The following is a 72089-nucleotide window of genomic DNA, read 5'->3' as shown; positions in this document are numbered from 1 at the left end:
CGGAAAATCAGAGAACTTCCTGTTACCGACCGGTATTTAGCCCTTTCCAATGTAGGTGGCTGCAAATAAGGAATCAGTAATTTACCATTTCGTTATTTTAAGGACTCGGTAAAATACTGATTCCTTAAAACCTATGTAGGTAGCACTCAAGTGCGTGCATTTTAGCTTTAAGGATTCGTTATTTTATGGCAATTTGCAGGGTTGGATATTAAAATCCCCCCATACCAGGATTTTATCTCTATTCCCCTTAGTAATTAGAGATTCCAGATCGATATCAAGTTGGCCTAGAGGAGCCAGTATAAGTCACAAGCATTATTATAAAAGTTGACTAAAAACAATTGGGAGGATGCTGAGAGCTCGACAGAACACTTTGATAGAAAAGGTGTTAGGAAACTTTACATTTGCAGGAAAGGAGGCTAATTTGTTTGACACATACATACAAAGACCACCCTTGGGTCTACCATGTCTCGATGGAATAGCTGAAGAGTTGAATGCTTTAACCCCTTCCATGCTCATGACGAGCTCAGCTCGTCATGCAGTACACTGCTTGTGTGCTCATGACGAGCTCAGCTCGTCATGAACAATGGGAAACAAGGATCTGCAGCACAGCAGGATAATCTCCCTAGCAGTGATGAGGTTAAAACCATTCAGATGAATTGGTTTTACGACCCATGTTTCCTGCAGGCAAAAAATATTAAAGCCTGTCGTAAAATCTAACCACTCGGGTAAATTGTGCTTACTACGAAGCCCCTTTACATTCCAGCAAAGAACTGTGGTAGTACCTGCTTCTGGGGTTGTAAGATCCATGTTTATCCCATTTCTCAACGCTGACTGCTCCACTGTTAGCTGGACATTCAATAAGTCCTCCTCAGTCTGAGTATTATTGACAGGGGTTAAGGTTATGGGGACAGGTTTATATGAAATAATTCCTTCCAATGATTCAACCTTCAATAAATCCATCCCAGTAAGACTAGAAAGACAGTCAAACCTATTGAATATTGAAATAAGATACGTAGGAGGACGTATGTAGCTTGGATTTGGAATTGGTGGTTGATATATTGTTTGTGATTGAGGGAATTGTTGTATTGCAACATTAGGCTGACTAGGCGGTTGAGGGGGAGCTTGTCAAAGAACCCAAGAGGTAAAACTGAAATTTGATTTTAATTTAGAAGCACTGTGCTTGCCCTTCCCAGTATCATATTAACTAGTGCTGGAGTTTTCCAAGAGAGCACCACACAGTTACCCTGAAGTACTTTGGTGCCCCTGTCAACCCACCCAACCCGTCTAGCCATCATAAAATCTGCAAAGAGCACTCCCCCAGCCCAACTCTAGAGTTTAACCAGTTAAGAGATTTATTTCTCAATGAGTCCCATGTTTTCTGGAGGAGAGCACCTAGGGTCGGGACGTTGGCCAGAATGACTATGTATGGGGTAGCAACAGGGGGAAGATCTAATTAATCCCTGTTGGGTGAAAAGTGTGTAGGTGCAGTTCCCCCAGAGCAAATATTAGACAGGGGAGCTGGTGTGTTTACTAAAGGACATTGTTTGGGCAAACGTTTTGGATGTCAACATCCTAAAAATAGGAAGGGTACATTATTATGTTGGTTTGCGTAGATTGTCTGATGTCAAATTTAAAAAAAAATTGAAAGGATACATTACTAAGATACAAAGCACTCCTGGTTAAGTTGCGTATAATAATCAGTTTGCATGGTGATTAATTAGCAGTGGCACCATAAACAGTTGAGCGTTTAGATCTAGGAACAAATGTGTAGATTCATGCTGGTTCGATCACTGAAAAGCCCCTACTGCCTTTTTCAGATTGCTAGGATCACCTTTAGAAGCTCTATATACCTTTCCAATTTGTCAGTTAAGTCAGTTTTTTCTTGCTCTATTTCTTCACTGTTCATTGAAAACTGTGCCTTTGCCTTCTACAAGACAGCCAATAGCTCTTCTTATTATGTTATATCTCTCTTTATTTAGCTTGCGAGTCCTAAATGTTCTCAGAAATACAACCTCCTGATTACCACCTTCATAGCTTCCCATTCCATTTCTTGGCTACTACCTTTGCTTGAGTTTACATAGATATAAAGTTTTTTTCCTTCTTGCAGTGCTTCACTAAAGAGCCCAGATCTCAATCCCATTCTCACCAGCCTCCATATTGGTATGCATATTGGTATGCATTGTCAGGTAGCACTATAGTCATAGGTCAGTTCTACTGCAGAATAGTCTACATCAGGGCTAACAGATGGTACACATGTAGACACTTGGCAGCAAGATAGAGATATAAGCCCCTATATGGAACATTATAATCTTTTTGAGTTGCAATCATCACTTAGTACCAGTATAAATTTGAGGATGCCAGATTAATTGAAGACAGATACAATAATGGTGGAATATTCTATGCTACATTTTGTTATCACACACAAAACATTAATATATAGCATTGTGGGTGCAGTAGGTCACAAAGAATGTTATATGTTGCTGAAATGTCACGTTTACCTTGAGGCAAGATGATGACAGTGAAAACGTGCAAATCAAGCAATGCGTATTCACATTTTCACTACTGTGAAACTGGATGCCCACTTCAGCTACTAATTTCTAGTTTGGCTAAGTGGAGTGTCACTTGGACAAAGCCTGGTCCTGTACATTTTTTCAGGTGGCATTTATGGTGCTGCTGAATTTTGGATGGTGTATCCCAGGATAATGTGCGGTAGCAGTGGCCAGATTAACTTGATGATGCCGGCTTGCTGTATCCCTGTCACTGCTTGTTCTCCTGGCTCCTGCAGACCTTATTGTTCTTCTAATTGCTGCATACACACATGCTTCTGTGATTGTTATATACCTTCCTACTCCCCTCACCCTCACAGAGAGGTTTACTCAACTTCCTTTTTAAAACATTGGTGTTCCCCCTCACATGTTTACTTGGAGAACCCAGAGAGAGCTGGGATAGAAGCAGGTAGTCTATCTAGCCCTTACAATGTTTTGTGGCGACTACCACGGCCTCCATGGGGCATACATGGTGACTTTGGGTGCCATGAACCAACACCACAGCAAAGACAAACAACAGGTACAAGCGTTCCAAGTTTTACACAAGTAGGCATCTGTCTGCGAAACTATGCCTTACCTCTTACGACGTGCTCAGAGGAAAGGAGGAATGAAGCATCAATTACTACCGCTTCAATACTCTGGCCAGCATTGTTGTAAGGCCTCGTCCAGAGATGTTGTGGGCCTTGCCCATTGAGTATCCAGTCAATTTTGGACTGCGCTTTTAGCAGGGCCCCCTTCTTCTCATTTTTAACAACCCTTTGTATCTTTGAATTGAGCTAGAGCTCTCTCATCCTCTTACAGAGGGGATTCTGAATGTTTATGGTTGACGAACTAGGCCCACATATTTATTGAATCCCTCCTTGTCTGCTCAATACTGCTTCTCTCACTCACAACACCAGGGGATGTATTACGGAAGTGCCCAGGGGGTGTAACGGGCATTAGTGCCCACTTTGCGTGCCTCGGGGCACTTCCTATTACAGGAGGGGCTACAGACACTTGTGCAGTCCCTTCTGTAATACTGAAAGTGCTGGTACACAAACAGCGCCAGCCCTTTCTCAAGAGGGGTTTCCTCATTTGCATGGACAAATCCCATTGCCTCCGCACCCGCACTGTATTATAGATGCAGGCGCTGAAGTAAAGAAGCTGTCAGGGGTCACATTGGCAGTGTTCCAACTAAAAGGTGGACAGTAAGTGCACCCACTGATAGCAGCCATCTGGAGGAGGAGACATTCCCTTGAAGGTGGTGCAGGTATTCACTGCACCTGCCTGTAAAGGGATCTCTAATCCCCCTTAAAAGTATGGGCGGGTTGCCGCCTGCACAGTGAAACATGGAGCAGCTGCTTGAAAGCTGCTACATTTTCCACCTGAATGCACTGCCCCCTAGAGTTAGGGCATTCAATGTAATAGGGTGTACTTTCCCTGTTTGCTTCCGCAAACACCTGTTTTAAGGTGTGCCGGACGTAAACATTTAAAGTGCACCCATATACATTATAGGGACCCTGGTAGTCAAGAAGTGCAATTGAGACCCATGAAAGAAGCTTAATCCAATGTTATAAACGTCTCTCTTGAGCCAGCACAACCCACTCCTTACATCACCTTCCTCAAACAATTTGGTTTCCATTCCATGAATGCCCTGCGTTGTCTGGCCTGCAATGCTAAACTGATAATTATTGAAGCAATGTATGACACGCACACCCTACATTAATGGTATCATTGGCATGAACAGAGGGAGGCAGGAGCACTTGTTATGGGGGACACTTGCTACTGTTATCTTTCAACCTCTTGCCTTTGCTGAAAGCTAAGCACAGAGGTACTTCAAAAAAAAAATTCAGGGCCAATTTTCTATTTTTTGGTGAAACATATTGCAGCAACCAATGTGTTCTGAGCTGCATTGCTTGAAAAGGAGAGAGAAAACTACAGCCATATCTACTATATGGTGCCTTTTTTTCTTTCGCTCTGTGCTGGCATGCATACTGGAAGGGTATCCTTCTAGTACAAAAACTATGCATTGGCAAAGTTTAATCCTTTTCCTACTTTGAATGTGCACTGTAGAGCACAGCGCACACGCAAAGTTTAAGACGTTTGAGAAAATATATTTTTGGGCACAAAGTCCTGTCTACCTATTTAAATGGATAGGGTTTGAGTCAAAACCCATGCCTCGTTGCATGGAAAGTCTTGTGCACCACCTACTGAATGCCCCCTTGATGCAATGTATCATCCATGTAACCACAGAAACAAGACACAGGGCGTATTTACAATGATTTGACGCAGGGCAGAACTGCATGTCAATTTGCCGCACTGTCCTACGTCAAAAGGGTAGGAATGTGCAGTATCAATGGCATATGGCGCATTCCTGTCCATTTACACTGCCCTGGTGCACAAATGGCTGCCTAGTGTCAATGCAGACACCCTTGCACCATGGTGTAAGGGTGACTGTGTTGAAGTCAGGTTGTTTTTGTTCAGGAAAGGACACCTTTCTGCACAAAACAACCGTTACTCCACCCTTGGGAGGCGCAGGGTTTTGACATATTCCCAGCTTTACACTTTGGCGTTGGAGCACGCGCAATTTAATTTGTTTTATTCATTTATTTCTTTACCTAACTCTGATCAGCTGTATGCCGGAGTTTACTACCGCCCCACCTTACCTCCCCCGCTCCGCCTGACCACCCGCAGCACTCCCTCCAGGAGCCGCTACTGGCATCAAGTGAAAAAATTTGACTAATAACGAGAATACAGATCAAAATTCAATACAACAATCTTCTATAAACAGCCTGTCTTAAATAGTATGATTTTTGAGTCACATGTATCCTGGGTGAGAAGTAACTCTTCTTGGCTGGCCTTCAGGGATATAGATTCAGTACAGGCAGTTTTTAAGAAAAGCGTCAACATTTTGACCCAAAAGTACATGGTTAATCTGAGCCATCTATGCGGTTCTTCATCAGGACATATTAAAGAGCAGTCTGGAGTTGCAAGAACCTTACAGGAGCTTGGGGGGTGACCAGGTAATATTCCTCCAAGACATAGGGAGACACCTGCAGCGCTCGTCTAAAGACTGGAGTCCTTTGTGTAGAGTGACCCCTGTACTTTCAAGCAGTATATACAGTGGTGGCCCATGCAGGTAAGCGTGGTGAGGCGGGCAGGGGTCAGGGGGGTAGAAGTCGACATACGGCAGGATAGTACACATCAATTAAATAAATAAATAAAACCACTCACCTTGCGCACACCGCATCACCCAGCCAGCGATGCAACGAGCTCAAGGTAAGTGGTTTTATTTATTTATTTATTTTTTGTTCACTAACCTGTTATATGTCGACTTCCACAACCCCCACCACGCTTACCTGCATGGGCCGTGACTGGATGTATAGCAATGATAATCAAGCCCTTTTAATTTCTTCTTTACACAAACAATAATGGTTCTGTCGGAAGGAAATACCTAATGATACGGTATTCAAATTCTATTACTGTATTAATATGTCCCTGTCGGGGTACATATGTGGTAGCACTTAAACAAAGAACAAAAACACTGACCACACTGGTAGAGAAAGTAACTTTTTAGTCATATACTTTCTTACTATTTTAAATTCTTTTCAAACATTAGTTGTGCTGTCCAAACGACAAATGAACATATACAACACAAAACAAAACACAGAGGTTTGTGAAGAACTGGTGCAGATTAAAACATACATACATTAATACGTGATGGACAGCACAACTAATGTTTGAAAAGAATTTAAAATAGTAAGAAAGTATATAACTAAAATATTACTTTCTCTACCAGTGTGGTCAGTGTTTTGTTCTTTGTTTAAGTGCTACCACATATGTACCCTGACAGGGACATATTAATACAGTAATAGAATTTGAATACCGTATCATCAGGTATTCCCTTCCGACAGAACCATTATTGTTTGTGTAACTACCCGCCCAGGTTCTGAGGGTTACAGGGTCAACCCATTATACTTAATGGCTTTCAATTTCTTCAGCAATAGGCTCGGTCTGGCCAGTTATCTACCATTTCACTAGAATGCCACAGGTGTTCTCAGGTGTCCTTATGTCAGACTGGTGCTAGACAGTGCTTTAAACAAATCAGTACTGTCTGGAACTGAGAACCTACACTTCTTTAATTTGAAACGGAGAGTGCCAGCACTTCTTGATGCCATTGCAATATATTTATTGGGAGAGTACCAGCACTTCTCAGCACTGCTGCAATACAAGTTTCAAGTTTAATGTTTATTGCTCGATTAATTAAAATCATCACAATACCCCCCTACATAAGAGGAGTAAGTTTCATCTTCTCAAACAGCTAGAGGTGTCATATATACAAAAGTGCAACTGTGCTCTGACTCCCATACATTTCAAATGTGTAAAAAATCTGTTATTTTAAAATCATTCTAAAACTATATTTAGATCAAATTGCAGCAAAAAGTTAAAATTATGTACCAACCACTTTAAAAGTATGGGAATTTGTTACATACAATTATGATTAAATATCGTCCACTTGCAATAGGCAGCTGTTGACTAATCTCATAAACTTGACTCCTCGGCAAGACAAGATGCACGACGAACCCTCCAGGCACCTTATCACTGCTTGTCTGCTAGTGCGCATGTTCAGGTTGATAAAAATCGCCTTTAGGTATTGTCTCCTTTGGGTTAACATGACTGGGCATGCGCACAGCAAATGGGCCATGGTTTCCTTTTGGAATCCGCATAAGCGACAACGTTCTGAGTTAAAAACTGTCAACAAAGAGGGGGATAAATCCTTGGAGACATGCACCCCCATCCTGAACTTTAGAAAGCACATCTTCAAAAAGGAACTAAAATTGGCAGATTAGTAGGTTTGTGGCTTCGAAGACTTGTATGAGTTCATGACTGTCCATCCATGCCATCTCTTTGTGAGTGCAAATTTATCTTCCAATAAACATTTCTTTTTACTTGCGACATTGACAGTTTTGTTAAAGGACGCTCGGTCCATCTTGTTGTCCCATGCTGATTGGAGTTCTAAAGTGGCCAAAGATGTACTCAGGTAGCTCCCCCAAGAGTTTGGGGTTTCTTGCTCGTTCTGTGACCTTACTTCATCCCAGCAAAGTCTATTTAGAGTGTCTACTTCGGATGACCGGAGGGTGTGACAGAATTTGATAAAGTTGCACATTTCCCTGTATTTTGAGGTCCTGAAGCCCGAATTCCAGTCTTACCTGGGCGGGTGAGGCACATTTTGGCAAATCAAAAACTGCTTTATAGACTGCTGCAATACATTTACTGGGAGAGTACAGGCACTTCTCAGGAGCAAACAGGTGCTCTTTAGAGCGAGTACCTGCACTTCTATGTTTCCACTTAAAGCACTGGTCCTAGGTAAATATGTAAATATGTCTGTGTCTTTCATCTACATACTTTTGCTGTTATGGAACTGATAGTTCAAAAAAGCCTAGCTTGCCGAAATGAAAGCAAGCTGGAGGAAACATAACACAGCCTTTCACATCCAGGTTAAAAAGGTTAAGAAAGGGAGGTCCCTTCTCAGGGAGTGGATAGTAGCCAGACAGACTGGTGAGCAGCTGCTGGACCCTCACACCCACAGAAAAGCGGGGTTTGAAATCAGAGTGGGACTGAAAACTATTGCAATACGAGGATGGAGCTGGCTCCACCCTTCCCCCAAAGGTGAAGGTGATATATACCTGCCAAATCTCATTATCAGTATGGTAATGCACTTTAAAGGTCAAAAGTGTGACATACTGCCCACTACCTTTCTAGTCGTCTACAGGGAATCTCTTCTCAACATGGTTAGACAGGAAGCGACCTACATAAAACACTGGAATATCAAAAGTATTAATCTGCTCTGACAAACACTAGTGCAGCATCATAGACATGCTGACCCACAATCGTCACATGACTGCATCTGGTACCCCTCATAATATGTCCCCCTCGCATGTACGCATAAATGATAAATTGTGCCTCTAGAATTCCAAGGCGATAATAGGAACAGGAAGTGACCGCTCGTAGAGCGTCCAGATGAGATGTTGAAATACAGACATACCCACCATTTGTAAGCAGTCCACCTCAGGGGTTTACATGGTTCCAGTTAATTGACAAGATAATAAAGTCTGCAGCTCCTCTTTCTTATTTCTCCCCAGCTCCGAACGTCCAGCATTCTGGCATTTGGACCCCTAGTTTTATGTTGCAATACATTAAAATGCAATTTCTCAACATGAGTGCCACCTATCATTAGGTAACAATGTTGGTCACAGGCTCTGACAGTACGAGAACACTGATGAATTTAGTCTTTGCCCTAAATGCAGCCCATTGTTATCTAAATATAAACATTTTATCCACAGCATCAAAATACCAAAAGAAACAGCTGTTCTGACACCACCCCTATGTGCTCTAAAATATACATATGCAGAAGGTAAGGCTGGTACAATCCCACCACATAGATGTTCATACCAGCTGCATGTGATGTGTGACATCTAACATGGCATCACAGATAGGAACCAACCACTCCATGGCATCACAGATGGGAACCAACCACTCACTAACATACCTCTCCAAAGATTACTAAAACTCAACATGCACATTGTGATCACGTATCATATACATCCAATGTGTGTTTTGCCTTGACTAGTTCACATACATGGATAATTGGCGCTCCTTAACGCCTTTTTTACCTTCCACAATGTCATATTATATTTCTGCAACTGTGAAATCCTGTTTCTATGTTTTTTAACCATTACCACAGTGTGTTAAAGAGCTATATGTTTCAAATACTAACAGGTAATTTTCAGTTTGGCATGCAGTCCTTAAGCATAGTGGAGACCTTGACCACTGCCTCCCTGCAGGAGATAGCTCACAAAGTGTTTGGTTTGTTCTACAGGATGAACCCCTTAAGCAGGGAGTTTAATCTGTAGAATAAACTAAATGTATTTCAAACATCAAAGAGTTTTTACCTGTAAATCAGCAACATTTTAGTATCGGACCATTGCATGGCAGAATGAGGTACGAAAAGTCAGTGACAGTCACACTTCCTTACGGTGATTCAGCACCACAGTGTGGACATGCCACCAGGTCAAGGGTTTTCAGCTAAAGATCCATCTTTGGAAACTAGACGTTCCACCATCAATAAGTGTGTCATAGAACAAGTACTTTCGAGGAATGGGAGCTTTGCCTATGTATGTAGAAGCTCTCACTCTGTCAAATTCCACCTTTCTCTTGAAGAGGATTCAAACATTATTAGTGAAGCTTCAAAGCAGGTTTCCCTTCCTGCTGTGTTTTGTGCAGTAAAGGCTCTGGTTGTGGTCGGACTTTGTCCCGCAGCCAACCCCTGTGTGTAGGAGTAGCGGCTCCTGGAGGAAGTGCTGCAGGATGGTGGGCGGGGCGCGGGAGGGGCAGGGTGGGGTGGTAATAAACTTCGGCATATGGCCGATCGGAGTTAGGAAAAGAAATAAAGAAATAAAAAGAATTGCTGTATTCCAAAGTTTTTTACCCCCCCACCCTGCCCCACCGCCCCAGCAGCACTCCCTCCAAGAGCCGCTATGTAGGAGGAGCCTCGGCAGAATGACGCTTCAAACGCGGGACGCTTCAAATCAGGTTTCCCTACACGCAGTGTATTGTGCAATAATGGCCCTGGTTGGAATGGGACAGCCCCCCCCCCCCCTGCGTGTAGGATGGGCATCAACAGAACACGCTTCATAAGTGCCAGCAACCTCCTGCAGCGAGGGATGCTTCAAAGCAGGTTTCTCTGCACATAGTTTTTGGTACAGTAACAGCCCTGGTTGTGGTGAGACTTTGTCCCTCAGCCTGTGTGTAGGAGAGGCCGTGACGGAACGTGGTTCATAAGCGTCAGCAAGCTCCCGCGCAGCACAGGACTCACCCGGGCATGCGACCGGGCCCGTATTTGCCCGCCATTGCCTCTTGGGTTTGTCAATTATCCTGCTTTCTCATCTAGTAGCCTTTGTTGTGACTTAAGGTACTGTGCCATTTAACCCCCGCACATATTGCTCTCCCTCCCCTGCCCTCTTTTCTTTCAAATTCTGTTTTTGACATCTTTTTGGGCGCAATGAGAAAACTGAAAGCTGCCTCTGTGGTTCCTGTGCCTGCACATGTGCCTCCGCACACTAGTAGAAATAGTTTATTGGTCCTGGCAGAGATGTTATAGCAACGGCGATCCAGTTGGGTGAACTGAGGCTCTCGCTCACAACTGATGAGCTAGTGGGCCCTCTACTCCTATGCCTCTTGCCTCGGCGAAATAATGTAGCAATGTCCAGGTTGACAGTCATGTCAGTGTTCACATTTCAACTTCTGGGGCTGTGAATGCCTCTGGTAATAACATTAGTGAAGGAAAATATGAGGGAGAAGTCTCAACTGAGGCTTTTATCAATGTGCACTCACCTGACCTACGGCCTGCGGCTAAGCACAGGAAAGGCCAGTCTAAACATAAGGCCATCTTAAAAATCTAGCTTTAAGCAAAAAATAGCCGCTTTCAGCACCTAGTTTGCCAAAATACCACACAGTTCACGGGGATCTTTGGGATAGCATTTGTGGGCAGTTAAGTGACCTTCTAGATCTTACACTTCGCTCCTTGCATGAGCGTCTCTCAGCTGTTGAGGACCATTTGAACAATCTTAATAAAAAGTAGGAGGAATGGACATCTGGTCCCTCAGCGGAGCAGCCCTGTGCACACAGAAGTCCATCAAGGCTTTCAACTGGAACTAATAATGGGTCTAATGCCAGGGGATTTACAAGATAGAGGTAATATTATACTACAGAGTGGGGTTGCTTCTCCAGGTCCTCCCCCTGGTCAAGAATCGAGGAAAGCTAGGACCTCGTTGAAGGTTAGAGGTCACCCGACTGCAGCTGGGCCTCAATCTTGTTTGGATCCTCTCTCTGTGATTAATTTGCCTCCTACGTGGTCATACTTGTCAATGCCCAAGCCTGCCATCTGATATTACAGAGTCAAACGTACATCTAAAAAACAAGGTGACACATTGGATCTACAATAACATTGGATCTACCCGCAACCTACATGATGATATTCTCTTTGTATGCAGGGTGCTGGGGATTGGGCCATTACCCCACCAGTTTCAGTGTAATTGTGTAATTATATAAATTTACACAAACTCAATTGTGGAAGACATTTTGTTTCAGGCCAGGACAGGTGTATCAAAACCTGGAGCAATAAATGTCCTCCGTGTGTTTTGATTTTTACAGGCATCTGGCCCCATCTACACACTGTCCTGTAGATATCAACTCCATTGTCAAGATCAGCGCCTGTGGCGAGCAGATTTGCGGTCCTTGCCAGTCTCGAGAATACTGACTGACAAAGGGAGATGGAGTGTGTCTCCAACAAAGCCTCAGCCACTGAGAACCCTACATATGTGCGCAATCCTCACTTGATGCTCATGCCCACATCCCCTTCTCTGCCAAGGTGGGGCTGCCCTGCACCCGTCGACATACCCCGTGAGCTCTCCCCTGTGTCTTGTTGTCCTTATGTGCCTCTGGCTCCATGCCCAAGGGAAAGCGATGTTTCTGACCTTTGTCAATCTGCATCTGGGATTAGTCTGAATGGGCAGGTATCAACTTCCGCTTACAAGCCCAACACCAATCTTAGATTTCTTAGCTGGAACATCGCTGGCCTGGCCTCTAAAATAGATGTTGATGAATGAGTTGACCTAGTCAAGCCCTATGATATTGTTTTTTTCAGAAGTCGTGGGCACAGGAGGATGTTTGCTTCCATGGATATACCTGTTTTAATTTTTCTGTATCACCCTCTATACCAGGGAGAGCGAAGGGAGGTTTGGCTGCATGGTTCAGAATAGGCACTGGATGCAAAATAGGAGGGGAATACATGCAAGCCTTCGAATTAAGGTGCGACCCAAATATTGGTGTCATAATGATTAACTTTAATAATAATGATTTATCAGGTAGGATAATGTGATTTTGTGTAAGCTGTTTTCCCTCATAGAAGAGCTAGTTGCAAAACATGCTCTATCACAAGGTTTATTTGACTTAATATTGGCTGGTGACTTCAACGCAAAGGTGGACACTTTGCCTTCTGCAACCTTTGCACCAGAGCTAGATGAACTAAGCTATATAGATCAGGATGCTATGGACCTGAGAGGACGATAACTGTATGCCTTTTTGTTGTCTGATGATGTGGGGAGTTCAGCCCGCGCTCTGGCATCAGCACGAATTCCAACATATAACTGAAGGGGGTGTGGGTCAGTAATAGGCTATGGGGTAAGATGTACAACCATCAGAGTTTGGGCTCACAAATTGTGATTTTTAATGACTCCCAGAAGGTCGCAATTTGCGACCCATTGTGAATGGCCATCACTCACAAGTATGGTGGCCTGCTGGAGTCAGCAGACCACCCTGTATGTGACTGCTTTTTTAAGAAAGCAGGTTATGCTGCCCATTTTATTTATAGGAAAACGAGACCCTTTTAATAAATAACAAGTATTTTTCCATGCAATAGGTCTCGCATTTACGATAGTTTAAGCAATTGTGGAGTGGTGTGGCTCACTGGTTAGAGGCGGCAGACCCGGGACCAGGGTTCAATTCCTGACGCGGCAGGGTCGTGGACCAGGGTCAGCGGACTCGATAATTCTCGCCTCGGTGCCTACTCTAACCAGGGATCACACTCGGCAACTCTGGGCATTAGCTTGCCTCATCTCTACAACGGCCCCCTACATTCGCCGGGGATGCCTGGTTTCACCTTGGAGATACCCAGTAGGGACCATCTCACAGGGATATCCAGGACGGGTTCCCCAGCGGTCTACAGCGCCAGGACGCCTCAGGGCAGCAGTGCGCTTTACAAGACACGTACATAATTGGCATTGTAAATACCGATGCCTTTTATTTATGTTTTAGAAACCAACACATAAATACAAGGCAATGTCATTTGCACTGCCAATAGCTCAAACTCTTGCAAATGCTAGACCTCTTGCCTCGCCACAGTGAAGCACGCATGGCGTGTTGCTACTATATAGAAGCGGCCACCATTGCCAGTGTTCCACGAGCGCTGGGGGAGACAGCCACAGTGAAACTATAAAGAAGCGGCTGCCATTGCGGTAACATTCAAAGTAGAGAGAACTTGGCGAACATATATATGAGATTAAGCTACGACCGCCATGTCTGGTGCAGAAAGCGACTGACAGACACTTTATTAAATGAAATTAAAAAAACTTTCCCGGTGGGCGCGCTCTTACTACATGCTGGCCATGAAACGGCCAGACACAGTTTCGGGAGCTCACAATGGTACAGGGCGACTCACTGGAAATAACTCCTGCATTTTTTGACTCTGTTGATCTTTTACACCCAGTCAGTAGTCGTTGTTTATAGGGAAACTGTTATAAATGGAACCCTGTCACATACTGTCTTTGGTACCATGACACATTCTATCAAGAGGCGGAAGCAGAGGGACATGGCACGCTGCTACTATATAGAAGCAGCCTCCATTGATGATGTACCGCGAGTGCTGGGGGGGGGCAGCCACAGTGAAGGCACGCATGGTGCGCTGCAAATACATAGAAGCGGCCACCAATGCTGGTATCCCATGAGTCCTGTCTATATTAATTTAGTAAATAGTTCTCCAAACTTCTAATGAAAGCTCCCTAGTTAGGACACATGTAAAAGGGCCAGTCCTAATGGGAGGTACAAATGAGGGACTAATAAGCCTATCAACAAATCAGAAGCCACATTTTATCAAGGACAATGACACAAGCCAATGAAAATACGGGCAGAGAGTGGGTGAGCTTCAAACCAATACAGCATGTCTCGCAGAGCAGCGCATGCGCTGCCCAGGCTCGACCTAAAAATTAAACGTTTTCTTTTCATTTATTCAGAGGGGGCAGTGGTGCATGGGACCACTGCCTGCTCTGAAAAAATGCCCTCCTGCTCTGAAGAAATGCTGGCTCTCCCATTCACAAAGGGGAAGGTGTCCTTTGAGGGCCCCTTCCCATTTGTGACTGGATTATGACCAATTTGAATTTGGTGGTAAACTGCGAATGTTTTGCAATCACATTCACGGTTGCAAAACATTCCTAGATACCAGTAAGAATCGCTATTAGGAAGAGACGCACTTGGCACACCCCTTCCTAATAGTGATGTGTAAACCCTATTTGGTGCATTGGTAATAGTTTACTGACTTGCAAAATAGGGTTGGTATATTTAAAAATGCATTTTACTGGTCGCAAACAGCCCGATGGGCCAATTGCGACCAGTAAAATGTGTCATACATCTGGCCCTATGTCTTTGTTTACCAGATCATGCAACCCTTCATCTTGGACAGTTTATAGTATACAGTAATCATTTAGCCCTTACTATTCCCATCGCAAAAGGCACAGCCACTGACCATTGAAGATGTGGGACACAGGCTAGTCTGGCACTCCGCAGATATGAACAAAGTAATGTGCCGCTGATTAGTGAGAGTGCTGATCTGGTGAGAGTGTGCACATTGGAGTTTTCGGTCCTTCTGAAGTACTAACTAGTTTTACTGATTTAACCCTGCATATTAGGGATATATTGTCAAAGCAAACACAAGGAGATGATGGACGGAGCGCTGAAACTTTTCAGACACTAACCCCCCGTCACAGATCTGGGTTTAATCCATCATCATTCTTTAGCTCACTTCGCCACCTCCTTGTGTTTGCATATATTCTCAAAGCCCATAGAAACTAAAGCAAGAAAGAATAAGTAGTGGTTTGACAAAGCCTGTAGGTCAGATATTTTCAAGTTACGCTGAACCGTGAAGCAACTTCCCAGCGATCAGGGGACAACTAGCACTTCCAGAAATACCTACAACCTGGCCCTAAGGAACAGGAAGGCTGAACTCAGGAATGAGAAGTGGGATATCTAATGGCCGCCTGCTATACTAAGGACACTCAGGCTTTCTGAAAGTCAGTTTGAGCACATTTTGTCCCATCTGGATAAAGCACTTCAGTGAAATGTAGCAATCCAGCATTCCTTAAACGGAGGAAAGGCTATTGAATGCTCCATTACATTTTACATTTGAATGTTAATTTCACTGTTGATGAGGAATTCAAGGCCATCCATAACAGCCCCCTAAGAAAACTCTGGGACCAAATGGAGTACCCATGGATATGTTCAAAGTGAATCCAGGGTTTTGGTGACTGCTGCTTACCAATGTCATCAACTCAGTGTGTAAGGTTGGTGTCCCCCATCTTGGTGCAAATCCATAATGGTCCCAGTTAAAAACAAGCATTTGCAATGCAATAGGTCTCGCATTAGGAAAGTTTGAGCTATTGGTCTTGTAAATGACACATTTTTTATTTATGTGTTGGTTTTGAAAATAGCGAAATTAATAGCTTTGCCATTTGCAATGCCAATACTTTTATCGTTTGCAAATGTGACACCTATAGCATTTGTAATGCAACATGTTTTGTATTTATGTGACTTAGATGTATTGATATTACAAATAACAATGGCTTTTAATTTTTCTAAATAATTAATACTTAAATAAAAGTTATTGTAATTTATAATGGCAATAGCTTAAACTTTTGTAAATAACTTTTGTGAAGATTATGTTCAGTGTATTTTATTGTGACGAAAATCCAAGAACAGAAGTGAAATATTAACATCTTTTTATGACATTTGTAATAAAGCTTGAAACATTGAGAGAAAATATTTGAACCAGTTGTTGTTGAATGGTTGCACAGATTGATGCTGTGTTGGCGCTCAGTGATGTTGTGGTGGCGACGAGTGATGCTGTGCCATTCAGTGATGCTGTGGTGGCGCATAGTGATGTTGTGGTGGCGACGAGTGATGCTGTGGCGTTCAGTGATGCTGTGGTGGCGCATAGTGATGTTGTGGTGCCCCTGAGTGATGCTGTGGTACCCCTGAGTGATGCCGTGGTGATGCAATAGATAGAGTGAGTGCGATAGATAGCTAGAGGGAGGGCGAAAGATAGCTAGAGGGAGGGCAATAGATGTAATGTAAAAATCACTTATATAGCGCAAAAACTGTCACCCTATGGGTATCCTGGCGCTTTTAGAAATGGTGATGGTCAGCACGTTACCAGCCCGTAATAGGCAGTGAAAGAACTAGTTTTCCATCCTAGGAAACAACCAGGTTTTCAGATTCTTTCTGAAACAGGTCCATGAACTGGCCTGTCTGATGGTCTGGGGCAGCTAGAGTGAGGGCGAAAGATAATTAGAGTGAGGGCGAAAGATAGATAGATAGAGTGAGGGCGAAAGATAGATAGATAGAGTGAGGGCGATAGATAGATAGCGTGAGGGCGATATGTAGATAGCGTGAGGGCGATAGGTAGATATGTGTGGTTGTGTGTGTGTGTGGTTGGGTGTGTGGTTGTGTGTGTGTGTGGTTGGGTGTGTGGTTGGGTGTGTGGTTGTGTGTGTGGTTGGGTGTGTGGTTGGGTGTGTGGTTGGGTGTGTGGTTGGGTGTGTGGCTGGGTGTGTGGCTGTGTGTGTGGTTGGGTGTGTGGTTGTGTGTGTGGTTGTGTGTGTGGTTGGGTGTGTGGTTGGGTGTGTGGTTGTGTGTGTGGTTGGGTGTGTGGTTGGGTGTGTGGTTGGGTGTGTGGTTGGGTGTGTGGCTGTGTGTGTGGCTGTGTGTGTGGCTGTGTGTGTGGTTGGGTGTGTGGTTGGCTGTGCGTGTGGCTGTGCGTGTGGCTGTGCGTGTGCCTGAGCGTGTGGTTGAGCGTGCGGTTGAGCGTGTGGTTGAGCGTGTGGTGAGCGTGTGGTGAGCGTGTGGTGAGCGTGTGGTTGAGCGTGTGGTTGAGCGTGTGGTTGTGCATGTGATTTTGCGTGTAGTTGTGCGTGTAGTTGTGCGTGTAGTTATGTTTGTGTGTGGGGTGATGTTTGTGTGTGGGGTGATGTTTGTGTGTGGAGTGATGTTTGTGTGGTTGTGTATGTGTGGTTGTGTGTGTTTGTGTGGTTGTGTGTGCAGTTGTATGTGTGTGTGTGCGTGGTTGTATGTATGTGTGTGTGCGGTTACAGAAGGATGTATGTGGAAGAGAGCAGCAGATCAGCACAGCAGAAGAGAACATGGAGTTAAAGAAGGAGGCGGGGTGGAAGAGAGCAGCAGATCAGCACAGGAGAAGAGAACAGGGAGTTTCAAGTAGGAGGAGGGTGGAAGAGAGTAGGAGATCAGCACAGGAGAAGAGAAGAGAACAGGGAGTTAGAGAAGGAGGCACGGTGGAAGAGAGCAGCAGATCAGCACAGGAGAAGAGAAGAGAACAGGGAGTTAGAGAAGGAGGCGGGTGGAAGAGAGCAGCAGATCAGCACAGGAGAAGAGAAGAGAAGAGGGAGTTAGAGAAGGAGGCGGGTGGAAGAGAGGGAGGGCGATAGATAGATAGAGGGAGGGTGGGCGATAGATAGAGGGAGGGCGATAGATAGAAGGAGGGCGATAGATAGATAGAGGGAGGGTGGGCGATAGATAGAGGGAGGGCGATAGATAGAAGGAGGGCGATAGATAGAGGGAGGGCGATAGATAGATAGAGGGAGGGTGGGCGATAGATAGAGGGAGGGCGATAGATAGAAGGAGGGCGATAGATAGAGGGAGGGCGATAGATAGAGGGAGGGAGGAGGATAGATAGAAGGAGGGCTATCGATATAGAGGGAGGGCGATAGATAGATAGAGTGAGGGAGGGCGATAGATAGAGTGAAGGCGGTAGAGTGAGTGAGGGCGGTAGAGTGAGTGAGGGCGGTAAAGTGAGTGAGGGCGGTAAAGTGAGGGCGGTAGAGTGAGGGCGGTAGAGGGAGGGCGGTAGAGTGAGGGAGGGCGGTAGAGGGAGCTCGGTAGAGGGAGGGCAGTAGAGGGAGGGCGGTAGAGTGGTGATGGTGTGTGAGAGGGTGAGGGTGTGTGAGGGTGTGTGTGAATAAGGGTGTGTGAGGGTGTGTGAGAGTGAGGGGGTGTGAGGGTGGGTGAGGGGGGTGAGAGGTGTGAGGGTGTGGGGGTGTGAGTGTGTGGGGGTGTGAGGGAGTGGGGGTGTGAGGGAGTGGGGGTGTGAGGGAGTTTGAGAGTGAGGGGATGTGAGGGTGAAGGTATGTGAGGGTGAGGGTGTGCGAGGTTGAGAGGGTGTGTGGGTGAGGGTATGTGAGGGTGAGGATGAGGGGGGTGAGGGGGTGAGAGGGTGAGTGAGGGTGAGGGGTGAGAGGGTGTGTGAGGGTGAGGGGGTGTGTGAGGGTGAGTGAGGGTGAGAGGGCGGGTGAGGGTGAGAGGGCGGGTGAGGGTGAGTGAGGGGCTGTGAGGGTGAGAGGCTGTGAGGGTGAGAGGACGGGTGAGGGTGAGAGGGGGTGAGAGTGAGTGAGAGTGTGAGAGAGTGTGAGTGAGGGTGTGTGAGGCTGAGGGTAAGGGTGATGGGGGGTGAGGGGGTGTGGGGTTGAGGGGGTGTGAGGGTATGTGAGGGTGAGGGTATGTGAGGGTGAGGAGGTGTGAGGTTGAGAGGGTGTGAGGTTGAGGGGGTGTGAGGGGGTGAGAGGGTGAGTGAGGGTGAGGGGGTGGGAGGGTGAGGGGGGTGAGAGGGTGTGTGAGGGTGAGAGGATGTGTGAGGGTGAGAGGATGTGTGAGGGTGAGGGGTGAGAGGGTGTGTGAGGGTGAGGGGGTGTGTGAGGGTGAGTGAGGGTGAGAGGGCGGGTGAGGGTGAGAGGGCGGGTGAGGGTGAGTGAGGGGCTGTGAGGGTGAGAGGACGGGAGAGGGTCAGTGAGGGGCTGTGAGGGTGAGAGGACGGGTGAGGGTGAGAGGGGGTGAGAGTGAGTGAGAGTGTGAGAGAGTGTGAGTGAGGGTGTGTGAGGGTGAGGGTAAGGGTGATGGGGTGTGAGGGTGAGGGGGTGTGGGGTTGAGGGGGTGTGTGGGTGAGGGTATGTGAGGGTGAGGGTATGTGAGGGTGAGGAGGTGTGAGGTTGAGAGGGTGTGGGGTTGAGGGGGTGTGAGGTTGAGGGGGTGTGAGGGTATGTGAGGGTGAGGGGGTGTGAGGTTGAGGGGGTGTGAGGGTGAGGGGGTGTGAGGGTGAGGGGGTGTGAGGGTGGGGTGTGTGAGGGTTGTGTGGGTGAGTGAGGGTGTGTGAAGGTGAGGGGGCTGAGGGGGTGTGAGAGGGTGTGTGAGGGTGCTGAAGGGACGTGAAATAGCGTGTCCCATCTGTAATGTACTGGTCGGTGAAATAACGTGTTTTGCGAGTGCTGAAGGGGACCTTATAAGTGTTGAGTCACAGATATTGGCAACGTTTTTAAGGTATGTTGTAGAGCAACGTATCTGCTGTGTTCAGTACTGTAAAGTTTGTGTGCAAGATGTGCTTAGTATAGTGACGTGAGGGCAGTGGCATGGTGTGGAATGTCGTGGTGAGTTGTGATATGATGTGTAATGTTTTTAAAATTAAATACATTTTTTTGTTGTGTGTTATTTTTCTATTTTACTGCTCAATCAAATATTAACCTATGGACGGGCTGGAACATTGTGTATGGTATTTCCACCGGAAACAAAGTGAATGCTCTTTGTTGTACTTACTGTACTGCAAATGCTGGTAAATGAAAGCCAACGTGAATATCTATTGTATGTGTTTGCGCATTACCTTGCAATCCGCACCATCGTTTAGCTTGCAAATCCAGTAAGTGAGGAAGGGGGCGGGAGTAAAGACAGCAGGGACAATGGGAGGGAGGCAGGAGTAAAGAGATCACGGACAACGGGTGGGGGGCGAGAGTAAAGACAGCAGGGACAATGGGAGGGAGACAGGAGTAAAGAGATCACGGACAACGGGTGGGGGGCGAGAGTAAAGACAGCAGGGACAATGGGAGGGAGGCAGGAGTAAAGAGATCACGGACAACGGGTGGGGGGCGGGAGTAAAGACAGCAGAGACAATGGGAGGGAGGCAGGAGTAAAGAGATCACGGACAACGGGTGGGGGGCGGGAGTAAAGACAGCAGAGACAATGGGAGGGAGGCAGGAGTAAAGAGATCACGGACAACGGGTGGGGGGCGAGAGTAAAGACAGCAGGGACAATGGGAGGGAGACAGGAGTAAAGAGATCACGGACAACGGGTGGGGGCGGGAGTAAAGACAGCAGGGACAATGGGAGGGAGGCAGGAGTAAAGAGATCACGGACAACGGGTGGGGGCGGGAGTAAAGACAGCAGGGACAATGGGCGGGGGCGGGAGTGAAGAGATCACGGACAGGTTTGTAAAGATTGCACGGGCAACGGGCGGGAGTAAAGAGATCACAGACAACGGGTGGGGGGCGGGAGTAAATAGGGCACGGACAACGGGTGGGGGTCAAGACTGATTTGCATAATGCTGGGTCTGAACTGAGGTGGCATGGGGAGCACAAGAACTATGGCTGTTTATGTCTCATGTGGGACTAGCAGAGATGTCCTTGTGTGATACGCAATCAGCAGTGACGTACATTGTCTATACATGATAAGTGGGGATGATTGCCGGCAGATTATAAACCGCCATGAAGGTCACGCTGGGTTGATGCACACTGGGCGTGGACGTACATGATGTAGACATTGTAAGTTTGGTTATCCATGGTTTAGGAACGCTTACATTGATGTATATGTATTGTTTATAGTTAAGGAGCATAGAGGTTTATGGTTTATTAATGGTCATACCCAGGTCCGGTAGCTCAGTGGACTAATGCGTCCCCTCCAGGAGTCTGTGTTTGGGCCAATGGCCAAAGGTCCACTCAACCTTTCATCCTTACAAGATTGATAAAATGAGTACCACTGAGTTGGATAACAAACGCACCTGTTATTTAGTGCCAAGATGTCCCAGGGGATGAATGCGTGATTGATGAATGTATGATATGCTATGGTATGTTATGGCATGTTATGTCATGTAATGTTATGCTATGTTATGTTCTCATGGAGGGAGGTGGTTTATATAGACTTTAAATTAATTTCAACACTTTATATACTTTATACAATGTCAGCCTGGACGCCTGTCACTTACCTTTGTTGGTCCCGCCCATTTCAGCTGGAGGCTCAGCTCACACTCTGTATTTACTGTCTGTGCTAACATGCCATTCACATGACCTTCACATGAGCAAGGGTCCTTCCTGTCCTCTCCCTCCATCAGCACTGGCAGTGACAGTACCAGGTGCCACTGTTGTATTCGCAGCCCCGTCCCAGGGTCATGCTGCAGACCACGTGACGTGCACGGGCAACGGGCGGGGGTAAAGAGATCACGGACAACGGGTGGGGTCGAGAGTAAAGACAGCAGGGACAATGGGAGGGAAGCGGGAGTAAAGAGATCACCGACAACGGGCGGGGGGAGGAAGTAAAGAGATCACGGACAACGGGTGGGGGGCGGGAGCAAAGAGATCACGGACAACGGGTGGGGGCGGGAGTAAAGACAGCAGGGACAATGGGAGGGAGGCGGGAGTAAAGAGATCACCGACAACAGGCGGGGGGAGGAAGTAAAGAGATCACGGACAACGGGTGGGGGGCGGGAGTAAAGAGATCACGGACAACGGGCGGGGGGAGGGAGTAAAGAGATCACCGACAACGGGCGGGGGGAGGAAGTAAAGAGATCACGGACAACGGGTGGGGGCGGGAGTAAAGAGATCACCGACAACAGGCGGGGGAGGAAGTAAAGAGATCACGGACAACGGGTGGGGGGCGGGAGTAAAGACAGCAGGGACAATGGGAGGGAAGCGGGAGTAAAGAGATCACCGACAACGGGCGGGGGGAGGAAGTAAAGAGATCACGGACAACGGGTGGGGGGCGGGAGCAAAGAGATCACGGACAACGGGTGGGGGCGGGAGTAAAGACAGCAGGGACAATGGGAGGGAGGCGGGAGTAAAGAGATCACCGACAACGGGCGGGGGGAGGAAGTAAAGAGATCACGGACAACGGGTGGGGGGCGGGAGTAAAGAGATCACGGACAACGGGCGGGGGGAGGGAGTAAAGAGATCACCGACAACGGGCGGGGGGAGGAAGTAAAGAGATCACGGACAACGGGTGGGGGCGGGAGTAAAGAGATCACCGACAACAGGCGGGGGAGGAAGTAAAGAGATCACGGACAACGGGTGGGGGGCGGGAGTAAAGACAGCAGGGACAATGGGAGGGAAGCGGGAGTAAAGAGATCACGGACAACGGGCGGGGGGAGGGAGTAAAGAGATCACGGACAACGGGCGGGGGGAGGGAGTAAAGACAGCACGGACAATGGGAGGGAAGCGGGAGTAAAGAGATCACGGACAACGGGCGGGGGGAGGAAGTAAAGAGATCACGGACAACGGGCGGGGGGCGGGAGTAAAGAGATCACGGACAACGGGCGGGGGGCGGGAGTAAAGAGATCACGGACAACGGGCGGGGGAGGGAGTAAAGAGATCACCGACAACGGGCGGGGGGAGGAAGTAAAGAGATCACGGACAACGGGTGGGGGCGGGAGTAAAGAGATCACCGACAACGGGCGGGGGGAGGAAGTAAAGAGATCACGGACAACGGGTGGGGGGCGGGAGTAAAGACAGCAGGGACAATGGGAGGGAAGCGGGAGTAAAGAGATCACGGACAACGGGCGGGGGGAGGGAGTAAAGAGATCACCGACAACGGGCGGGAGTAAAGAGATCACGGACAACGGGCGGGGGGAGGGAGTAAAGAGATCACCGACAACGGGCGGGAGTAAAGAGATCATGGACAACGGGCGGGGGGAGGGAGTAAAGAGATCACCGACAACGGGCGGGGGGAGGGAGTAAAGAGATCACCAACAACGGGCGGGGGGAGGAAGTAAAGAGATCACGGACAACGGGTGGGGGGCGGGAGTAAAGACAGCAGGGACAACCGGAGGGAGGCAGGAGTGAAGAGATCACGGACAACGGGCGGGGGGCGGGAGTAAAGACAGCAGGGACAACGGGAGGGAGGCGGGAGTGAAGAGATCACGGACAACGGGCGGGTGGCGGGAGTAAAGACAGCAGGGACAACGGGAGGGAGGCAGGAGTAAAGAGATCACGGACAACGGGCGGGGGGCGGGAGTAAAGACAGCAGGGACAATGGGAGGGAGACAGGAGTAAAGAGATCACGGACAACGGGTGGGGGGCGAGAGTAAAGACAGCAGGGACAATGGGAGGGAGGCAGGAGTGAAGAGATCACGGACAACGGGCGGGGGGCGGGAGTAAAGACAGCAGGGACAACGGGAGGGAGGCGGGAGTGAAGAGATCACGGACAACGGGCGGGGGGCGGGAGTAAAGACAGCAGGGACAACGGGAGGGAGGCGGGAGTGAAGAGATCACGGACAACGGGCGGGGGGAGGGAGTAAAGAGATCACGGACAACGGGCGGGGGGAGGGAGTAAAGAGATCACGGACAAGGGGGGAGGGAGTAAATAGGGCACGGACAACTTCGTATGGAAAACAAACGGAAGAGAAAGCACGCCTGTTCCTCTGGGAAAGGTGTTGTTGCAGCAGGCCTAGGCAAACACACCGCTCATCCACCAAGGCCTGGAAGACTTTGGGGCCGAGGTGACAAGGGAAGGGGTCAGAAAAAGCACAGAGCTGCTACTGCTCCAGCAACAGGAAGGAAACAACGGACATGCACTGGTAGCCGTGGGCTGTAACGGAGCCCCTAAAAGCACAACTCCAACCACCCTAAGACCCCGGCCCATCATCGCTCAGTGCCTGCCTTCCCAGTGCGGCCCTGCTGAAGGGAGCGAGCGAAGGATAATGTCGTGAGCGTGCGAGCATGCGCCTCAGCTGTACGGGCGCACACTCAGTCACGCTGTGCGTGGTTCCGTGTACCATGAGCGTGCACATTGGACGTCGAGGAAACTCGTCATCCGGGAAGCCAGCCAGGAAGATTTGCGGTGCGTGATCATGGAGAGCCCCGCCTGTTGCCAAGCCTGAGCCGCTGACACACACCTGAGGAGGAAAGACCGGCCTGGAGAGCAGCGGGGGAGTCCTGAGTCAGCCCGGTGAGTAGGGGGGACGTTTTTTTTGGTGCATCAGGCTAGCGAGACAGAGATGGGCACTTGGAGTGTATGGACGTGCGTGTGTGACTGTGTGTGTGTGTGTGTGCGCATGAGTGGGGGGGGGTCACCTGTGTGTGTGAGCGTGTGTGTATACTGTATGTGTGTGTGTGTGTGTGTGTGTGTGTGTGTATACTGTATGTGTGTGTGTGTGTGTGTGTGTGTGCGCGCGCCCGCGAATGAGAGGCATGCCTGACTGACTGAGATGTGCACGGCTCGGGAGGCGAGGCATGCGCGTCCACGAGGTGCAATCGGTGCTCGTGCCCCGGTCTGTGGTCCCTTCAGAGCTAGGTGGGCAGCAATAGGTCTTTCGCTAACGCGAGACCTAAAAAAGGTAAACATGCATGATCATAAGTGTTATAGACCAATTTCTCCTTGATTCTGCAACTAAAATTGTGGTGATGTCTTACTTCCTAGGGATGGAATTTAGAACTTGTTGCTAGGGTGGAATGTTGCTCTTGGAAGAAAAGAGTGGTTGTGGTTGAGAAGCTGGAAGGAAGAGCTGGAGATACTTCTGATTATATCTTGCTTCAATAAAAGATAATAAACTTCCTACTCTGCGTTAGAGTGGATCTTTACACAAATATAATTGGCCACATAATACTGGATCGCTTGCTTGTCTGGACCTCGGAAGTAAACATCTTCTCCCCAGCCCAATTCAGATTTAGAAAAGGTCTTGGCACCATTGAGTAGTGGCTAAATCTCCATCTACTTGTTTCTAAATATAAGTGTACTAAGGGCAATTCTCTGCAGCTGGCATTTATGGACTTATCAAGCAACTTTGGTTGCTTAATCAATTCAAATTGTGGGCTATACTAACTTGCAAGGGGCCTTGAGGTAGGTCTGGCCGATCTCTTGTGACATCCCCACTGGGATTTAAATGCCTCTGTAAGGGTTGGGAACAAGGGTGAGCGTTCCTCCACATTTTTGGCCAATCGAGGTATACACCAGGGGTGAGTGCTTGCCCCGATAATATTCTTGCTATGTATAAACAACTTAGAATCTGCTCTTGTAAATGTGGGAGCCGATGTTCACGTTGTTTAAAATAAAAAAACATGCCAGTTCTCCTAGACGCAGATGATGCTGTGCTGCTTGCCAGGACTGCTAATGACCTAAAGCTGCTGATTTCTAGTTTTGTGAGTTTTATAGAAAGATTCAATCTAGAGACTAGCTTGTCAAAAACTTTTCTAATGGTGTGTGGACCTAAGAACACAAAAAGATGTGAGTTTGCATTGAGGGCAAACTATTTGAGAGGGTGAGTCAGTTTCCTTATCTAGGATTGATGTTTGATAAGGAATGCAGCCGGAACCCTTGTGTTGGGAGCAGTATAATTAGTTTTTCGTGTGCTGTTGGTTTCGCCTTTTCACTAGCTGCCTTCTTAGGTAGAAGTCCAATTGCTTCTATTTTCAAAATTTATAGGAGGCAGTACCTCTCTCCCTGACTTATGGTTTGGGGTCTGTGGTTATAAGAGATACTAGTAGAGTGCAAGTGGAGGACAAAAGAGTATGCAGGCCAGTATTGGGTGTCCCCCTCAACCCCTCATTCTGATTCTGTAGTTTACCAGAAGGTCGGCCTGGAATAATTGGAGGGCCAACAACATTGTGCCATTGATGTTATAGTGCTCAATTTGGCTAAATGAAGAGGCTGGCATTAACCGTTAATGTCAGATACCTCCAAATTTTACAATAGTAGGGGATTTTAAATTTTATCTTGAAGATATCGGCAGTAAAGACTCTAAAATACTCATTGATAATATTAATGGATTTGACTTGTAACTGCTGACAAATACACCAAGGCTACACTCTTGATGTAATATTTTTAAACCATCCAGACCTACAGTGGGAGTATAGAATTCTGCAATGGATCGCACTCCGCTAGCCCCTCCTCCGGGTCGCCCCTAAGCACTCTGGTATTTGAAGTGCGTGCAGTTCGAAGAATAGAAGTCAAGTTCATAAGTGGTTCACCAAAGTTGGTGCGAGTAGGTACTCGTTGTTCCCAAAATCTCTAGACCCAAGACATGGCTCGGGTTTCGGGATAGTTTCCCTCATCAGTAGAGAACAAGTTTGGGGTGGATGAGAAGGCCGCCAAGTAACCGTCACAGGCCTCGATGCCTCTCTGGCTCGCAGGGCGTCTCCAGAAGCTCGTCAGCTTGGCGCTCAAGGGAGCGATAAGTAGAATTCTGCAATGGATCGCACTCCGCTAGCCCCTCCTCCGGGTCGCCCCTAAGCACTCTGGTATTTGAAGTGCGTGTAGTTCGAAGAATAGAAGTCAAGTTCATAAGTGGTTCACCAAAGTTGGTGCGAGTAGGTACTCGTTGTTCCCAAAATCTCTAGACCCAAGACATGGCTCGGGTTTCGGGATAGTTTCCCTCATCAGTAGAGAACAAGTTTGGGGTGGATGAGAAGGCCGCCAAGTAACCGTCACAGGCCTTGATGCCTCTCTGGCTCGCAGGGCGTCTCCAGAAGCTCGTCAGCTTGGCGCTCAAGGGAGCGATAAGTAGAATTCTGCAATGGATCGCACTCTGCTAGCCCCTCCTCCGGGTCGCCCCTAAGCACTCTGGTATTTGAAGTGCGTGTAGTTCGAAGAATAGAAGTCAAGTTCATAAGTGGTTCACCAAAGTTGGTGCGAGTAGGTACTCGTTGTTCCCAAAATCTCTAGACCCAAGACATGGCTCGGGTTTCGGGATAGTTTCCCTCATCAGTAGAGAACAAGTTTGGGGTGGATGAGAAGGCCGCCAAGTAACCGTCACAGGCCTCGATGCCTCTCTGGCTCGCAGGGCGTCTCCAGAAGCTCGTCAGCTTGGCGCTCAAGGGAGCGATAAGTAGAATTCTGCAATGGATCGCACTCCGCTAGCCCCTCCTCCGGGTCGCCCCTAAGCACTCTGGTATTTGAAGTGCGTGTAGTTCGAAGAATAGAAGTCAAGTTCATAAGTGGTTCACCAAAGTTGGTGCGAGTAGGTACTCGTTGTTCCCAAAATCTCTAGACCCAAGACATGGCTCGGGTTTCGGGATAGTTTCCCTCATCAGTAGAGAACAAGTTTGGGGTGGATGAGAAGGCCGCCAAGTAACCGTCACAGGCCTCGATGCCTCTCTGGCTCGCAGGGCGTCTCCAGAAGCTCGTCAGCTTGGCGCTCAAGGGAGCGATAAGTAGAATTCTGCAATGGATCGCACTCCGCTAGCCCCTCCTCCGGGTCGCCCCTAAGCACTCTGGTATTTGAAGTGCGTGTAGTTCGAAGAATAGAAGTCAAGTTCATAAGTGGTTCACCAAAGTTGGTGCGAGTAGGTACTCGTTGTTCCCAAAATCTCTAGACCCAAGACATGGCTCGGGTTTCGGGATAGTTTCCCTCATCAGTAGAGAACAAGTTTGGGGTGGATGAGAAGGCCGCCAAGTAACCATCACAGGCCTCGATGCCTCTCTGGCTCGCAGGGCGTCTCCAGAAGCTCGTCAGCTTGGCGCTCAGGGGAGCGATAAGTAGAATTCTGCAATGGATCGCACTCCGCTAGCCCCTCCTCCGGGTCGCCCCAAAGCACTCTGGTATTTGAAGTGCGTGTAGTTCGAAGAATAGAAGTCAAGTTCATAAGTGGTTCACCAAAGTTGGTGCGAGTAGGTACTCGTTGTTCCCAAAATCTCTAGACCCAAGACATGGCTCGGGTTTCAGGATAGTTTCCCTCATCAGTAGAGAACAAGTTTGGGGTGGATGAGAAGGCCGCCAAGTAACCGTCACAGGCCTCAATGCCTCTCTGGCTCGCAGGGCGTCTCCAGAAGCTCGTCAGCTTGGCGCTCAAGGGAGCGATAAGTAGAATTCTGCAATGGATCGCACTCCGCTAGCCCCTCCTCCGGGTCGCCCCTAAGCACTCTGGTATTTGAAGTGCGTGTAGTTCGAAGAATAGAAGTCAAGTTCATAAGTGGTTCACCAAAGTTGGTGCGAGTAGGTACTCGTTGTTCCCAAAATCTCTAGACCCAAGACATGGCTCGGGTTTCGGGATAGTTTCCCTCATCAGTAGAGAACAAGTTTGGGGTGGATGAGAAGGCCGCCAAGTAACCGTCACAGGCCTCGATGCCTCTCTGGCTCGCAGGGCGTCTCCAGAAGCTCGTCAGCTTGGCGCTCAAGGGAGCGATAAGTAGAATTCTGCAATGGATCGCACTCCGCTAGCCCCTCCTCCGGGTCGCCCCTAAGCACTCTGGTATTTGAAGTGCGTGTAGTTTGAAGAATAGAAGTCAAGTTCATAAGTGGTTCACCAAAGTTGGTGCGAGTAGGTACTCGTTGTTCCCAAAATCTCTAGACCCAAGACATGGCTCGGGTTTCGGGATAGTTTCCCTCATCAGTAGAGAACAAGTTTGGGGTGGATGAGAAGGCCGCCAAGTAACCGTCACAGGCCTCGATGCCTCTCTGGCTCGCAGGGCGTCTCCAGAAGCTCGTTAGCTTGGCGCTCAAGGGAGCGATAAGTAGAATTCTGCAATGGATCGCACTCCGCTAGCCCCTCCTCCGGGTCGCCCCTAAGCACTCTGGTATTTGAAGTGCCTGTAGTTCGAAGAATAGAAGTCAAGTTCATAAGTGGTTCACCAAAGTTGGTGCGAGTAGGTACTCGTTGTTCCCAAAATCTCTAGACCCAAGACATGGCTCGGGTTTCGGGATAGTTTCCCTCATCAGTAGAGAACAAGTTTGGGGTGGATGAGAAGGCCGCCAAGTAACCATCACAGGCCTCGATGCCTCTCTGGCTCGCAGGGCGTCTCCAGAAGCTCGTCAGCTTGGCGCTCAAGGGAGCGATAAGTAGAATTCTGCAATGGATCGCACTCCGCTAGCCCCTTCTCCGGGTCGCCCCTAAGCACTCTGGTATTTGAAGTGCGTGTAGTTCGAAGAATAGAAGTCAAGTTCATAAGTGGTTCACCAAAGTTGGTGCGAGTAGGTACTCGTTGTTCCCAAAATCTCTAGACCCAAGACATGGCTCGGGTTTCGGGATAGTTTCCCTCATCAGTAGAGAACAAGTTTGGGGTGGATGAGAAGGCCGCCAAGTAACCGTCACAGGCCTCGATGCCTCTCTGGCTCGCAGGGCGTCTCCAGAAGCTCGTCAGCTTGGTGCTCAAGGGAGCGATAAGTAGAATTCTGCAATGGATCGCACTCCGCTAGCCCCTCCTCCGGGTCGCCCCTAAGGACTCTGGTATTTGAAGTGCGTGTAGTTCGAAGAATAGAAGTCAAGTTCATAAGTGGTTCACCAAAGTTGGTGCGAGTAGGTACTCGTTGTTCCCAAAATCTCTAGACCCAAGACATGGCTCGGGTTTCGGGATAGTTTCCCTCATCAGTAGAGAACAAGTTTGGGGTGGATGAGAAGGCCGCCAAGTAACCGTCACAGGCCTCGATGCCTCTCTGGCTCGCAGGGCGTCTCCAGAAGCTCGTCAGCTTGGCGCTCAAGGGAGCGATAAGTAGAATTCTGCAATGGATCGCACTCCGCTAGCCCCTCCTCCGGGTCGCCCCTAAGCACTCTGGTATTTGAAGTGCGTGTAGTTCGAAGAATAGAAGTCAAGTTCATAAGTGGTTCACCAAAGTTGGTGCGAGTAGGTACTCGTTGTTCCCAAAATCTCTAGACCCAAGACATGGCTCGGGTTTCGGGATAGTTTCCCTCATCAGTAGAGAACAAGTTTGGGGTGGATGAGAAGGCCGCCAAGTAACCGTCACAGGCCTCGATGCCTCTCTGGCTCGCAGGGCGTCTCCACAAGCTCGTCAGCTTGGCGCTCAAGGGAGCAATAAGTAGAATTCTGCAATGGATCGCACTCCGCTAGCCCCTCCTCCGGGTCGCCCCTAAGCACTCTGGTATTTGAAGTGCGTGTAGTTCAAAGAATAGAAGTCAAGTTCATAAGTGGTTCACCAAAGTTGGTGCGAGTAGGTACTCGTTTTTCCCAAAATCTCTAGACCCACGACATGGCTCGGGTTTCGGGATAGTTTCCCTCATCAGTAGAGAACAAGTTTGGGGTGGATGAGAAGGCCGCCAAGTAACCGTCACAGGCCTTGATGCCTCTCTGGCTCGCAGGGCGTCTCCAGAAGCTCGTCAGCTTGGCGCTCAAGGGAGCGATAAGTAGAATTCTGCAATGGATCGCACTCCACTAGCCCCTCCTCCGGGTCGCCCCTAAGCACTCTGGTATTTGAAGTGCGTGTAGTTCGAAGAATAGAAGTCAAGTTCATTAGTGGTTCACCAAAGTTGGTGCGAGTAGGTACTCGTTGTTCCCAAAATCTCTAGACCCAAGACATGGCTCGGGTTTCGGGATAGTTTCCCTCATCAGTAGAGAACAAGTTTGGGGTGGATGAGAAGGCCGCCAAGTAACCGTCACAGGCCTCGATGCCTCTCTGGCTCGCAGGGCGTCTCCAGAAGCTCGTCAGCTTGGCGCTCAAGGGAGCGATAAGTAGAATTCTGCAATGGATCGCACTCCGCTAGCCCCTCCTCCGGGTCGCCCCTAAGCACTCTGGTATTTAAAGTGCGTGTAGTTCGAAGAACAGAAGTCAAGTTCATAAGTGGTTCACCAAAGTTGGTGCGAGTAGGTACTCGTTGTTCCCAAAATCTCTAGACCCAAGACATGGCTCGGGTTTCGGGATAGTTTCCCTCATCAGTAGAGAACAAGTTTGGGGTGGATGAGAAGGCCGCCAAGTAACCGTCACAGGCCTCGATGCCTCTCTGGCTCGCAGGGCGTCTCCAGAAGCTCGTCAGCTTGGCGCTCAAGGGAGCGATAAGTAGAATTCTGCAATGGATCGCACTCCGCTAGCCCCTCCTCCGGGTCGCCCCTAAGCACTCTGGTATTTGAAGTGCGTGTAGTTCGAAGAACAGAAGTCAAGTTCATAAGTGGTTCACCAAAGTTGGTGCGAGTAGGTACTCGTTATCCCAAAATCTCTAGACCCAAGACATGGCTCGGGTTTCGGGATAGTTTCCCTCATCAGTAGAGAACAAGTTTGGGGTGGATGAGAAGGCCGGAGGGGCTAGCGGAGTGCGATCCATTGCAGAATTCTACTTATCGCTCCCTTGAGCGCCAAGCTGACGAGCTTCTGGAGACGCCCTGCGAGCCAGAGAGGCATCGAGGCCTGTGACGGTTACTTGGCGGCCTTCTCATCCACCCCAAACTTGTACTCTACTGATGAGGGAAACTATCCCGAAACCCGAGCCATGTCTTGGGTCTAGAGATTTTGGGAACAACGAGTACCTACTCGCACCAACTTTGGTGAACCACTTATGAACTTGACTTCTGTTCTTCGAACTACACGCACTTCAAATACCAGAGTGCTTAGGGGCGACCCGGAGGAGGGGCTAGCGGAGTGCGATCCATTGCAGAATTCTACAGTGGGAGTATACCCTCCCTGTTACTTGGTCTGACCATCTGATGGTGTTCCAGTATTAGTGTGAAACCTACAATTATGCCAAATAATAGGGTCAGTTGGGCAAAAGCTATTAGGGCCTGGAACAAAATTGATAAGAAGGAACTAGGATGTGATAAAACTGGCCACCAATTCTCCCAAGGAACTACTTCATATGGTGCAGTCGCTTTCGTGTTTCCCAACTGTTAGCTCAATAACCGCTAGCCAACAGCTATGTGATGGTCTGGCAGACTTTTAAAGAAAAATGGTAGACGTTGTTTACAAGAAGCTAAGTGTCAGTCAGAGTGATGATTGCTCACATGTTGAGGATATTTTTCCAGTAGGAATCAATCTGGGTTTTTGTAACTTTCCATTTTTGACTACTGAGCGAGTAGTGGAATTAATAGGGATCACTAAATCAAGTGCCCCAGCAGATATGTGACCCCCGAAAGTGTTGCATGAAATTCCAGGCTGTATTGCTGCGATTCTTGCCACACTGTCTCCCACACTAAAAAACCTACTTTAAACCCGAATGAAGAGAAGAGGTATAACCCAATTTCTTGGCTCCCTATCTCAACAAATATTTTAAAGAGAAATTTAAATATCTCGATCTTGGAATTTGTGGATCACAGTGGGATCCTGGATGAAACCCAGTTTGGGTTTAGAAAAGTCCACAGTACGGAATCGGCCCTGGTGGTAGCCACAAAGGAGATTCGAGATATAATGGACAAAGGTGGGAAGGCTGCAGGGGTAATTTTAGACCTATCCACAGCCCTTGCCACTGTTAGCCACCCTGTCAGAAAACATTGGCTGGCAGAAGTTGGTTTTTTGGGTACTAGCTCTTGGTCTCCTCTGCTCCTTCCTTCATGGTAGGGAACAATCAGTTGCCCTAGGAGATCTTATCTCTAAATCTTTAACCTTGCCATGCAGTGATCTACAAGGCTCATGGTTAAGTCCCACGTTATGTAACCTGTACGTGGTTCCATTAGCCAAACTGATAACACAATTCTTTTTCCAACCATATCATGTGCTGATAATACCCAAATAGTGGTATCTATTACTAACAGCACAGAGGAGGTGGCTGATCAATTTAATAACTGCACGAGAGCCATAGTAAACTAGATGAGCAGCCACTGCCTTAAGCTTAATTCTGGTAAGACAGAGGTGCTTATGTTTGGAAATTGGCATCTCCTTTTGGGACAATGCTTGGTGACCCCAGAGGTTGGGCTTTCTGCCAACTCCGGTTTTGAAAGTGAGAAATTTGGAAATCATGTTTGATTCCAAACTCTCTTTAATGGGCCAGACTAACCATCTCATGTTGTCCTGTTTTTGTATTAAAAACATTAAGGAAGATACTGCCTTTTATAACCTATGATCTTAGAAAAACTGTCGTCATTGCTCTGGTTTTCTCGGCAATGCCCTTTATTTGTGCTTGTAGCAAGAGATGTTACAAAAACTGTAGGGGATACAGAACGCAGCAGCTCACTTGCTGAGAAATGTTAAGAAGTTTAGCTCTGTCTCAAAAGTCTTAGAGGAATTATATTGGCTCCCCGTTAAGAAGAGGGTAGGATTTAAGGTGTTTTGTTTAGCTCACAAATCCCTTAATCTGACAGGCCCTGAATATCTTAAGAGATGACTTTCGTGGTATTTACCAAACAGGTATTTGCTATCTGCAGTCTCTAAAAAAGTGGTTGTGACAGGAATTCACAAGGCCTCCTGGGGCTGTAGAGGTTTTGTGTACCACACCTCCAAGCTCTAGAATCTTATTCCGGAACTGTTGAGATGCCAATTCAACATGCAGATATTGGGGAAACAGCTGAAAACCTGCCTTTTTTTAACCATTTTAGTTATTGACTAGTGTAGGTGTAAAGGACTTAACAGCAGAGACATAATGCCAAGATGCCTTCAGACATATGTTGTGCTGTACAAAATTCAGTTCAGTTCCATTCAAATCTTGTTTTCATTCCACAAACATTCCTTGGCTTAGGTATGTCAGGTAAACAACCCTTGCCTTAGGCTGTCTGTGCACATTTGAAAAGCCAGAAAGCATTACAAAGAGGGATAAACGGTGGTTCAAACATTGTTTCCTACAGATGGGCCAGAGGGATGGTGGGAAACTAAGGAAACCTGCAGTCAGAGAATATTGCCTCCTTCAAACTACTGAAGTTGTGGCCTCCTAACTAACTGTTGTACAGAATACATGTGAGCAGATGCTGCTGACGATCTTCAGTGTAGGCTGCATCAGATGGCTTCTGTTCTTCCCCTAAGGACAATTTGCCCCTACCGACATACACATTTTCCCCTGGGATAAGTCGTCCCCGCAGACATGATTATGATGCGTGCTGGAACGGTTCTGACCGTTGGTGGGAGCCCTCCAGCCCACATCATAATAGGCTGGTTGGATTCGTTTCCGATGACCCATTTCACTGGGGTCGGTCAGAAGGGAATCTGAATTGGTTTTCCGAAAGGCCTCCAATGGACTTAGAGAGCTCGTTCGCCTTTCGGCAAACCTGCAGTAATCCCTCGGCTGGCTCTTTCCTGCCGAGGGATTATAATGGCAGATTCCCACTGCCTTTCTGTGCCGGAAAGGCCGGCCCAGAAAGGGATTGGGAATCTGGGTTTGGGGGACCCCAGATGGGCCACCATGAGTGCAAGGCCACCAAATGGTGGCCAAGGGGGCACCTATGGTACCCCCTGTTGTTCCCTGCACCTCGTGACAGGCACCTTGAGGTGCCTGCCACGGGGTGCAGGGATGAACTGCACCTCAGCTCTTTGCAATTAGAGCATGCATTCCGTTCAGAACAGGGTTACATCCTAGTTCTTGCAAAAAGAACAGTGTCATACATTCACCCCAGTAAAGAGATCTGGGCCTAATCCATTGTTTTTTTGCTCAACATGCCATTCGAGTTTGAACCCAGCCATATGCAAATCAGTCTTGACCCTGTGCCTAATGGGAACAGTCCAGCCCAAACTGCTCGGCCAGGCCCTCACTGGACTGAAAACAAGCATCCTAGGACCAGTTTCGGGGTTTCACTCCTCTTTAGCCAGGATAGCTTGACTCCAGTGGCATGGCGAGCCCGGGACCCACGTCTGGGCAAACCCGTCCCACTCGGGGTGACACAAGCAAAAAGAACAGTTGATGGACAGAATATAGAACAATGTCATACATTCACCCCAGTACAGAGATCTGGGCCTAAATCCATTGTTTGTTTGCTCACCATGCCATTGCAGTTTGAACCCAACAATATGCCAATCAGTCTTGACCCTGTGGCCAGGCCCTCACTGGACTGGAAACAAGCATCCTAGGACCGGTTTCATGATAGCTTGACTCCAGTGGCATGGCGAGCACAGGACCCACGTCTGGGCATATCCGTCCTACTCGGGGTGAGCAAAGAACTATGGATTTAACCCAGATCTCTTGACTGGGGGTGAGTGTATGATTTATTCAGCATTCCTTCCATCATTTGTTTACGTAGCACTTTTCATTCTGGTTCCTGGGCTGGAACCGGTGACAGGAGGTCGTTTAGTTCCAGTTCCCAAACGATGTCTGATGGACTCCGGTCTGTCCGACATCGGAATCGGCCCTTTGTCTTTTTCGAGAAATGTTGCCTCTCATTCACTAAACATTTTTTTACTCCGCGTTTAGCACGTGCAGAGTAGCATTGATTTTTCTCTAACAACTAGAAGGTCACCATACTTGCAAGGCTGTTGGTTCTTTCTTGAAAAATGCACTTTAATTGCGCAAGTGTATGCTGTTTTAGTGCTTGTCTTGCTGGCTGTTTTACGACACACCTTGTTGTTTTATGTCATTTTTTTACTCGACATGTGCTGACTATATAGAATAAACTATTGTGATTTCATCATGTATCTTTTATGATCTGTTTTTACAAGATTAAATAAAGAATAATTTGATTAGATTTTAATAACTAGTGCTGCATAAATATTCTTTCCAGAATTTGCAGGTTTGTCCTGTCTGTTAATAGAAATTTTACCAGCATTGATTTGTATAATTTCCTGCTTCTATGACACCTTTTTATGTCTTCATTAATCCATGGATTATACTAGCATTGTTGTTGCTTCAGTGAAAGCTTTAAATATTCTTAATTGGTGGTTTAATCCGTTCCTAAATTTACGATAATCTACTTTTGCTTTTTTTGCACATTATCTCTGATTTGCCCTGTCTGGATGTATATGCATCTGGGGCAATTTCTGTGCCATCTGATGTCTTCCCTTACATGGACCATGTCAGTCATGCTCTTAAGATTCCGAGATGAGACAGGTTTTGACACAGTAAAAGTAGTGTGACAAGTGCTTAATTTGCGAAAGAAAGAGTGCGGGCCTGAAGCTCTGCTCAGAAGACATCAGCTGGTGCAATTAAATGTCAGTGCGCTGAATGCCAAGGTTGGTAGACTTTAATCCACTACAGACACTCTCTGCCCTTTTTTCTCGCCCTGGTAGGTTCCTGCTTTCTCCTTTTGTGAGGGTTTTGACGTCGTTCTCTTCCTCTGTCTTTCTGATACGTATGTGGAGTTTTTTTTCTCTTGTACTCAGTTAGCATCTGATGCGGGAAATAAGTGCCCGCCCCCCAGAAATAAGTGCTGGTTCCCCCCACATGCAACCACCGGCTCAAATTAAGCACTGTCTGCCAAATCTAATTGCTCTATCCCCTTGTTTGCTGTGATCAATCTGTTTCGCTACAAAGAAAGCAAAATGCATTCTGTTCCCGAAATGGCCTTTTCTCCTTTTTAAAACCTGCTAGGACCAAGAAGGAAGAATCTTCAATCATTTTACATGATTCACTAAAACTGGTGCACGGAATTTATCAATGATTCAGGGGAGTAGATGCTGTGGCTACTTTCCAGTTGAACTATTCTGATCTTTTCTTGGAAGAACAGTCAAAATATTTTTGTCACTTGGTGTACTGAGGTGGAGTCTTGACCGTGTGTCCTCTTTTGCTCAAATTTTTCAGGTCAGATGATAATGGAAACACATGGGAGAAGAAGACTAGGCAAAATATACTGCTGTAACTCCGACAACCCCATTTTTCTTGCCATTTTAACCACACTGAAGGTTGTGCAGGCTCGCGTGAACACAATTTAGTGATGTGCATGTGGACTCTTAAAATGCCTATTAGATTGACGCTATATTTTGCATCACATTGTGTGGGTGCCCACGAAAAACCTTCAAAAATTGGGAGAATACTGCTTAACTATGTGGTTGAGCGTTTATTTATTTACTTTTTTTTTTAATCTTTATTTTTTAGCATTTACACATACATGGCAATAAACAATGCTCACAGCGGTACACAGGGAAGGCGTCATCATAAACAACATACTAATATCAGAACGAGAGAGCCCAAGCCTTTGAGGCGGGTAATCTCAGTAACCACAGCACCAATCACAACACCCAATACAGCGTTGGAAACAGCAGTTGCAGCAGAAGGACATAGGCTATGCAGACGGCCACCATATACATTTGAAAGGTAAAAGAACCGTGACGGCAAAGTAGTCCCTTGTGGGCGTGTCCGCGTTGTGCTGTGGGCGTGGGATGGGGGTGTGACTAATGCTGGGGGCGTGTGGTACGGTCATCATATCGTGGGCTGTGGGTGTGTGCTGGGGGCGTGGCAAACGCTGGGGGTGTAACAAACGCTGGAGGCGTGTGTCCGCCCTTCATGCCATGTGAGTCGTACATAAGCGCCAATTATGTTGCTGCGCAGCATCAAGGGGCACGCTGGGGGCGTGAGAAATGCTGGGGGCATGTGTCCGGCCTTCATGCCATGTGAACGCAATTGCGCCGCATCAAGGGGCACGCTGGGGGCGTGTGCTACGTTCCGCCCTTAATGCCATGTGGGTTGTAAATTAATCAGAACATCGTCTGCTGTGGCCGTGTGCTGGGGGCGTGACAAACGCGTTCAGCTGGAGGCGTGGTAAGTAACGTTACTGCAGCCTCTCCTGCACACTGTTACTAAACTCTCTCATTCAACAAAATTATACGCGCCTGCTACCATCAACCAGGGCTCTAGCCAGGCTCATGTGGCGGATCAGTACACTAATTGCATGCGCCTGATAACATCAACCAGGACTGCTGGGTCTCAAGCGGGGGAACACGCACCTGCTAACATCAAACAGGCCTGCATCTGGGCCTCAAGCGGGGAACACGCAAATGAGCGTGTCTGCGGGGACAATTACTGCAGCCTCTCCTACTCGCTGTCACTCAACTCTCTCATTAAACGGATTTACCTGCGGCTGATAACTCTCTCATTCAACGACATTACACGCGCCTGCTGCTAACATCAACCAGGGCTGTAGCCTAGCTCAGGCGGCGGATCACTACCCAAATTACACGCGTCTGCTAACATCAACCAGGGCTGCAGCTGGGCCTTCTCCATCCCGATTCTAATAAAACAAAAAATGTTGTCTACCGCGAGATTTTAAAATAAATTGCCCTTGCCAAATACACACATTACACACATTCTATTTCATACCCGGACAACGTCGGAACGTGCTGCTAGTGCAATATAAATTACATATTAGAACCCATGGCAGCAGCAAGTAATGGACCAGGGAAGCAAACCAGGTCATATCACCGACCAACCTGCAGGCCCATTTCAGCATATATCATAGTCCCATCCTCCCCAACCAGACCTCGACTTGAAAAAATTGTGGTATACTTGCATAGCACAAAAGAACAGTCACATCATATAAGCACAATACCTAACATCACCACTAGCCAACCCCTTTGGCAACAATTCCATGTGCGGCCTGCGGATCTACCGCATTACGTTTCTTGACAATGTATGCTCTATACGGGCCCCATATATCCACAGGTTGCGAGGAACTGGGCACTAAGTTCGCATATTACTCGCAGTTCACATTACAAAACGCTAAAATGCGAAGCCATGCCTGCAAGGAAGGGACTTTCCTACTACTCCATAATAACGCTACCTCTCGCTTGGCTAACAGAAATCCAAGTGCCGCGAACTGTCTAACCCTCTTAGGGAAATTAACCATATATGCCAACAGTGCAATCTCAGGTGTTGGAATCAGTGTCATAGAAAGCATGTCTCCCAGCGTGGCGTGCATTTGTACTCAGTAGTGTTGTATCTTTGGGCAGGTCCAGGAGAGATGAGCATAGCCAGCATGTGGAGCAGAACATTTTTGGCATTGGTGGGGTCTAGCTGGATCTATCCTGTGGGACCATGCCGGTGTGTGATACATCCTACGGAGAAACTTGAAATGTAGCACCTTATGCCTACAATTCATGGACACCTCCCTCGTTACCTTGCAACATTGCTCCCATTGATCATCAGTGATAGTGCGACCCAAATCACTTTCCCACGCTGTACAAATTTTAACGTTTGAGAAAGGCCGATCCAACACACATTGTTTATACAATTTGGAAATCAAATGTGCACCAGTTGGACTATCTATAATTAAGGACAGCGGAGAGGCCGGTTCAGGCGCAACCGGATAAGAAGGAAAGGTGGCTCGCAACATGGAATGCATACGTCGCAGTACAAAGGTATCCATAAAGGAGCAATCGTGGAACCGCGCATCCTCAGAGACTGAGAAAATATGGTTGTCGGGGAAGAGGTTACCTATCTTGTGAATTTGAAATTTCCACAATATCCGCAGAACTAAAGTTTCACCTGTTTTGGGGAGTAGTGGAGGATTTGGAAGCGGCAATGCTAGGGAATACAACAGGTCTAATCCCAACAGTCTTCATAACCTATTACCATGCCCAGCAAGTGGTAGATACCATCTGAATGTCCCACGGGTCTCTTGGGATTCCTTTAGGTAAGACGGCCAACAAGTTCTCTGGAAGTACTAAATCAGCCTCTTGCTTTAAATATAGGACGTGTGTGTCTGGGTGGTACCAAGCATATGAATAGCAACATTGTGCAGTACAGATACATATCGGGAACCCCGAACCCCCTCACTCATGCGGAAGTGTCAGAGTCTGCCAGCTCACCCGAGGTCTCTTGTCTCCCCACACTAGTCGTAAAAGAAGTTGATGCAGCTGTAAAAAAAATGCCTGGGTGAGAGGGATAGGAATGTTGTTAAAGAAATATAGAAATCTTGGGAGAATCACCATTTTGATAATGGCAACTCTAACCGCCATTGACAAAGGCAGCGGCAACCACCTCTCCACCTTTGATTCTAGCGAACTAATTGAGCGGCCATAGTTTAATCTAATGATAGTGGCTGCGTCTAAGTGTACATAAACCCTGAGGTATTTAACAGCGTCATGACACCACTCAAGCGGGAATTCGCATTCCCATGCAGTCTTACTGCTGGTTAACGGAAAAATTACGGATTTCTGCCAATTAACACTAAGACCGGAGAACCTGCCAAATCGGATAATTTCTCTAATATGGGGTTCGAGGTTAAGCTGGGCAGTCTAACGTACAGAATAGTATCATCGGCATACAGTGACACCAAAAGAGGGCCAGTACGAAACTGCAAACCACGGTACAAATGTTTCTCTTGGAAATGCCGGACCAATGGGTCCTTTGCTAAAATGAAAAGTAATGGGGACAAGAGGCAGCCCTACCGGGTGCCGCAGGATAGACGAAAAGATGCGGAGATAGTTAAATTAAGCCGCAGTCTAGCAGTGGGTTCCGTGTATAACAGAGGATTGTATGATGTTACTTAGCACTGGGACGGGATGCCAGGGAAATAGGGGATTTGGGTGGGTAATTAATTTTAAAAATATCGGTTAACTATAGCACTACCCTAAACCCCTTAACAAACTATCCCCTACACTACACATACACTACAACACTACCCTAAACCCGAAAACACTACCCCCTACACTACACATACACTACAACACTAACCTTAACCCTAAAACACTACCCTACACCACACATACACTACAACACTACCCTAAACCCTATAACACTACCCCCTACACTACACATACAGTACAACACTACCCTAAAACACTACCCTACACTATACATACACTACAACACTACCCTAAACCATAAAACACTACCCCCTACATGTACACTACAACACTACCCTAAACCCCCTACACTACACATACACTACTACACTACCCTAAACCCTAAAACACTACCCTACACTACACATACACTACAACACTACCCTAAACCCTATAACACTACCCCCTACACTACACAACACTACCCTAAACCCTATAACACTACCCCCTACAAAATATCCGTTAACTACAGCACTACCCTAAAACCCTTTACAAACTACCCCCTACCCCCAAAACACTACCCTACACTACACGTACACTACAACACTACCCTAAACCCTAATACACTACCCCCTACACTACACATACACTACAACACTACCCTAAACCCTAATACACTACCCCACACTACACATACACTACAACACTACCCTAAAACACTTCCCCTACACTACATATACACTACAACACTACCCTAAACCCTAAAACACTACCCCCTAAACTACACATACACTACAACACTGCAATAAACCCTAAAACACTACCCTAAACTACACGTATACTACAACACTACCCTAAACCCTATAACACTACCCCTACACTACAAATACACTACCCTAAACCCTAATGCACTACCCTACACTACACATACACTACAACACTACCTTAAACCCTAAAACACTTCCCCCTACACTACACATACACTACAACACTACCCTAAAGCCTAAAACACTACCCCCTACACTACACATATACTACAACACTACACCAAATCCCAAAACACTACCCTACACTACACGTACACTACAACACTACCCTAAACCCTAATACATTACCCCCTACACTACACATACACTACAACACTACCCTAAAACCTAAAACACTACCCCCTACACTACACATACACTACAACACAACCCCCTACACTACACATACACTACAACACTACCCTAAACCCTAAAACACTACCCTACACTACAAATACACTACAACACTACCCTAACTACACTGCCCCACTTACCTCTCTCTCCTCGTGGTCCCTCTCTTCACCTTCAACCATAAATAATTTTACATCTTTAACATTAATTTTAAAAAACGAAAAACGAAGTAAAATAACGCATAGTAAACAACATTGCGAAGTAAAGGCATGCTAATTAAAAACATGCGAAGTAAAAGACAATGCAAACTAATAAATGCTAAGTAAAACACTTGAGAAGTAAAAGATGCGAAGTAAATGTTGCTTCTCTAACAGAGCTGTGGTAGAGACGAAACACTCAGGCATTCCCATGCGACGCATCACCGACAGGAAAAAGGGCCACTCAAGGGAGTCAAACGCCTTCTCGGCGTCAAATAGCACTGCACCGCCTGGTGTATTGGGGTCAATCTTATGTAACACTGTAAATAAGGTCCGCAAATTGAGAGAGGTGGACCTGTGGGGGACGAAACCAGACTGTACTGGTGAAATAATGTATTCCATCAATAAAGACTGCTGGATCGCGATCACTTTAGCCAATATTTTATAATCAAGGTTTAGCAGGGACAATGGCCGGTAGGAGCCACAGAGCTTAGGGTCCTTGCCCGGCTTGGGGAGAAGGATAATGACCGTCTCTCTGAAAGTTGGCGGGAGGATACCCACTTCAAGAGCCTCTCATACACTTCTATCAATCTCGAAACCAATACATCTTTATATGTTTTGTAGAAATCTGCGGAGAACCCGTCAAGGCCGGGCGTCGAGGAACCTCTAAGCGCATCAATCACCTCCACTACACTCTCCTGGGATATGGAAATGGCAAGGAAGTCTTGCATATGCCTTTCAAGATATACCAGTGCAATTTCTGCAAGGTACTCTCCTTGTTCATGGAGGTCCCCGGAGAGTCTAGAGGTGTATAAAGTTTTTAAATGCTAGAGGAACGTATTGCATATGTCCGGAGTGGAGTATAACACCTGGTCATTTGGGCCTGTGATTTCAGTGATATAGGCTTTGTCGTGCGGAGGACGGAGCGTGTGTGCCCCAATTTTGCCAGGACGTTCCCCCTCCCCATATCTTGTGGCAACATGATGTTTGCTGAGGTATAACAGTTCTTGCTCAGCGGCCTCCCGAAACTCCATCAACAAAGCTAAACGACGAGCCTCACCGGCCTCTAACCCATGATCTAGCAGTTCCAAATCTAGCGCTGTGATTTCTTTCTCAATGCGGCTTAAAGTGGATCATAGAGCTCTCAGGCCCCCTGCATTTTTGGCAATACAAACCTCCCTGATAAAGGCCTTAAAACCCTCCCAAAGTACCGCCCAGGTATCCACCGACCCCATGTTGATCTCAAAATAATCCTCAATAGCCTCCCTGACTTCCTCAAAAAATACCTGATCTTGAAGTGCCTTCCCAGGGAAACGCCATTGCCTCTCATATCCCCAGGCCTAGGAATGTTGAGATGTAGCAGGACCGGCGAATGGTCCGAGAACATCCTTGGTAGTGTATCTAACCCCCTGAACCAACCAGCAGCTTCAGGGGAGACCAACTAGTAGTCTATTCTAGTCCAGGTGTTGTGGAACCCACAATAGTGTGTGTAAGATTTGAGGTGCTGGTCATGCGTGCGTTCAATATCGACCAGCGAGAAGTGCCTACAGATGTCCTGCAGCGCGTGGCATGAACGGAGCTTGGAGTCTCGTGAGGAGGAGGTGCTATCCCTAGCAGGATCTAACAATAAATTAAAATCCCCTCTCATTAACAATAGGCAAGGATCCAAAGCCAGGAGGTGCACCTGCAACGCATGGTAGAATTCAGGCAAGTCTACGTTAGGACCATATAATCCCACCAGAGCAACATTGTACCCCATTAGAGAGCCAGTAACTATCAACAAGCGGCCCTCCCCATCAGACACCACCCTATACAGAGAGAAAGGGACCCTTTTATGGATAAAGATGGCCACCCCTCTTGCATAACTACCATAGGTGGCGCGTCGGACTTAGACAAGTGAGTCTCCTGCATGTAAACTAAGTCAATGTTGTGCCTAGCTATATAATTGAGGACTTGCCGTATTTTACGTGTATTGTTTAACCCCCTGACATTCCAAGACATCTGAGATAGCGCGGAAGGACCAGGCTGCCAGCCTAACTGTGCCATTTAGTAAACATTACAACAATCACGTGAGTTTTTCAAACCAACCCAGCACCATGTACCAGTAACCTGTGCAGCAATAACTGCAAATCTATGAAAAACCAGCAAATGTCCCCCCCACCTCCCACCTCCCAGCCACACCCCGTCCCTGGCGAGGCAGAACCCATCCCCATAAACCAAATGTCGGTGCAATACAAACAGGCATTGTAATACAGTAATCACACATACACACCGTAAACTTGGCATATTTAGCAAAGTAACCTCGGTGTCCACCATGAGGCGCAGCAACGCCACGCCAGCGGGGCAATACTGAATACTGTAGTGGCAAATGGCAAAAAATTACAAGTATGGTAATAACGTAGCAGAACCTAGAAGAAAAGCACAAAAATGAATCAACCTGTCCCAGGATTAGAGAAGAGCTCAATGCTGGCCTCTGACCCACTATGAGGAGGGGATGTCACACGTGCAGCGGCCGTCGTTTCTTATACTCTTGGCAAAAGTCCTGTGCCTCCGTCGGGGTTTCAAAGATGCAGGATCTTCCGTCCATATCCACCTTCAGCCTGGCCGGATAGAGCATAACGTTTCTAAGGCACAAATTCTTTAAAGTGGCTTTCACTCCACTGAACTTGCGTCTCGCGTCCTGCACCACGACAGTGAAGTCTGGGGAAAATGATATCCTACGCTCACGGGCAGCACAAATAGCAGTGTCTCTGTCCCTAAAGTACATGAGTCTAGCAATGATGGATCTCGGAGGCTGCCCTCGTTTAGGGCTTTTCCCAACGATCTGTGTGCAAGTTCCACCACAAAACCCTGTGTGAATGTCTCTCTGCCAAACAAATTCGATATTAGTTGCTCCACGAAGATGTCCATGCGGCCAGTGGTGGCAGTTTCTCACACGCCAATAATGAGGACGTTGTTCCGTCGACTACGGGCTTCTAAATCTTCATTCTTTATCGCCACTTCTTTCAGAATTCTGTCCACCCTCTCTAGTTGTTTCTGCGATTGTGCCGCTCCGTCCTCCATATCTGAGACTCTAGCCTCCACGACATCCAACCGCCTGTCATGTGCCTGGACCTTCGCTCCCATATCAGTCAGCCTCTTATCCAGTGCATCAAATCTGCCATCCAGGGCTTTGAAGCCAGCCCTCATCTCCTTGAGCTTAGCGGCTGTGAGGGAGGCAGGGTCGTCAACATCGTCATTGCCCTGTGCCCCATCCGGCATGTCTGTAGGGTCATCAGAAGTGGCGCCAGGGACCTTGTCAAACTGCAGCGTCCGCTGTTTAGAATCTTTCCTCCCCCCAATATTCAATGAGGCTGTCCCGCCCCCAAGCCCAAGCGGAGCGAGGCAGAGTCGCACCCTCAGAACAAGCGTGGAAGCAATACCACGAGCGTGTGATTACACTGAAAGTCATGAACCTCAGGGCCCAATCATGAAACTCAGCCCAGAAGTGTAGAGGGGCTGAGTACCAAATCAACTGAGTGCACACAGTAATACAGGCCACGAAGTAGGTCGGAGTTAGTGCCCCCAGGAATGAAGAGCCACAGGTGCAAGAAGGTGTGACGCAGTTACAACCTAGCACCTGCCAGCCAGTCAAGAGAGTTGTATAGCCGAGGGAGTGCACAGCTCTCCAACCAAGCGCGATGGGTGGCGTAGAGGGTGTAATCGTCGAAGCAAGAAGTAACCGCCAGACAGTCAGTGCATGAACGCCAAGCACCTTCCAGTCGCCATGTTCAATCAACAGCAGGAGTCAGCCAGACATTACAACAGAGGGCCTCTTTCCTGTGGTGTGGCAGCAGCAGCGCCGAGGCCAAGGATAATATCACCTCCCGTCAGCCGCCAATGTGTGAGGCCAGGACGAGCAGGGCCCAGCTAAGCTCAAATCTAGGCCAGGCGTTGGGGTATCAACAACAGCATGCCCAGGTCGATGCCCCACGCTGTGGAAAAATAAAGGGAGTGGCCCAGCTATCCAAGGGACACGGTACCAAATACGTAAGTAAAATCAATTATCCCTTGGGATCTGAAAATAATTTTTTTTATCAAAATGTATCTCAATCATACATCCATACATTCACTTCTTGTGTGGCTAATGTTATTCTGTATTCTGTATATATGAGATGGTGCCCGGTTCCCAAACCTCCTATCTAGGGACTAATGAAAGCGCCTGAACAGTATAATATTTCGATTTATACATTTATTGATATAAATAAATTCATTAAAATCATTATAAAATATCACAATAACACAAATACATTAACAATGTTCAAACAATATAATTAAAACCCAGCAAAAGACCAAGTTCCGTGATTTTGGTCAATCATCGGTATGTCAACTCAAGGGAATCACATAAAGTCCACAATCCAATTGATCAATTCTGGGACCTGGTTCCTTGAATTTGACGTTGCCACCAGGGCCTTTTGAGGGGGAGGGAGCCAGCACACCCAATCAGGCCCAGCACCTTCGCGGCCCCCGCATCTAAAACCAGCAGGTCTCCCTCTCTAACCCACCTCACCCCGCGCCACAACAGCGCGCACCAAGGCCCAGCGCGACCGCCACCGCGAGGCCGGTCAAGCCCCGCGACCGCTGCGTCCACAGCGGGACCCCACGCACAGCTTCAGCAGGGGGGGCGAGGGGAGAGCTACCAAGCAAGCGGTGCAGCCAATTCCAGCACCGAGCTCCGATCAGGGGCCTTTGCTCACCTCTTGGATCCGGCGCAGCTCGTCAGCTCAAGACCTGCGCTCGGTTCTCAGCAGCGCAGGTCCGAGGAAAGGCTGCTCCGCTTCTTCGAATCGGCCCGTCGCTGGCATCAATTTGCTCCGCATCTCCTCCCGGGCATTATAGGAGGGTGTCCGCTGCGTTATTTGCAGCCCTCATCGATGAAAACGGGCTGAAACCATACCCGGCCAGCGGAGCATCAAGCACGGGTGGCCATCTTGGTTGCCTGCATGGCCACGCCCCCGTTTATTTATTTACTTTAGCATTTATATACTGCACCTGAACTCTCATGTCTTAAGACCCTTTACAGGAAAACGTTTCAAGTGTAAAGAGGGTTGCATCTAGATGGGGATGGGAAGAGAGCATCTAACAGTAGCAGTGCATAGAAAAATTTGAGCTAAAAAATTTGACAGCTAACATTATGAGATCATATTTTGACATTGAGTATCGTTTGAGGAGCTGGGTCTTCAATTGTTTGCATATGGTGGTAATTGGTGTCAGAGTTCTGTGGTGTGGGTGAAAAAGAGTTCCAAGCTGTAGGGGCAGCACCAGACAAGGACTGCCCTTGAGTAGTTGAGGTTCTAATTTTGGGAGGTTGAAGAATGGACTCGATTTAATTTACTTTGTTCTTGCCTGCCCTTGCATGGCAAAGTTCAAATGCATCTCTTTTGCAAAACGCAGAGTGGATAAACCGAAAAGTCTCTGTCTCCATGTCTTGCTCATACAATGATCATAATTGGAGATATTTCTCAAGTATTGAAATGTGTTTGTAGACTGATCACCAGGGCACACGTCGGGCATACACACAGGTGGACAGCCTCCACCCATTATTATTTTTACAGAGTGGGTGCAGTCACCCCATCCAAGATGTTGGGCCCCCGTTAAATATGCTGAATTTGTCAGCAGCGCCTACACGTTCTCGGCTTTCCTTTGTGAGCAGGAACATGAAGGCAATAAAGGGGCTTTCTATTTTAGACTCCTGCAAGGCTCGAAGCAAATGTGAGTTTCAGGGGTCATCGGCTCTCTTTTTGTTCGAATTTGATATTAGCTGGGGACTATCTAGGGCCTAACACCTAGTTGTCAATACAATGGAGTGGAAACAAAGGCAGACTGCTTGTTATCACTTCACAAGTACTTAAGAGGTCAACGATTAAGAGGCAAACTTTTGACTTTATTCAATATCTATATTTAAGAGATATGAATGCACTGTAAGAGTGTCAAATGTATCAGTCTGTACGAATATTTACACAGAAAAGAATGTATTCACCAGTATTTTGTTTATTTAATTCTTCTATAGTGCTACTCATCCCTAAGTAGGGCGACAGAGCATTTTATATCAATTGCAAACATCAAACATGGGCAATAAGTCATAGGAGAGTGCAGATCAATGTACAGCATGTGTTACCTGAGAGAAGGACTACAAGGTGTAGGAATCACATATCCTCCTTACAGGTAGACATTATATGTTAGGAGGGCATGACTGGGAGAAAACCAAAGTAGGGACTTGACAAGTAACTCAGTGTTTGGAGTTGTCTGTAATATTATGACTTTATTTCTAACCAAAGAACCCTTTTGAACAGCCTTAGAACAACAGCAGATTAAGAAAAAACTATGAGGTTTAAACCCAAGCCTTGCAGTTTGCATGAAGGTGCTTGATCCCGGTTCAGAGCTCACTGTGCTCTATTTGAACAATTTCAGTTTATGACCTGCAAGTAACAAAAGGATCTCTTTATTAAAAACAGTAAACCACTTACATATTTACATAAAATAAAAATATGTAATCTGCATGTTATATGATGTACTATGCAAGAGACGCATTAACTGTTTATGCTACTTTATGAATCAATATTGTGACTCACCAAAAACAGATCTCTCCAGCAAGTGCCTTAGCCATAAGAAATATCTCACCATTATTAACATTTCCTGAGATTTACCAGGCACACAAAAACCTATGCAGCAGATGCTTTACCCCATTGGATATTTTAAAATACAGCCTTTGTCACCAATTGAATGAGAACAGATGTCCTGTCACATTTGTCTTTGTTGCCAATTTCATTATTGCAGAGTCTAAAATAAACGTATAAGTCGATTGTCAGACTGCTTTTTATGACTCCTTCCCGTATGACTAACCCTCCCCTACCTTTTCATTGCTACACTTTAATCCCCAAATTATGGGTTCCCAAAGTAAAGTTTGTCTACTTCCAGTATTGCTATAAGGATCACACATAGTGCAGTAGCAAGGCTGGAAAACTGTTTCAAGCTTGCCTCGCCTCCACCTTGCGATTTTTTCCAGCATGCAGAGCACAACTTATGTATGCTCAGCAAGTGCTGGTTGTCCATGTACTCAATGACCCTGGTAATATCTGCTTTTGTGCCGATCATGTAACAGCTACTCTAATGGTGGGGATGAGATTACACAACAATTGCAACCTGTTTTGAGGGCAGTGAACGCATTACCAGTGACTTTGAGTGATTGTGAAAGGCTTTTTTTTGCTTTGATAACTTTATTTCGGTCGTTGACCATAAAAGTGCAAATAAAATACATACAAGCACAGTAATAAAATCCATTAATAAAAACAGTTAAAAAAGTTATTAAACAGTAAGTTATCAAAAAGAGGACTGTTGCCCCAGTTAATTCCTTATAACAAAAGTAGTCCTTCTGCGCCACATACCATGTAGGAAGCGGGAAACCGAAAAAACAATAGGAGGGGAGGTGTCGTATGTTAAAACTCTACAAGCCTGTGCGCATTGTTTAAGTCCCAAGTTTCTGTACAGCGGTGTCAACCAGCATTTCCTTATTTTACTATACGCCGGGCAGAAGAACAGAACATGCGCAATATCTTCTATACTATTGTTGCAAGCTGGGCAGGTTCCCTCCTCTGAATCGGCCCATTTAGAAGTCAGTGCCCTAATGGGCAGGCAGCCATGTCTTAGTTGGGTGTATAATTTCCTTGCAAGGGGAGGCTGCACTAAATCTAAAAATTCCTCCCTCTTGGGTGCAATTTTCACTTGCAAGAATTCAGTGGACAGCCTACCCAGAGTTATCGAACAATGTAACACATTAAAGCGGTAATGTCTAAGAGAGGCCAACAACTCAGACCTCTGCAACCTCTGGCAACTCTGCTCAGGGGACTCCCACAGTTGAGGCAAGCCAATTTGGTAGGGGAGGGCCTTGATGTGAAGTAACCAGGGTATATTTTTGTTCTTTATCCGCCCCCAAACTGCAGAAAATTCCGCTCTGTAATCTACAATCTCCGATACGGACCAGAGCCTTCTCCAGTAGAGATGGGGTTGTGCGGCTATCATTTCTTTAATGGACTCTAGGCCCAATTCTAGACGCAACGGTATGAGGGGGTGCTTTTGGGTAGACCCACCAGATTTCTCATAAAGGCCTGCTCAACCTTTAGTAGACTCAGTGCATTCTTGTGCCCCCAAAGTTCTGCACCATACATAGCTGCTGACCTTGCCTGGGTTCTATAGATCTCAAGAACAGGGGCAGCTGGTTTAAATTGTGATGTGTTGTGGAATTTGCCAATACCCCCTATGATCTGTGAAAGTCTCAGGGCAGATCTAGATGCCTGGCAACCCCAGTCAAAATCTTCGGTCAACGTGACACCTAGATAAACAAAGGTTTTCACCCGTTCGAGTGGGGTGCCATTCAGTACAGGGTTCGGGATGGTGTGCCTCGGGGGATTGAATATCATTAACTTGGTTTTCTCCAAGTTAATCTCCAATCCCCGTGAGGCACAAAAGGTTGCGAACCCGTCCAAAACCCGCTGGATGCCCGTTGATGTTCGGGACAACAACAAGGTGTCATCCGCGAACATCAAAGTGGGCACCGGGCCAGTAGCCAACCACGGGGCATCACTATCCCTGACACCACCTAATTCATCCACCAAGCCGTTGACATAAAGGCTAAAGAGTGTAGGGGCCAGGGCACAACCCTGGCGTACACCCCTGGATACGGGGAAGCGGGCCGAGAGTTTTCCGTTCCTCCCGCACCTCACCTGGGCGTAGTTCCCTGCATGGAATTAAATCAAAACATCTAGTAAGTAGGACGGGAGGCCTAGTTCTTCCAGCACCCTCCATAGCACGAGGTTGAAAGCGGCCCGCAGGTCTACAAAAACAAGGTAGAGGCTGCCACCCTCTACTCTTGCAGTTTTCCAGAAAAGGACCTGCAGCCTAAAAATTTGGTCCAGGGTCGAGATGCCAGATCTAAATCCGGCTTGGAGGGTGGTCAGTATTGCGTGTTCCTCCATCCACCCCAATATTCTGTCCAGTAGGATCCGGCCCATTAGTTTTTGAGTAGTATCTAGAAGACTAATGGGCCTATAGTCAGATGGAACTAACGGGCATCTCTTCTTATAAATGGGGACGATCTCAGCTCCCAACCAGGTTTCCGGTAACTTGGAACCCCAGAGGACCGCGTTGAACAGAACTACAAGGTACGGTGCCCAGATTTTGGTCTGGGAGCGAAAGAGGTCACCAGGTAATTTGTCAAGGCCTGGGGCTTTATTTGGGAGCAATCTGTCAATAGCAGATTCCAATTCCTTGAGAGAAATGCTCTCAAGGTTTTCAGAGGGAATCGTCTCCCGGGCATCCAGGAGGCCCACCCGATTGTGAAAGGGACTTCACCACCATAAACATAATAATGTGACCCTTATGAAACTGTCTTGGTAGTGTACATTTTTCATCACTAAAGACATAAATCCCATGGGGACTCTTCTTAGTCTTTGTAATCCATAACAGATGACTGACTGCTTATCGCCATGCAGATGATACTCAGTCTTGGAAGGTAGATCCTACTGCCCATCACAATAAAAGATATGCAGATGCATGCCTTTTTTTAAGCAATAGTATTACCCACATGTTTAAAGTCTCACTAATTACTCTCCTTTCTTATGGTTAAACATCCTTTGCAATATAGCATTGTGAATTAGTATATGTGCAGAACATCTATTTATAAGTGTAACTTTCATAAGGAATCGCATTTGCCATGATCTGAATACCAAATATACAACTTGCAATTTTTTTATGAAGGTGAAAGTGTGCTAAACGTGTCCGTGTATATAATGGTGATATGTTGGGTAGGTTAATAAATTATCTAGTTTTGGGATTCACAATTGCAGTTTCTAGTATTGGTAATGCAATGCATTACTGTGTTTTTTTTCTAGGTGCCACGTTTAGTAGTCTTAGGTTGTAGCACTTAGTGGCTTGTCTACTGTAGTCAGTCAGACACCAACCTTTGTCCACATTTGGGCTGTTAATTCAGTTACACAGGGACCTCAAGTCACAGCCTTTGTTACTGATCAGATTTCATTTGTTAAATCCTGAAATGCGCTCAAACGTACTCATGATTGACTTACTGAACGTATGTGTGAGTTTTTAGATCTAATGCCACTTCTTATGATGGCATGTCCTCAGAGGTCATATGCCGTGATGTCACTTCTGTGATATCAGGTGCTGCGATTTCACTTGCTTATTGCTTAACTTGGTTAGTTCCCCCAATTCTTCTTTTTAGGACTTGTGCCCTGCTAGTCATAAACCTTTATTTTAGGTACATGGTGTAGTCTGAAAGACAGAGTATAGCATAAGTGTGTGTAAATCTCTTGTAAATAGTAAGGATTCCGTTGCTTATACATTTTCTGAATTGTGTTACATTTTAGTAAGGGCCGGCTTTAGCACTGGTGGCACCAGGTACGACACTCTTTGTTGGTGCCCCCAATTACCTTCTTTCTGGATTCCCTCATTACCACCTTTCAATCATGCCCCTCATCTTTTCATAGCCGCTCTCTCAATGGTATTTCATTTGTTTTATAACACTATTCATACCATATAGGATGCTAGAGCTATTTACTTCACACACGTTACACAGAGCTAATGAATCATACGTGTGCAAATCAGTGAATAAGGAAATGTTACAGAAGATAAAGATGACTACAAGGTGTAGAAGTCACATGTCACCCATAATGGCATGCAGGATATTTTATGAGTGCTTGGTCTGGAGAAGCACAAACTCGGGATTTAAACTGTAACAAAGAGGTTGGGGAAGGCTTTACAAATAATAGTATGGTTCTGCCCAAATAAAACCTTTTTAGCAACACTAGGATACTGAACTACTTTTGTCTAACCTATACCTTGCAGTCCGACGACATTTCATAGCTCACTGTGCTACATTAGGATTGTAACTGCAAGTTACAGAAGGATCTCTATGACAAAAGCAGTAACCCACTGAGCTACCTACATCAGGCACTGCCAGGGAAACCTACTTAAAAAAAAGAAAACCACTTACCTTCCGCTCACCACAACACCGAGTTGACGATGCAGCGAGGGGAAGGTTAGTAGTCTTTGTTTTTTTTATTTAAGTTTCCCACATTTGACTACTGAATAAGGGTGGGTGGTAAACTCAGCTCCGCTGTCGGAGTTCACAGAGTTTTCTCACTCCGCACTCCTCTTGGTGCACGGAGTTCAGTGAAAACTCAGTTCCACCAGCAGTCGCAGTGGAGTCTACCTGGAGTACTCTCACCCTCACGCCATCATACCCTTTTTAACACCCGTTTTAGGGCATATATATCTGTAGGAGATTGGCCTTTCTCTGCATGGTACCGATAGGCTGGCTAAACTGATGCCAGAGCACTGTGTCCTTTCCGTGAATGTTGTTGCTAGAAGCCATTTGGGAGCTGATGTTGGCGGGGGACGTGGCAGCAATGGATGTGGTGCGATGTTGTAAATTACATTCTCTATGCTCTTAAGCTTGTTGTATTTTCTATAACCAGTAATTCTCTATGGTACACATTCAGTTCTGGAATTACTGTAGGTTCTGGACTCCAAGTTCTGCAGAATCAGTTGGTTGACTGGTCAGCAGGCGTTGGGTCCTTTCTGCTGTGCTAATCAATAAAACTTCATCTATACACCTAATTCTCTGTGGTGTCTACTTACAACATGCGACTGCCGTCACAGCAGTCCGGTAAAGAACAGAGCAAGGAGGTTTTGAGGGTGGAAGAGACAGGTGGGGGGCACACACAGCAGGAGCAAGCCTCCCCTGTGTTCCCCTGGGGGTTCTGTCTCTCACCGCAGGAAGGCAGAGCAGTGTTGTCCCTAGAGAAGGTGATGCGGAGCCGGGAGGGTGACCCTGCTCCCTGATGGAAGATGGTTTGACTCGGAGGAGGGAGAAGAAGTGGCATTGGTGGTGCAGCGAGGAAGAGCAGTAACTAAGCTGACGACGAAGAAGAGGAGGATGAGGGGCTCAGCAGTGATGCCACAGGTTGCGCTGGTCCAGCACCGTCTGATGTGAGTTATCAAATGTGCGTTAAGGCAGCATTAAACAGCAGGAGCACGTAGGAGGACTGCAAAGAACACTTGGGTATATGTATACCTGGGCTGTCATTTCAACAGCTTGTGCGAGTATAAGCAGAGGGGCTCTAGTTAGCAATACTCTGCCTGGTTACAGAACTCCGCAGAATTAGGCAGAGTTTTTCAGTAACTCTGCATAATTCTGCGGAGTGCAACTATGCAATCTCCGCCCAGTTTTACTATCGACCCCCCCCCCAGCTTCACCGCTCCTACCTGCACAGGCCGTCCCTGATATTCATAAAATACAGTTCTGTCATCTGCATGGTATACGTTCTTTGCAGCATGCATGTAAACCCTATGTGCCACTGGACAAAACTTGATCTTTCTCCAGCAGGTACATTAATTACCAGAGTTATCTTGACATTTTTATTATTGTCTGAAAATTGCTCACCACACAAGGTACTGTGCAGGAAGTGCTTTTATTCCCAGAAGATATTTCAAAACACAGAGCTCCCTGAACTCAGCTCCTGGTGCAGTGGCACCGGTTGCACCGCCCTAAAGCCAGCCTTGATTTAAGTTAAAGATTGGGATAAGTTGTACTTGCTCCACGGGTTTATAAACATATGAATAGAATTACATTTATTAGAATGCTGGTTAGTACCGTACATGTTGTTTTAATACAGTATTTGCAAAGTACTCCCATGTGTTACCAAGATGTTCAGACGTTGTTTTCTTCAAGGGTGTAAGCCTCCTTTTCACCATGGCACCCATAAGTGAGAAAAAATCCTGTTAACTCAGCAGAGAAGCTTCTGAAGTGTATCTTAGTCTTAAGGCCTTTTGACTGTTTTTCATTAGAATGAGGGGCACCTGTGCATCTCCTATTATCTGTAGTTTTGCTGTCAAGTAACTACCTATGTGAAGAAAATATGTAAGAGTAATTACATTTTGAGATGTGTTAGCAATAATACTCAGTAACATGGCGAGGGTAAAGCTATGCTGGTTTGTTCCGCCATTACTAACTTCTTTTTGTTTCTTGTTTTTATTTCAGACTTGGAGTAGGCTGAGAGAGTGATGTAGAATGAACTCCAGGAGTAAAGTGTAGCCTGAGCTAAGCTTCTACTTGAAAGAGGGGATGTATTTACTGAAAACCTAAAGTGGTGTGCAGCTGGAGGAAACAGCAGGCTGTATTATTCCAAAGCCAGATCACGTTTTGTTAAATATACTGGTCCTTACGATGAGACTGCTCAAATTAGCAACCATGTACAAAATTGAAATCTGATAGTGTTGAAGGATCCTAGAGAAGTGTGCCACAGTGGGAGCAAACTGTGGGAAAGAATAGAAGTGTGACTAACATGAATGTCAAGCAGAATGCAAAAGGAAGAAGGACAGTTGTCAGACCTCAAAGGGCAAGACTCTTCAAAGTTGAACACTGAACAGAAGCAGTGCCTAATTTGAGCCTGTGGTTGCTGGTGGGGGCCACGGCACTAATTTTTGGGGACCGTCGCATTCGATACAGTGTCCCATAGGATCTTGTTTCAATGCTTACAGTACATCGGTAAAGTACATCGGTAGAAGTGGGTCTGCTTTGCCCTGGTTTTTGTATTTCAGCAATCTTTTCACGTATTTCCCCTCCCTTTAGCTCCCCACCCCATGCTCTGCATCACATCCTTCCCCAGGACTCTTCCTTGAGCCATACTCTGCTTAATATTTACATTCAAGCCCTGGTTCAGGTCTACAAAACCTTGGGGTTTACAATGATGTTGTATGCAGGCAATAGCTTGTTTTTTCTTTCTCTGATTATCGTTTGTCAGACCTGTCCAAATTTCAGAAGGGATTAACTGCTGTTTTAGAGTGGATGAATGGTAATTGCTTATGTCTGAATAGGAGCAAAACAGAAATTCTCCATTTAGGAAAAGATACCCATTCTAGGGCCGACCAGTGGCGGCCTCCCTGTCTTGTGCCCCCTCCCCTTCCAAAGACCATCAACAATCTAGGAGTTTGAAGGGATAGCACTTTATCCTTTGAAGCACAGACCAAATCGGTAGCAGGCAGATGTTTTTCTGCTTGAGAGGACTTAGACCTATCCTGGGTTTCTTTTCCCCTGACATTCGTCAACCTTTCATTCAGGCATTTATCCTACCCCTGTTTGATTACTGCAACATTCTGTACCTGGGAGTCAATAAACCAGTAACTGAGAAGACCCCAGCTGGCACAACATGCTGTGGCCAGGTTGCTGTTCTTGCTCCCAAAATTTTGCTCGGCTTCTGGTCTTCTCTGTGATTTGCATTGACTTCCAGTGGATAGGCATATACATTTCAAGACCTTGTGTATTACCCATAAGATCTTGCATCCCCAGGGGGGCCTTATCCTGTCCAATCTGCATCTCTATATCGTCCATCACATTCTCTGCGTTTGTCCAATCTTAATCTGGCCTCTATCCCCCAGGTCAAGACAGTAGGAGCGGGAGGCCACTCCTTCAGTGGTAAGGCCCCAGCTCTTTGGAGAGCGCTCCCTCTCCCTATAAGGTCCCTTGAGAACCATTTGCCGTTCAGAAAAGCATTGAAGACCTGGTTCATCTCTACGTAGGGTTTCCTTTCTTTGGCCCTCACCATTTCTCTGTTGTTTTTATTTATTGGACTAGCGCTGGGAAGCCCCGTTGCTGGGGCAGCTATGTGCTTTAGACATTTTATAAATTAACATAACTTTTCCACAATAGAAATTGAACAATAGTGAGAGGAGGAAAAGCGCACACACAACTAAAATACTGATGAAGGGACAGACAGAAAACCATCACAAAGGGAGAAAGCAGGAGCCAGCATTAGTGATATAAAGGGGCAGGGAGTATCTGGTAGCGGATTAAAGATGTCTGAGAAGTCTGAGAAGATTTAAGACTGTACTGCTTTGGTATTCGGCGCACTGATATTTAACTGCACCAGCCACAGCCTTCTTAGCACGGCTTTGAGTACTGGCACTCTTTAATTTACGAATAAAGCACTGGAGAAGCCTTTTGTCATATTTCCAAGCTATCCATACCTGTTGGCTATTTAGTGAATATGCACACATTAATTGCAGACTTTGGAGACAGTGTAAGTTGCAAAATACAGCATGCGATCTAGACACTAGGAAATGACCTGCTTCCTTGTTCTGGAAACCAGAAAAGTGCTTCCAATAAATGGCATTTAATCTGGATTCACCCACTAAGAAGGTACAAGATGAGAAAATTATGAGGGGCTTCAATAAATTTGACATCCTTACAAACCATGAACTCTTAATTTCTCACACCAGCAAAGACGTGGATTTAATGTTGAACCTCTAGACAGTCATACAAATTAGTGGCCCAAGTAAGCATTCACCCTCAGATCCTGATCCTCGGATTCGAGAAGTTTTACTGTGCAAAAAAGTAATTGGTGTTGGAGAACCAACTATTTAGTGTCTGCTCCATGCTGTTTGCTCCTAGAATATAGCATTTCGACCTCTAGCTGAAGCCTACCTGAATATACGCAATCACATGTATTCTATGCCTCCTTGCATGTCCCTCTTATGGAAGTTGCTTATGAAGGCTTTCCCTGCACTGCTGTCAATAGTAGAGATATGGGAAGCAGGAGAGATGGACAGGTCTATCCCTACCACTTTTTAACCAGAATATGTAGTTTATTGTCTACATGTTTTCCTAGCAACCACTGCTGCAGCAACATTTACATTGGTCTGTAAATTTAATGTACTATTTGATGTGTAACTTAACTGGAAAATTTGATCAGAACCATATTTATAGCACACAATTAAAAAGGAACGAAAAAAGTAGGGTAAAATTAGATTTCGGCTACCATGTAGGCTTGTAGCCATTATGAGATTTGGGTAATACTCTTCCATATACTGTACTCAAGTATGGTCCATTGACACAGATATTTGTGTCTGGGAGGACCTACACTGCACACAGCATACATGCTAGACTCTCCAGCTGCTACATTAAATGGGCTTATACACGAAGCGCAGTTTGGGTGAGAGTAGTTACCTGGGAGACTAGAGAAACATTTACCCCTGAGTAGAACCTATAACACCTTTTTCCTTTTAGAGGGCTGGTGTTCTTCACAGTGATGACCTAAGCCAAGTAGTGTCTTGGGGAATTATTTTTCTTTGAAACTCATGGTGCTGGACTGGGAGTTGCATGGGTGCATGGGGTGGAGGTGGGCAACAGAGGAGTCCCCTACATAGCTGGTCCAAGGTACCACAATTCTGGAATCTTAATGCATGAAACTCTGGGGAAATTCTGATGCCATAAAGCACATTTCTAGAACAGGAAGTGCATCATCATATCATCATACTATCACACAAGCATGTGGTTTAGCATTTAAAAATTCCGGTGTCTACCACTATAAAAATACAACCTGCTTAGAACTGGAGGCCTACAGAAGACTTCTGTGCCAATTTAAAAAAAAACGTTTTGACTGTCAGACAGAGAATTGGACTGCTCTCTTTGGCTCTGTCTCAAATGTCTATATATATTGTGTGTGTGCATCAGTGTGTGTATATATATATCCACACAGACACTCTCCTTTTGCACCTTTCTGTAACTGCAAACATGGCTGTAAGTATTCAATAAATAGTGCATTGTAGGTAAGTTATTTAATGTTCACAAATCTCATCTTACTATATAATTATGCATTATGCATGGAAACCTGGTTCCCTTGCAGGAGAAATTTAAAGGGAATTTTCAACTCCCTGCAGCTCATCTACAACTCAGTTTATTCAACACAGCCAGTCTGGTGATGAGGAGAGTATTTAATGATCCCCATGTCTTTTTAGAAATATGAAAATTGGATGATGTAGAATCTGATATTACGGAAGCAAGAAAATAATATAGACATGGTGAACAGGAGGAGGCAGAGGAACCAAGAACAAGCAGTTCTGAAGGTCCACTTTCAGCTCCAACAGAATCTAGCCATGATGTTGATGCTCCTGTAAATGATATTGGATTGTATTTTAATTCAGCAAACAAAACTAACAGATGATGTAAAATATAATCTTTTAATAAATACGTATACTCCACCAGAAACGTATGACTTCAAGAATGATTCAGGTGGACACGTGGCTTCCGTCATGTGTGGATTAATCAATATTCACCAAGGCTTAGCTACTCTCCACAACTGAAAGGTGCAATTTTCAAGTTCTGCACAGTTTTTCCACAACCAGTTCATCAAGGAGCATTCATAACTATGCCTTTCACTAAATATAAAGACTTCCATGAAAGTGCACGCAAGCATGTCTTATCGTCTTGGCATAAAAATGCACAAGTGGATGCAACGTAATTTTTGGCAATCACAAAGAAAGCGTAAACAAGTATTGTTTGCCAAATAGACAACACTGTGAAAAGGCACGTTGAAGAAAACCGGAAAAGTTATTTCCAATTTTTTCTACTATCTTATTATGTGGTACACATAACATTGCTTTACGTGGGGAAAAAAGTACACCTGGAAATTGCTAATTCTGTACCAATTTTGCATTGAAGCAGAAGATGTGATCCTAAAGAACCATCTGGAAAATGCACCAATTCATGCACGTTATACATCAGTTAAAGTTGAACATGAATTGAGAAACAATAAGAGAAGATCTAGTATCCTTAGTCAATAGGTCAAATGGGTTTTCAATCATTACTGATGAAAGTGCTAACATATCAGGAGAAAAACAGATGTCACTTGGAGTACATTTTGTAGACACAACAAGTAGTACCATAGCTGCCCTGTCCAAGAATTCCTTGGATGTGCAACCTTAAAAAAATGGATGCTATCTCAATTGCAAATTTGAGAATGGATACATGTTCCAAATTTGGATTACATTTAGAAAACCCCATAGCCAAGGATATGATGGATGCTCTACAATGGCAGGAAAGGAAGGTGGCGTTCAAGACATAATAAAGAGAAAATATCCTAAAGCTGCTTTTGCTCACTGTGCTGCACATAAACTTAATTTGGTTGTAATTACCTGAATGCTGGTCCTGATATACGGAATTCTATTGGCACAGTAAAAGCCATCATAATGTTTTTCCATGAGGGTCCAACAAGAAGATCTCTTATTCCTAATGTGCCATTGCTGAGTGAAACGCAATGGTCATCAAAATACAAGAGCATTCAAATTTTTAGCTCACACTTTGAAGAGATTTTTAAGTAATTAAGATTACTGGTCACTACAGCATCAGGGAAAACACACCAGGATGCATTTCAATTGCAATTTTCCTCCAGCACAGGGAGCTTTCTCTTTTGCAAGTCCATAATTTCAGACTACTCATCAAGATTCGAATCTGTAAGCCAGGCCCTCCAAGCTGTTCAGCTTGATGTCCTCAAGGTGTTTAATCATGTGCAAGTCCTTCTGACTGTGTTCCGTGATCACAAACAAAAAGCAGAAGGACATTTTTACAAACGTTCAAAGACTGGCAGTGTGGCCGGCAAGTATTTTGTTCTAATTTTGGTTCCCCTTCTGTGGAAGAATACTATTGCCAGTCTATCTATGTACCATTCATGGACTCCGTCATCGCATCATTAGAAAGCCGGTTTGGCAATGAGAACAAGAAAAATTTGAGTCTATTCTCACTTTACCCAAAACATATGGCAAAAATGACACTTGAGCAATATAAATGCCATATTGCAAACATCTCAGAAACTTACAGCATTGAAAAGCTAGCAGCTGCAGCAGTCACATGGTTTCAGATCTGGTCAACGAAGGATGAGCAGTTTGACAATGGATTACTGGCTTCGCTAAACCACACAGATTTATTTCCATCAGTCCAGCAAGCAATTCTCATTGATCTCACATTACCAGTGACCACCTGCACAGTAGAAAGGTCTTTAAGCACCATGAGAAGGGTGAAAATGTGGCTGGGGTCGACAATGGCAGATGATCATTTATCGGGTTTGTGCATGATGAGTATACATCGAGCAAAAATTTATGAAAACAAACATCAGCTGATTGACAAAGTAATTGATACATTTGCACAAGACTACAGACGTTCACAGTTCATTTTTCGAGATCACTGCACTAACCAGTGAACAAAAACTGTATAAAACTACTACTCATTGAAACAGTTGACTGTTAAATTTCAGCAAGACTGTACATGTTTGCAGTTCCTGTAACAGTTATCCAGGTTAAGTGTATATGTTTTATTTTCCAGTTTGGAAGACAACAGCTGCTATTTTATTTCAGGTAATATATTTGATTTTATTTATGTTAATATATTTAAGTTAATACATTTCCGAAATAAATACATTTGTCATATATTTCACTTCTCATCTGTTTGTGCACGTTAACATCAAATGCAGACTGACTCTACGTGTTTTTTTTATAATGCAGTTATAGTGCCTTCACTGCTTGATCATGTGTGTATGAATAATGTGATGTATTCAATAGTGGTGACATAAAAACAGATTAGAAATTGCTAATCAGACGATGGCAGCTTGATCCTTCCATTAAGCTTTTGCTTCAGGTTTCTTAACCCTTTGCATGCCTGTGCTTTTTCACTTTTGGCCAAGAGCCGCTCCTGTCTGCAGCACTGCTTTTTTCTTTGCCAACTACTAGAAGTTGTGAATGATATCTACCAAAGGCCCCAAAAGAAAGAGATGGCTGTGACACAACAACCCTATGATGTATGAGATCATATGCAGCCTGTTTCCTGCTCCCCATGGCTCCTCCTGCGCCCCAGTGTTTGTTGTGCCCCACCTGGCACACACATCATGTGAGACGATGGTGATGACATTAAAATTTTGCACCCCCCTGGAAAAATGTCTGCGGATGCCCATTGCGTTGGTCCAATATCCTGTGATTCTGGGCATATCACTAACACTTCTGCTAAAGCTTTTCATACTGTTTAAGCCCCATTCACTGTCAAGATAAGATCTCTTCCCACAGAAAAGGCTGACAGCCACTTGCATCTCCTCCACAGTGGCGGAGCAGCGTCGCCCCACTACCTGGAGCAGAGCCAGCAAATGAAAAATAAAACGATGCTCTAGCATCATTTTATTTTTCATTTGCCAGCTCTGAGCCAGCTTGTGCATGGACGGCCGAGGACTGGAAGGGGGAGGAGGAGTGCTTGTGCACTCCATCCCTAAGTATGCATGTGTTTGGCTGGCCGTCTCAGGCCAACCTAAGCACACATGCACACTTCGTTTTCTCCAGCTTGGCTGTATTCAGTAGCTAGACTAGAGAAACTCCACAGATTCCATGACCTGAGCGGAGCATCTTTCCTGCCCGCTCAGGCCACTCCCTGCGATGCTCTGCAGCACGAGGATTGGATGGGAGTCTGCCCCAGGGGCTCCCGGGACGAGTAAGATGCCATCATGAGTGACACGGGAGGCGGCCGGCGGCGTCAGGTAGATGTTTTTTTATTATTCTTATTGACAGGTCCCTCCCGTAACCCCCACGCTCGCACCCCAGCGCTCTCACCACCCACCCACTTCCCTTTGTTAGTGGAGGTCACCACTGCAGACAGCTTCTAAAAGTATTCTGGAATGCTTGCTTTTTATTACTTAGATGTGTAAAGCAGATGCTTTAGCCTTAGAACATTTGTGACATTTCCAATTCATGCTTCAGTACTTTTCTTTGCATTTTGTAGGCATTATTGGACTGATTTTTTCAACGTAATCTATTTGGTCATTATGATCAAATTCTAAATGTTGTAATAAACATTTCACATTAAAAATAAAGTTAATATACAAGAGCTTTGATATACTTTAAAAATGCCGTTACCTTGCAGAAAACACAGTAATGATTTGAATGGTGCAGCAGGTGCAGTAGCAACAGGCCCAAAGGTTGTCAGAACTCCTCTAAACACCTAATATTGCTATATTTGACTACTAGAAAGGCAGACACAATTGCAGTTATCTTGCAGTTAAAAGGGGGCTTGATTTTAATGGTGCAGCAGGTGCAGTGTCACCAGGGCCAAACGTTCTAGGGTCCCAGACTACTCACTAAACACAGAATATGTCTAAATTGTACTACTAAACAGGCAGTCACAAGTGCAGTTATCTAGCTGGCACATGGGCCATGATTTCAATGGTGCTGCAGGTGCAGTGGTGCCGGGGACAAACGTTCTCAGAACACCTCAAAACACCAAATACTGCTATATTTAACTACTAAATAAGCACTCACACGTGCAGTTACTCTGCAGGCACTAAGGTCATGCTTTCAATGGTGCACCAGGCAAGTGACACCTGGGTCCAAAGCTCTAGAACCCACTCTCAAAGCCAAATATTACAAGATATTATTACTCAACAGCCAGTCACAAGTGCAGTTACCTTAAAGGCAATAGGGTCATGATTTGAATAGTGCAGCAGGTGCAGTGGCATAGAGCCAAAAGTTGTCATAACTCCTCTAAACACCAAATATGTATATATTTTATTACTAGGCAGGCAGTCATGAATGCAGTTATCTTGCAAGCAGTAGGGGCATTATTTGAATGGTGCAGCAGGTGCAATGGCACTAGTTGTCATAACTCCTCTAAATCATAATATTGCTATTACATCAATTAATTAAATTATTTCCTTCTTTCATTTTATTTTTCAAAAATGTGTGATTACTTACCTGCACTATACCACTAGTAACAGCATAATATATTGCCTTTTTGTTCACAAAAAAGTCATAACACTTTAACAGACTTTCTGTAACTTACAAAAAACGGTTTCTTGCGTCGAAAGTTCAGCGCCAGTGCTGAACGTTCTAAGAAACGGGTGAGGCCGCATCGGCCGTTGGACGTGCGCAGTACTATGGAGGTAGTGCTCGCAACGTCCAATGGCCGACGGCAGCACTAAAGGGGTTAATCACATAGGTGAAAACTAATGCATTTACCAATCATTGTTATATATATATTTGAAATATCTCTTTTATATGATTTTTCCTCAGTGATTGAATTGGATTGTTGTCATATGCTGTTATGTTTTAATCTAACTTGATTTGCACATTTAGGAGAGAAGATACTGAGAGACATATTAATTTGACTAGCTTGGGTGTAAGTTCCTGTGCCAACCCCTTGTTCATCAGGCCACACCACAAAAGGTTAGCAAGGAATTACTTGCAGAAGCGGAGTTACCTCAATGGGTCATTGTTTGAGCCGAGTGGGAACTCAATCAAAAACTGTAATTTTACTCCGTTAGTATGACATTCTGATTCCTGAACAAGGAGCAACTGGAAAGTACAATCATTTGCAAAACCAACAGGTCTTATCTTTTGAACCTATTGGCTTTGCCAATGTTGCTCACTAATGCTAGTTGGTTTTATGCCCACCTTTAATGGGAGAGGCTACGCCACGACCATTGATTATATATTGATCTCACCCCTTCATGCGCACCTGGCCCTTTCTTTCGAGGTGGGCAATATCGCTATAAGAGACCATTTCCCCCTCCTTTTAAAGCTCAAGACTCATGCGTACTCTCCAAGCAAACGTGATCAGCATACCTGTATGCTGGGAAGTGTAGAATTAAAAAGAACAAATGGATTCTCTTTAAAGTGGTTCAAGGTTGACGCAGATCAGTTAATTAAAAACATTGTAGTAAAATGTAAACATTAGATAGACAACTGCTTAGGTGAGGATACTCTGAATGCAACCATAGTGAACCTTTCAGTAGACATTACAAGGGTAGTGAACAGCTTACTAACCGTCCAGTTTAACAAATACCCTAAATCCACAGGATGGTTCGACAAAAAATGCTCCAGGGCGTATGCCAACTTAAAAAGGGCACTACATACAAAGCCAAGATCCTTACCCGTAGTCCGTCAAGCCAGAGCAGATTATAGAAGGAAATTAAAAGAAAGAAAACAAACCCTTCGAAATGAAGCTTGGGCTCTAGATAATGCTGCTGAGTAGAAGGATAGCACAGCATTCTGGAAGGTCCTCAGAACCCCCTTCCTAACCCCATGTTCGGGCCCCTCTGGGGAGATAGCTGTTACGGAAGAAGCGTAAGTTACCCACTTCTCCAAGCTATACCACGACCGAGGGAATCCGGGGAGGCATCCGGATGATTACAGTAGTGATAACCGTGAACATATCGACCTGGCAATCACCTTGGAGGAAGTGACCAGGGCCCTGGCACAACGCGCGGGCGGCACAGCACCAGGGCCCGACGGGGTACCAGTTGATTTATACAAACACAATGTCTCTTTGTGGGGGCCAACACTGACACAGGTTATTAATGCCAGCATAAGGTCCACCCTCCCTCAGACATGGGCACAATCAGTAATAATACCAATTTTCAAAAAGGGTAACCGTGAAGACCCAGGATGCTATAGACCGATTTCCCTCCTAGATTCCACGGTCAAAGTGCTAGGGAGGGTTTTATTGGAGCGATTAGCAGATTGGCCCGAGGAAAAGCAGATTCTGTCCGACCTACAGTACGGGTTCCATGTTGGCCTTGGCACCATCGAACAGTCCCTGAACCTCACTATACTAATTGGCAAGTACACACAAGCGAAAAAAGGCAGTCTATATATGGCCTTTATTGACCTCACCGCAGCCTTTGACTCGGTAAAGCATAATAGACTGTGGGAGGTCCTTGAAGGGGCAGGGGTCGACGCACAAATTATCACGCTCCTACGCCGACTGTACAGTGATGCATCAGCTAGCGTGCATTTTGGCCAGAAGGGACCCTTCCCAATTAGGAGGGGGGTGAGACAAGGTTGTGTGCGGGCCCCCTTCTTTTTTAACGTATATATATAAATGGACTTGAAGACACACTGCTTCTCCAGGGCAAAGATTTTCCCCAAGCTGGTGGCCGGCCTATTCCTGCACTTCTTTATGCGGACGATGACGTATTGATGGCCTGCACGCAAAACGGCCTCCAGCGAGCCTTGGATATTTTTAGCGCATTCATGAGTGACCTTTGTCTAGAAACTAATATATCTCAGACATATATTATGAGGTTTAAGCAAGGGGCGCAGAAGACCCGCGAAATGTTTATAGATGGGAAAAAGTTAACCTCTACAAAAAATTTCTCTTACCTAGGGGTACTTTTTAATCACCACGATTATTGGGCCCCAGCCATATCTGCCCAAAAATTAGCTTTCGCTAGATCTACAGTGCAATATCAACCTGCGCTAAAAAGCTAGGCAGGAAACCACCTACTGAATTGCTCCAAATATATAAAGCTGAGTGTGTCACTATGACAACCTACGGGGCGGGGGTGTGGGGTTTTGTGGACACCTATCCTTTACAGCTAATTGAAAATGCATTTACAAGGTACATACTTTCTGTCCCCCCCTAGCATACCCATCTTTATTTGCCACGAGGAGCTATCTTTAAATCATATTGCAGTCTTGATAAAACTAGAGCCGATTCTTCTCTGGCATAGAATCTGGTGTAAGGATCAGACAGAGCTGAATCGAGTGATCTTAAAAGACACCCTAAGATTGGAAGGGGCTCTTAACATTCCCTGGATTAAATTTGTACGTGATTTTATGAACGAACTGGGGCATCCTGAATACTTTTTAAACCCATCATTAATGAGGGAGATTTCCAGAAAGGCTCTAAAGAAAGAGGGCATCCAGCTCCTACAAGCTAAAAGATTTAACCGAGAATCTGCAGCAAAAATAACTGTGAGACAACACCAATTGCTACGTACTCCTACTGGGATGGAGCCCTATTTATCATTTGTTCCAGGAAGTTTTGATAGATTCCTTCTTACAAGGTTAAGATTGGGTATTATCCACAGATTGCTGACATTCCCCAATATGAATGATTGGTCCCGCATTTTAATTCCGTGCCCATGCGATAATATTTCTGATCAAACCACCATGCATCTAGTCCTATTTTGTAAATTTTATTCAGAGCAAAGGAAAGTTTGGATTTTACCCTTTTTAAGGCAACTTGGGCTTAGACAGTGTCGACAAGCCATGCTGTTACTCCAACTAATAGCGAATAGCACATAGCATGGAGGGTAGCCCAGTTCTTAAAAGCTGCACTTTATTTAAGGAAAAGTATTTTATTGGAATAGCTCAGTATGTACAACGTTTTGCTTTCCATTACATTTTAAATCAATTGTACTATTTATATTGTGTAAATAATATGTTGTGTGTTTAATTTTATGTGCTTTTATGACTGTTTTATGTAGCAGCCGAATAAAGCTTTCCTTGGCTTGACTTGACTCACTAATGCTGTGCAGCATCTTCAAAAACCAAAATACTGTCTTGCCATTGCTGCATCAGAACAAAAGAAAAAAAGGTACATTGACACAACAGCTGCTGCTGGTGACGTCATTCGTAGGTGCATGCATGTGTCACCACACATTTGCATGTCTACTATAAAACATGGCCAATATTTTCTTTTTTTTTAATTGACCAATAAAAGAAGGCGAGTGTCACCTAGATTAGTAAACTAAAAAAAACAGAAATGTTTAGTGCATAAAAGTGCTTTGATGGAGTGAAGCACTCAGCAGCAAATAGCAGCTGCCAAGCCATCCCAAAAAAATGCTGTAAAGAAAACAGCATTTGCAATGCAAAAGGTCTTCCATTACAGAAAGTTTGAGCTATTGGCGTTGCCTCATTATTTACAATGCCAATAGCTCAAACTTTTAATAATGCGAGACCTATTAAATTGCAAATTCTTGTTTTGTAAAAGTGCCCCATACCACGCTTTCACTTTAATAGTGGCCGCGCACCTTTCTTTAGATGGGGCTTGTTTAAAGAAAGAGGCATGGCTGCAAGTAAAGTGACGGCGAGGCATTGGGTGCATTTACAAAAAAAGCATTTGTTTTTCAACTTGACAAAAAAATCAGTTTTAGACGAGCCGCGTCTACAAGAAAGTGCCACCCCGCCATTAAAGGTAAAGCGCTGAATGAGGCGCTTGTAAGAAAAATAAATAGTCCATAAAGAAATTGCTAAATCCTATGGTGTAAGAAAACTGTAATTGGCCAGTGCTCCTGGATTAAAAACAGAAGTGATGTATCGGGAACACTGGCCAATAAGGAGCAGCGATGGAGTTCTCAGCCAATGGCAAGCAGCAGCTGTAATTTCTCTCCTGTGGAGTGATTATAACAGGTCTTGCAGACAGCACATGCGTGCTGATGCTCGACCTAAAAATGTAAGTGCCACGAGGAGTGGGGAGCAAATTATAAGCAGGAGAGAGATAGTAAGGGGGGGATAAACAAAAAATAAAGCCAGGTGCAATGAGAAGAGTAAAAGTAGCACACGAGGGAGATAGCAACATGGAGCACAGGGGCAGGGGAAAAAAAGGACAAGAGAGACAGCATAACATGTGGATGAGAGCAACATGGAGGGCGGGGAAGAAACACACGAGCGAGAGATCAGAATATGAGTGAAAGAGAAACATGGAGCTCAGAAGGTGGAGGAAGAGAGCTAGAAAACACATGTACCCTCATAGAGTGCTCATATAAATGTGAGGAGTGGAAAGATAAAAGCCATCAAATCAAAATGATGGTGCACAGGCTATTGTCCAAGGGAGGGACAAATAGAAGATGGGGAAGGGACGCAATTACATAAGAAGCAAGCAAATAAGAGGGAAAATAAACTCATGCAATTGTAAGCTAATTGTGGAGTCTAAGCCCACTATATGTTTTTGTCTGGCTCACATTAGGTATATCACAACCAGGCAGCTTGTGCTGTCTGGTAGGACCGACCTAAATATGGGTTGGGGTTGATTTAATAACCTACCATTTACCCTAGTGGCTCTTTGGTGCAGGTCTCAGCTCAGGAACTAGTGTGGATGTACTGGGAAAATCACTTACAAATGGAATATTTCTATGTAGAGAACAGTGTGTAAAAGAGCAGGCCTTAGGCCAAAGTCCTTCCCACTCTTCTTAAACAAATACTCAATCTAGTGGATGAGTGGAAGCAGGATACTTCTGATTTGGCTGAAAGGGCCTCTTTGTGAACTAATGAGGCACCCATGATCTGAGTGGAGAGAAGAGCTAGTAATCCCTCTGGGGTGGAAAATGTAGTAGAAAGAAGGAAGCATATCCACTCAGGTGAAGGTGGAACTGTTGGCTGGTTCATGAAGGAAGAGGAGCTCAATGATATTATCTGGGTGAGTGATAGGTGATGAACTTTACAAACTGGCGGGGGAAATGCAGCAAAATAAAGTGTTGGCAATTCCAATAGGTCTGGCTTAAAGCAATGTTTTCAGTAATGTGAAGCATTACAAGTAGATGGCAGGGGAAATGATAAGTATTTGTGTAGAAGCAAAGAACTGTAGTAGAATATTGGTTTAGGATAAAAGGTCAGATGACTCTTCAACTGCCAAGCCAGATCTAAAAATCCATGTAGGTTAATGACTGACCTCCTTCACATCTATGATGTTGCCAGAGAACAACACATTCAATTATCTAATTATCTAAAACACTTTTACAGCACTACAATGTAATGTGCGAGCCCCAGAAAATTTAAACTCAGACAGCTAGATAAGTAAACAAAATGATCACAGCTCTTTTGCGATCAAGCACTTTTTGTCAAAGCACAGAACGTCTGTCCAATCAAAACATGTACTCCTGGTTTCCAACATGTGAGCGGAACCCAAGCCCCTTTCTAATGATTCTCACATAATTGTCTGGCAACCACTGTCCTGCCAAGCCAGACCATAACAAAATTAAAATAAGCTAATAAAGTAAGAAAATTATGCAACATATTGGTGACTTTGTGCAAAAACAGCAATAGCAAATTTTAAACATATGCCATATATTCCTCAACAGCACTATGAAGAACGTGAATGATCATTTTATTTTATAAGAAACGGGCAGTAATTGATGGAAATGGGCCACATACCTTTGCACATAAAGCATTTTGCATCATATATGGGGGGTGTCGTTCTGCTAAGCACAGCTCAATAGGCAGCTTATCGAAGCTGAGCAGAAGACGGTTGGTAAAAATGTCAACATAATAAAATGAAAACATGAATTGTGGAAGCCTCAGGAGTGCTCGCCCACCAACAGTGGAAAGCAACACCCTCATCCTCGAACCAGAGCACAGAAGCTGTCTTACAAATGAGGGGAAGAAAATACAAAACTACATGAAGAGAAAATTAATATATTTCATGGTGCATTTCTAATGGGAGGACAAAAACAAATGTTAATCCACCACCCCCAAATTGAATACTGCATTTGCAGATATATGCCCGCATTAATATTTTCATATACTTATATTTTTTAGAATTGTCTACATTTCTTTTAATATGGCCCCTCTCGTCCATTGTCTTTAAGTCTGAACCTTCGGAGCTGAATAATAGGTGCAAGAGTCTCCTATTAATTTTATGTTTAAAATGGGCTGATATTCACAGTCACATAGAAGACCTCTAGACTACTCCAAACACTCATGGTGCCACTAACTCCTCTCTCACTCTTTTTCCAGCAATATATGCATTCAATATATTTAAATCACTCTGTGTGCTGGTCCTGGCACTTACCTATCCTTGGGAAGACATGCAGCGGCAGACCTCCTAAGATTTTAATTGCATTTGCTTAGGAGCAAACCACACTAGACATGCATATCAACAGTGTCAGATGAAACCCTGTGGAGACCCCTAGGCAGTCGAAATTTCGGGGGCCCCCTCGCAAATGATCTCCTAATACTTTTTTAATTTTACCAACCAACAATTTTAGTAAACCAATTAATTACACAAAACTAAACTTTAACATTTATTAATGTTATTAAACAAAAATGAATTGGAAACAATTTAAGAAAGCTTGATTGGATTTTTCTTTCAATATCAAATCAATATTCTTTTGATCTGTTGTTGCAGGGCCCCTAAAAGGAGTGGGGCCCATAGGCTGGTACCTACTTTCCTATTTTGTAATCCGGGACTGCTTATCACATATCAAAAGAAGCCTTTTCTTTTCATGGTGGCTGACATGTAGAGGTGTCAAGGAATGAACAGATGTGAGACAATACTCAGAACAAATCCTGCATATATGCAAGGGCAGTAGAGTCTGCTCAATCAATTACCTCGATGAGGTGCTCTCCAGAGAGAACTCACATGACCTGTGTCACAATGCCCACACTGTGGCAGCTCTTTGGCAGAGCTTCCTCCACACCCCCTGCCTTTATTTCCCCAGTGTGATGAATTATGAATGAGCTACTCCCATCCATAACTCAGAACGTAAATAAAGTATTATAGTCTGGACAATATTTATGGCACGAGCCACCACCACCTCCCATTTGACCTGCTGGCACCCCTTGGATCCACCTGCTTAACCCACGCTTCCGGGTCACGGCTACAATGCTGCAACCCAAAGTAGAGCATAGACTCCACAAGCTACAGTATCTATTCACAACACCAAGTCGCTGTAATTTCACAATTACATTATAAAACACGCTATGAGGCCAAATTCCAGAAGGCAATGCGGCCCTCAATCTGATGTGCATTAAACTTATTTTAATATATGTTCCTGCAAATAATTACTAACTGCTTTTTGGAAAGTTTATTTTTGCTCTATAGATACTACTTTCGGTCTTCATCCCTGCAACTATTCTATGGGCCTAATTTATGAGGCCTTACGTCAGTTTTGCGCTTCCGATGCGTCACTTTTTGTGACGCATCGGCGGCGTAAAACATGCCTCCTGTAGCGCACTATTTACAAAGTGAGGCAACAAAGCAGATGCGTCACTTTGTAAACCCCTGCGCTACATTAGACCTGCAACAGGTATAATGTATGCAGGGGGGGGGAGCGTTCCCCCTCAAAAAGCCTTGTAGAAGTGACGCAGTGAAATCTATGAGATTTCACTGCGTCACTTCCAGGACACCGTTGCGTCAAAATCTTGCGCCTGCCTCACAGCAGGCGTAAGACTGACGCAGACCCTTTCACATGGGGCATGCCCCATGTGAAAGGACGCATTGCTGGAGTTGCGTCACTTTTGTGACACACTCCAGCAATGCGTCACTTTTGCGCTTACAGATACGTCAGAAATACTGACGTATCTGTATCTCCTTGCGACATGATGCGTCATACATTAAATATGATGCATCAGGTATGTCGCAAGGAGTGCGCACTGAGAAGTGACGCATCGCTGCTTTCACGCAGCAATGCGTCATTTCTCATTAATGAGGCCTTATGTCTTTCATGTGAAAGAGATAACCACCATGGGCCTTATTTATGAGGCCGTATGACACTTTTACGCCGCCGGTGCGTCACTTTTTGTGACGCACCAGCAGCGTAAAAAATGTGCCTTGTTGCACCATATTTACAAAGTGACGCATCTATATTGATGCGTCACTTTGTAAACCCCTGCGCCACATTATACCTGCGCCA

The sequence above is a fragment of the Lissotriton helveticus genome, chromosome 2_1 (genome assembly GCF_964261635.1).
Source record: "Lissotriton helveticus chromosome 2_1, aLisHel1.1, whole genome shotgun sequence".
Taxonomy (NCBI): Eukaryota; Metazoa; Chordata; class Amphibia; order Caudata; family Salamandridae; genus Lissotriton; species Lissotriton helveticus.
This window is presented reverse-complemented; position numbering follows the sequence as displayed.